Source organism: Helianthus annuus, chromosome 14 (assembly GCF_002127325.2).
Source record: "Helianthus annuus cultivar XRQ/B chromosome 14, HanXRQr2.0-SUNRISE, whole genome shotgun sequence".
In the NCBI taxonomy this organism is placed as follows: Eukaryota; Viridiplantae; Streptophyta; class Magnoliopsida; order Asterales; family Asteraceae; genus Helianthus; species Helianthus annuus.
The window spans coordinates 149,300,097-149,372,185 of NC_035446.2; the positions used below are offsets into that span (position 1 = coordinate 149,300,097).

At 36.6% G+C, this 72,089-nt stretch overlaps 4 protein-coding genes and 2 long non-coding RNA genes across 11 annotated transcripts; 4 read left to right on the top strand and 2 right to left on the bottom strand.

Annotated features, from left to right (window-relative positions):
• Positions 1-7,119: 7,119 nt before the first annotated feature.
• Positions 7,120-9,779, top strand: LOC110868357. Of its 5 annotated transcripts, none has more exons than XR_002552409.2 (6): positions 7,124-7,403; positions 8,009-8,091; positions 8,211-8,807; positions 9,157-9,259; positions 9,346-9,494; positions 9,627-9,779. It is a non-coding gene; the product is annotated as an uncharacterized LOC110868357 (long non-coding RNA). The 5 variants fall into 5 exon arrangements; XR_002552408.2 differs by having other exon boundaries at positions 7,125-7,403; positions 9,157-9,251; XR_004879611.1 differs by having other exon boundaries at positions 7,120-7,403; positions 9,157-9,494.
• Positions 9,780-12,339: 2,560 nt separating this feature from the next.
• On the top strand, positions 12,340-20,009 carry LOC110868356 (aldehyde dehydrogenase family 3 member F1). Its single transcript, XM_022117488.2, has 10 exons — positions 12,340-12,699; positions 13,395-13,463; positions 13,559-13,655; positions 15,941-16,147; positions 17,209-17,333; positions 17,848-17,952; positions 18,034-18,206; positions 18,294-18,384; positions 18,546-18,695; positions 19,619-20,009. The coding sequence occupies exons 1-10, from the start codon at positions 12,502-12,504 to the stop codon at positions 19,862-19,864; spliced, it is 1,461 nt and encodes a 486-aa protein (XP_021973180.1). The 5' UTR covers positions 12,340-12,501; the 3' UTR covers positions 19,865-20,009.
• Positions 20,010-34,860: 14,851 nt separating this feature from the next.
• On the top strand, positions 34,861-37,699 carry LOC110868355 (1-acyl-sn-glycerol-3-phosphate acyltransferase 3). Its single transcript, XM_022117487.2, has 11 exons — positions 34,861-34,938; positions 35,188-35,310; positions 35,607-35,646; positions 35,756-35,829; positions 36,022-36,081; positions 36,193-36,270; positions 36,350-36,508; positions 36,590-36,715; positions 36,893-36,985; positions 37,300-37,386; positions 37,475-37,699. Exons 1-11 carry the CDS (start codon positions 34,861-34,863, stop codon positions 37,697-37,699), a joined length of 1,143 nt encoding a protein of 380 aa, XP_021973179.1.
• A 2,718-nt stretch (positions 37,700-40,417) lies between these two features.
• LOC110868354 (extensin-2-like) lies at positions 40,418-43,415 on the bottom strand. Its single transcript, XM_022117486.2, has one exon. It carries the CDS (start codon positions 43,361-43,363, stop codon positions 40,655-40,657), a length of 2,709 nt encoding a protein of 902 aa, XP_021973178.1. The 5' UTR covers positions 43,364-43,415; the 3' UTR covers positions 40,418-40,654.
• A 5,488-nt stretch (positions 43,416-48,903) lies between these two features.
• Positions 48,904-52,603, top strand: LOC110868353. Of its 2 annotated transcripts, XR_002552405.2 has the most exons (6): positions 48,904-49,531; positions 49,748-49,889; positions 49,955-50,000; positions 50,658-50,713; positions 52,140-52,265; positions 52,357-52,603. It is a non-coding gene; the product is annotated as an uncharacterized LOC110868353 (long non-coding RNA). The 2 variants fall into 2 exon arrangements; XR_002552404.2 differs by having other exon boundaries at positions 48,906-49,531; positions 52,140-52,603.
• A 1,998-nt stretch (positions 52,604-54,601) lies between these two features.
• LOC110868352 (ADP,ATP carrier protein 1, mitochondrial) lies at positions 54,602-57,488 on the bottom strand. The gene is made up of 4 exons (XM_022117484.2): positions 57,334-57,488; positions 55,659-56,148; positions 55,202-55,573; positions 54,602-55,098 (listed from the first exon to the last, which is right to left on the bottom strand). Exons 2-4 carry the CDS (start codon positions 56,127-56,129, stop codon positions 54,802-54,804), a joined length of 1,140 nt encoding a protein of 379 aa, XP_021973176.1. The 5' UTR covers positions 56,130-56,148; positions 57,334-57,488; the 3' UTR covers positions 54,602-54,801.
• Between the last annotated feature and the right edge of the window lie 14,601 nt (positions 57,489-72,089).

Genomic DNA, 72,089 nt, shown 5'->3' on the forward strand with positions numbered 1-72,089 from the left:
TGCAGCGCTAGTAGCAAGAGCACCATATAGGTTGGCACCAACAGAGATGAAGGAGTTGAGGACGCAATTGGATGATCTGTTAGCTAAGGGTTTTATTAGACCTAGCTCGTCTCCTTGGGGAGCACCAATCTTGTTCGTTAAAAAGAAGGATGGATCGATACGTCTGTGCATCGATTACCGTGAGCTTAACAAAGTCACTATTAAGAATAGGTATCCTTTACCCAGGATCGACGATCTGTTCGATCAGTTGCAAGGAGCAAGCTATTTCTCAAAGATCGACCTGAGGTCAGGCTATCACCAGTTGAAGGTCAAGGATGAAGATGTGCACAAGACAGCGTTTAGGACTCGTTATGGACATTACGAGTTCCTAGTGATGCCTTTTGGGCTCACTAACGCACCAGCCGCATTCATGGATCTCATGAATCGCGTCTGCAAGCCTTATTTGGATAAATTCGTCATCGTCTTTATTGACGACATCCTTATCTACTCGAAGAACCAAGCTGACCATGAGAAACACCTTCGTTGTATTCTCAAACTTCTGCATCAGGAGAAACTTTATGCCAAATTTTCGAAGTGTGAATTTTGGCTTCGAGAAGTCCAATTCCTTGGACATGTGGTAAGTGAGCGTGGTATCCAAGTAGATCCCGCAAAGGTAGAAGCAGTCATGAATTGGCAAGAGCCAAAGACTCCTACCGAAATTCGCAGTTTCCTTGGATTAGCAGGATACTATAGGCGATTCATTGAGAACTTTTCAAGAATTGCTGCGCCCCTAACTTCGTTGACTCGTAAGAAGATTAAGTTCGATTGGGGCCCTAAGCAGCAGGAATCCTTTGACGTTCTGAAGAAAAAGTTAAGCAATGTGCCAGTGTTGACATTGCCCGATGGTATAGAAGAATTTGTGGTGTATTGCGATGCATCACACACTGGTATGGGTTGTGTACTCATGCAGAGAGGCAAGGTCATTGCCTACGCTTTGCGTCAATTAAAAGTGCACGAGAAGAACTACACCACCCACGATTTGGAATTGGGTGCTGTTGTATTTGCACTGAAACTGTGGAGACACTACTTGTATGGAACCAAGTGCGTGATCTATTCGGATCACAAGAGCCTACAGCACTTGTTCAATCAGAAGGAATTGAACATGCGACAAAGGAGATGGATGGAAACTTTAAATGATTACGACTGTGAGATAAGATACCATCCAGGCAAGGCAAATGTAGTTGCCGACGCCTTAAGCAGGAAAGAAAGAGTGAAACCGATAAGAATCAATGCCAAGCGCATCGAAATAAGAAATAATTTGAACGAAAGGGTGTTAGCTGCACAGAAGGAAGCTGTGTTGGAAGCTAACTATCCTGAAGAGAAGTTAGGAGTAACTGAGGAGCAGTTATCCTACGACAAAGAGGGAATGCTTAGACTGAACGGACGAATATGGGTTCCAGTTTATGGAGGACTTCGGGATGTTATCCTCCAGGAAGCCCACAGCTCTAAATATTCCGTTCATCCTGGAGCTGACAAGATGTACCAGGATCTTAAAGCAAACTACTGGTGGATTGGTTTGAAAAAGTCCGTAGCAGAGCATGTAGCTAAATGTTTGACTTGTGCTCAAGTCAAGGCTGAGCATCAGAAGCCGTCAGGTTTGCTTCAACAACCTGAAATTCCCAAGTGGAAATGGGAAATGGTGACAATGGATTTCATCACCAAGTTACCAAAGACGAAAAAAGGAAATGATACCATATGGGTCATAGTAGATAGACTGACGAAGTCAGCTCATTTTCTACCCATCAAGGAAACGTATAGCTCCAATATGTTAGCTCAATCATACGTTGATAAGATTGTAGCATTGCATGGTATACCTGTATCTATTATCTCTGATAGAGATACTAGGTATACGTCACATTTTTGGAAGAGTTTCCAACAATCATTGGGCACTCGTTTGAATTTTAGTACGGCCTATCATCCTCAGACCGATGGTCAGAGTGAGCGTACTATCCAAACTTTGGAAGACATGCTGCGTGCATGTGCGATCGATTTAGGTGGTAGTTGGGATAAGAACCTACCACTAATTGAATTCTCCTACAACAATAGCTACCATTCCAGCATAAAAGCTGCGCCTTTCGAGGCCTTATACGGTAGAAAGTGTAGATCGCCCATCTGTTGGGCAGAAGTTGGAGATGTCCAACTATCAGGACCAGAAATTGTTTTTGAGACGACGGACAAGATCGTTCAGATTCGCGATCGTTTGAAAGCTGCCAGGGATAGGCAGAAGAGTTATGCGGATCCTAAGCGCAAAGATTTTCACTTCGAGGTAGGTGATAAGGTGTTGCTTAAAGTATCGCCCTGGAAAGGGGTGATGCGATTTGGTAAGAAAGGCAAGCTAAGCCCGAGATATATAGGACCCTTCGAGATTGTCGAACGTGTCGGGTCAGTCGCTTATAAGTTAAACTTGCCTGAAGAACTTAGCGCATTTCATAATGTGTTCCACATCTGTAATTTGAAGAAGTGTTTCGCGGACGAATCACTGGTTATACCGCATACAGATATACACATAGATGAGAGTTTGAAGTTCGTGGAAAAACCATTGTCGATCGAGGATCGACAGGTGAAGAAGCTTCGAAGGAAGTATATACCTATTGTAAAGGTCAAATGGGATGCCCGTAGAGGTCCCGAATACACGTGGGAAGTGGAATCCACGATGAAAGAGAAATATCCTCATTTGTTTCAGTAAATCTCGAGGTCGAGATTTCTTTTAAGGGGGTGAGGATGTAACACCTCGAAAATTTACGTCCAATAATGTATTGACACGTGTCATAGACTTCCAGTATGCGAAAACATACTCTAGAGGGACTAAAGTTGACAAACAATGAAAACTATGGAACGTAAGGGTCCAAAGTGTTAACAATGGATAAATTGACTCTATGATAACCCTACATAATGTTTATAACCTTAAACGGATGGATCATGGATCATACGAAGCGGAAAATGCACGAAAGTGAGGAATTACAAACTATAGGGACTAAAAGTGTCAACATGTTGAATTTATACCTCTGAGTGATCTTTTGGCAGCCCCGAAGCTTTGTAATGCTAGAATATACTCACTAGAATATGTGGTAAAAATTTCATGAAGTTTCGTTATCGTATGAGAAAGTTATGGCCAAAACCGTACTTGAGGGGTTAAAAGCGTCAACGTCGAATTTCATGACTTTTCGGGTGAGCGCAAAGTTAACCGAGTACTCTACCATGTTGGTAAATGTCCCTAGGTTCCTAAAAACCAAGTTTGGGGGTTTACGAGTCAAAATAAATAGCCAAAACCTCGCGTGCGAAGACAGGGACCAAAACTGCCACTTTTAAACAAAGTTTGGCAGCTGCAGACACCAGGCGGCCCGCCTGGGCTGCCTAATGCGGGCCGCGACCCACTGCCCAGATGCAGACTTCGCGAAAATGGCCATTTTGATCCGAATTTTGAGTGCTTGACAGCTTGTATCACCTCTAAAACTCACCAATTAGCCCTCATGCATGTTGGGACACCTGGTGCACTCTTACAACTCCTGAAAACACCATTTAATCAGATCATTTGTTCACTTTTGAGGCACGTGTGTTAGTAACAAGAACACTCACAACTTCAAGAACTCACAAGGCAATTCCAGGAGCAATCTGATCGACAAGGCAACTTCCAAGTGCTATCTAGGCTTCATTAGGACCTTGTAAGCATTCATATCACTCTCTAATTCGTTCTAGCTTTGATTATTAGCAAAAAGTCAATCCGTTGTTCATATAGTTTGACTTTTCGATTAAACGAGTTTGGCTCTGTCATTTCTCAAATTGAAACCACTTATAAGTTGGTATTTATGTGGGAAACAAACCCTCAAAAGGGTATTCTCTGATTCCCACTCTAAGCATGCTATTTGTCGAGTCAAAGTTGTTCTTAAAAAGTCAACAGAAATTGTTTTTGTGAAATATGGCATAAATGGTAATGTAGATGACATGCAATCAGTTTGATCATCAAAAATAACTTTATAATGAATATAAGAATATGTTTTATCATGATCAACTCGACAATCTTTAGTATAAACTCGGATCGGAACCGAAAGTCTTATAAAACGACTTTTTCGTTGACTCTCGATTCGGATCCATGCATGCATGTTTGAGATCTGTATTGGAGTCTATTTTTGACCATTTTTATTTATGTTTAACTCTCTGGAATTTTTACTACTCGAGTCTATGCTTAGCCGATTCATATGCATGTTTCCGATTATGCTTAAAAGTTGACTATTTTGCCCTTTTTGATAAAAAACGTGATTTTTGGAAAAGTGAAAGAGTAGAAATCTTTATTACTGATTTATAAACTTGCACCGAAAATTTGAGGTCAGTTGGTGGTCCAGATTTTGAGTTATGGCCGATATCGTAAAACTATATCTTTATGTTTCATAAACGGCGCATTTAGCGTATAATCTATTTAAGGCCACTTTTTGATATAAAACTTTTTACCCACTGATGTTATATAATATTTTGGGATTTTTGAAGTTTTTTATTTAATTTTTGGCTGATCGTATCATAGGTCGCTAAGTTGATTCGGTTAATGCCGGTTTTGACCGTTTAAGCCATAAAATGAGTTTTATAAATCCTTTTGACCCCAAACCTTTTTCTACTGATTTTATTTGTTAAATAAAATATTTTGAGCATTCTGGAAACATAAAAATCTCAGCTTTCTTTTAAAATCCCGGAAACGGCTTTAAATCGCACTTTTAAGCGTTTTTAGCGCATAGTATGCGTTATACCCATATTGAACATATAAGATTCATACCTACTGATGTATATAGCATATTTTCATATAATAAAGTAAGTATAAGTTTATGAACTCAGATTTCCAGTTTTGGCAGTTTTAGCCCTTGTGAAATTACTAAAATACCCCTACGGTGCATAGTTTGATTTTAAATGATAAGTTTTGTTTATGGGTCATACCCTACTGTTATAATATGTCAATTTAAGTATATTTACTGTATAAATCAGACCCGTAACTCAGATTTCCAATTTAACTCTTTTATAATCTTTTAAATGACCAAAATGCCCTTCTACGGCATAAATTGAGTTTAAAATTATCCGGGGCATAATAGAACATAACTTGCTGATATTATATCATATTTAAAGCATATTACCACAGGGAACGTGCATATGACTCTTTTGGTTACCCGTAACGCCCTTTTAGCGTTCGGTTCGGTTTATGTAACTAGTTTGCATAAATTGACCGAAACGGGTCAAACGTTATCATTTTTATCTCAAAATCCAGAATGTATTTAGTATACCCGTATTAAACAAGTATTCAAACTTGTCGGGTCTAAATCACATTCTATCCGGTCTTCGCTTAATCGTGCGCTTGTACCGTATCGTCCTTAAAACTAACCGGTCTAAGCTTAGGCTTAAATAAAGACCCGTTAGGAATCTAATAGGTTATTATAAACCTTTGTTCCAGAATAGGAGGCCCAGTAAAAGCTACCTACACTTACCAATTGTGATTCATACTTACTCAGGTAAATACATTTTGACTTATTTTCCCTATACGGGTTTGGGGTACGGTATATAGAATACCGCTTGATCGAGCATACAAATCTTGCACCCTTGGGTATGCAATTGGAATAATTTGTTCAGCTCGTTTAAACAGTTTTGTTTTACTTTAAGCCTTTGGGGGGTTAATGACCGTGTCCCGGATATCCTTGGCATTATCTTACGAGATGGCCACGACCAGAGCACGGGGTGTAGGCGTACACCCGTCGTGTATAACTCTTTAATGTGGTGTGTCAATTAATCTTTAACCCGGACAAGATCCCGGGCTACCGAACGCACGAGTAGCATGTAATTCGTTCACAAGTTTATATTGCATAATTATCCCAAGTTATAAAAATATTTATGCCATGTGCATTTAAATAAATTTTCAATCATTTTCAAAATGAGTCAGTTAATTTGTATTTACCAGTGTAAACTGACGTATTTTCCCAAAAGGTTAAGTGCAGGTACTAAACGAAATAGGCTGGCTGTCTCTTAGAGCGTCCACAATAGTCTCGCAAGCTCGGACGACAATAAAACTGTTGAACACCTATCTTATTTTATTTGATCCGCCTGTGGATCCGTTTCAACCACTTGTGATAATTAATATTACATTTTATTTAAAGTTGAAATGAATCTATTTCTGCTTTCGCTGTGCATTATTATGTTATGTTGTTTGTCTATGACGATGCCAACTACGTCACCATACCCCACACCGGGCCCACCGGTGACACGTGGAGATCGGGGTGTGACATAATGAAATCGTAAGAGATAGTGGTGGATTTTCTTGATCAGCGGTGACAGAGGGTTTGTGGATTTTCTTGATCGATGAGGTTGAGAGAAGATTACAATGAAATCAAAAAGTGAAATCAACATATAAACAAATAAATACCTGATTATTGAACCCTAAATCCTTCAAGCGTGAAGGAGACGAATGAAGCAGCGAAGCGGAGGAAACTTTGTATCTAGGGTTTGTGAAAAAGTGAGAAAAGAAAAAAGGGATGGTACTGTTGGGCGGGAAAATGAAACTGAGGATGCCCTAAGTAAGTGACACGTGACCTAAATCCTTTTCATTTATTATATATAATAGATAATAGATTGAATATACTTAATGAAATCGCATGTTGTGGGTGCTTTATTAAATCGCATGGGAGGTGCTTTAACTCACAAATCGCATGGCGAAACATAAAATCGCATGTTGGAAAACAATCGCGTACGCAATGTACGTTAAGTCATTTTATACGTTAATTGGCTTCTATATATATAAACAAACGAATTATACTACTTTTTATCATCACACATTAATGACAACATAAAAATATAAACTTAAGCGTACAACTGTAAACATGGTATCACATACGCATTTAATCAAGACATTTTGTTCTTTCTTTCTGGTTCATGAGAGGATTTCACTAGTACAAAAGAGAGCAAAGGATGCGAATGACAATTGCTGAAAGGTGCGGGTCACCCTTCAAACCGCATCTTTTAGGTGGTTCTTTGGCCTTTTTAGTGGTTTTATGGCTTCACACGCGTCATTTGATGCGGAGGTGGTTGACCCGCACTTTTTGTCCCCAATTTTCCTCACAAAAATTCATTTTCCTTTGTCCCCAAAAAATTAAACCCCAATTTCCCCCCACAAAAATTCACTTCCCTCCATCTCCAAAACAAATAAATCCCAAAAACTTCCTCTCATCTTCCAAACACCTCTCCTCTCCACCGTCTGTCTGTCGTCTGCTGAACCTCGAAGCCATCCACCTGAAGACCGGACGCAATCGACGACCACCTCAACCTCACATGGTTCCAGCCCTAATCGACAAACCCTAAACTAAAATTCAAAATCACGGTTCCTAAACACATTTGAAAAGGTGATGAAAACCCCTAACCTTCTTTATGTGTATCTTGTCGGATTGTGTATGTATCTGTACTATATATATGTGTGTGTGTGTAGTCAATATTTGCAGAGACCCCGTAGAAGGTGCGAGGGCACATCCATGGGTGTCATCGCTCTCGATCTTTATCCCAGTGTCGGAATCAGCCCCTTTTCTCTCGGTCTTTTTTGACCTAGATTCGTTGTTGATTTTTTTTTTTTTGTGGATATTATATGTGTAGTTTTGGTTCATTTGTTTTGTATGAATTTTTATGTTTTTGTTGATTGTTGAAATTGGAGTATATGTCATTTAGATTGTGAACTATGTTAGAATTAGTTGAAGGTTTTGGCTAGATTGAACTGTAATTATGCTAAGGATATTTTTAAATGTTTGATTTAGTTTGTATTAAATGGTATGTTGTGTGATTTTACTGGATTTAGGGTTTGAGGTTAGATTATGAAGTAATGGAGGTTGGATTTTGAAGATCTTTTTTTTTATTGAAGTTTTATTTGCTTGGATGATTTTTCCAGTTCTAAAGATGATGATTGTGTAAAAGGATTTTGGTTTAGATGGTGATGAATTTTTTTTTTGTTTTGTTTCAGGAATGCCTATATCCAAGGTGTTTGCACAAATAGAGTAATATCCAAGCATCTATGATGTTGTTCCTGTCAAGTACTTTGATGAGGTTTGTGATGACTAATTTAATTTGGGATGATTATGGTGTTTTCTTTTAGTCGTGCTTTGTTGTTAACACATGGTACTTTTTAAGTTTTTTTATAGCGTTGCAATTTTTGTTTGGTATAGGATCCATTGAAGATAGATGTCATTATAATCTTCCCGGATCATGGTTTTCATCTTCGTTTTAATCCACGGTTTCAGTTACTCTGTTGGCCCCTATGTTGAAGCATGTAATGTTTATGTTTTTCTCAGTAATATTATCTTACAATAGCATCTTGTCTGATTCTCCAGATCTGTTATTTTGGCCATACATAATCAGATATTGAGAATCACAATGAGGTTTTGCCAGACCCTATAAACTTGTTATTGTGACTTCCAGCACATTAATAGTTATAAACGGTGTTTTCGGTACCGGTTGGTACTGAGCTCCTCCCTATAAATTACTTCCCCGGTACCAGTACCCACTTTTGGGAATTTTCGGTACGGTATTTTCGGTACCGGTTGGTACTGAGCTCATCCCTATTAAATGAACATCCCTAAGGGGAGGCAATATGGGTCGGGTTGACAAGGGCGTAGTGGCTGCACGTGCTAGTGCTTCTAGCATGATTCTTTGCAATGCTGAAGCTAATAAAGATGAAATGATAGCTGATCTTCATGTGATGCCAGCGACACACATCACTATGCTGACGGGCTTCTTCTCTACGTCTACCTCAACTCTACCATGTAAGTACCATCGTTCCAAAATGGGCAGGCCTGACCCAGCCATATTATATCCTGAGCTACTACTACCTTGAATACACTAATTAATATACAACCAATTGTTAAACTAAAATCACACACATGAGAAGGCATTACATTCCAAGTGTTGACAAATTTACAGTTCACTTAATCCAGACTTGTAGCATAGCATCACTGTTAGGATGTTTTTGTTAATATTCACGATTCACTAATACTAAGATTTGTTATGTATATTTCACCTTTTTTTCCAGTGTAATATTCATAATATTTAATGTTTTAAAGTCTCTTTGGTTTGATGATGAAGTAATTTCTCAACAAACTAATCTTGTTTCAGGTAACTAAGATGCATGTGGAGTTTTTTTTTCCTCCCAGGGGAAGTAATTATGGAACAAGGCAATGCAGTTGAACAACTTTATTTCATATGTCATGGTGAGCTGGTATAATTTTCTTTTCTATAGTAGTATTTGAAGTGTTTTGTTTAATTGATTGTTTATTGGTTGCTGGAAACTGTTAAAATTCCTAGAGATGTGAAGTCGAGCGATATATTGTTGGATTCTGCCTTTAAAACACGGATTGCAAATTTTGGACATGCAAAGATTTTGACCAAGCTGAAGCTTGGTCAGGCCAATGCTATGTCTCCTATAGTTGGAATATCTAGTTACATTTTTTCTTGTAAGAACTCTTTGACTTTAAAGGTCAAGTTTTGTAAAAAAGAGTGAATTGGATATCTTGAAATTAATACATATATACACTTGCATATATTTTTAAGCTTCATTTTATTAAGCTAATGTTATGTTCTGTTAGGCAATTGCTATGGTTTCTGGTTGCAAGTATGAATTGAAGACGTCAGTTTAGGTTTCAAGTATGAAGACATCCGTTTAGGAAGTTATTGTATATCACTTTTATCTTTAGGGACATGTATTTGTGTTACTTTAAAACTTTTGTAAATTTATGTGACTTTGAAACCTTTGTAATATATATATATATATATATATATATATATATATTTGGGTTATTTTTATATTGGTTTAATTTAATTTGTTTTTTTGTATATTTTAATTTTTTTCTTAGATAATTTGTATATATCAGGAATTTATTGGGAATTATTAATAAAATTTTCTGAAAATTGAACGAAAAATAAAATGTATTTTTTTAGCTTAAACACCAAAAGATGCGGTTTCAGAACCGCATCTTTTGAATATTTTGAAAAAAAGTCGTTTTTGGTTAAATTATCAAAAGATGCGGGTCTAGAACCACATCTCTTGGAACCGCATCTTTTGATCTATAGCCATAAGATGCTACGCTATAAGATGCGGGTCTAGAACTGCATTTTATAGCCAATTTACCCGCATCATTTACTCATTTTTGTAGTAGTGTTTTTTTCTATTCAGATGGACCCGATACCTTTGTAGCTTTCAGATATTGTGGCATGGGTAACCATTTTGTGGCATGGGTTACTCGAGTACTATATAGGGCATGCAAACAATAAAGTTCTCCATAAAAGTCATGGGGACCTCTTATTTATCATGAAACAGATACATGTAACGTGAAAAAAGAAAAAAAAGTTAATAACGTTGTTTGTTGTGTTTATGGAGTAAGGTGTAACAGCTTTTATATTACTAAACTTAAATGCCTTTACTTTTTTTTTTTAAATTAAACTTCATTAAAACACACCTTCGAACCAAACAGACAAAAGGACAAACATACAGACACCACGACCCAAACGAGCAAAGTGTAAAGAAATTACAACATGTACAAAAAGTATTTACACCATTCCGATCAGCTAATACACTTACATGATGATCTATTTTTAACCCAAACAAAACCCCTAGATTTTAACTCCCTTATTATCTCTTGCGAGCTACATCTTTTCTGGTTAAATGCCTTTAATTAGATTTAGATTAGTTATTCCATTTATATAATTTCTAGTATCACTGCTTACAGAGTCATTATTATTTTCTTTACTTATTACTACTTTTTTTTATTATTGTTAAAATTTTATACCTCTATTTCTATTGATATTCATATAATATAATAATAGTTACATCTGAAGTGGATCATTATCATTTTATTTTCATGTCTGCTTACTCTATGAAAGTTAAATGAATGCATTACTTTGTTTTTGTTTGTTAGTCAGAAAAAGACAACATAATAGAATATAAGATTCATTAAGATTGTGGGGTACGGGACGGGGTTGGGGCGTGGGTGGGCTGAAAACGCCCAGCCACCATCCTGGGTGGGCTTGGGTTTCGGCGTGGCCCAAGGGGCGGGAGTTTAAAGCCGGGCGTGGGGCGGGCTAGCGATCCTATGTGGCCGGCTTCTATTCGCTTGTTGGCCATGTCATAGCGAGGCATTTAAAATTTAAAATCTAACCGTTTGGCCAAACCAAGCGGTTCACCCCAACCCAACAGTCAACATCACTATAAATATAACCCCAACCCTATCGGCTACCCCAACCCAAACAAACTTGTTGGTTGTCCACCGCTAGCCCAACCAAAACCCACTTGATCGAACCCGCTACCCCAACCCAAACACACTTGATCGATGGCCTCTTGGACACACGAAGAAGAGCTGGCTCTTGTCACGAGCGTGGTTGACGCAATGAAGGGTCGACAACCCGGTGAAATGCGTTACTGGCCGGCAGCTTTTGCTAGCTACCGGCATAACGTGGGAAACGACCGACACAACTTAAACGCGTGTCAACATAAATGGCGTGAGCTACGGCCGAAGCTTGATCGTTTCAAGCAGTGATATAAGCCACGAAGACCGGGTGGCGGTGGCGAACATTGAGTTTCGGGGCAAGGAGCGAAAGCCGTTCGACAAGCTCGCTCTTTTTGAAATTTACCTAACGCTCTAGGTTTTTTTTTTGTAATCGTTTTTAGTTTTTTTTTTTGTAATTTTTATGAATTTTGTAATTTTTAGGAATTTAATATAATTTTAGGTTTTTTTAAATGTTGTGTGTATTTTTTATAATTTTTGTTTTTTTTATTTTATTTTAATAAACTGCCAAGCCACGCGGGCTAGCCACGCCCCGTCATACCCTACGGACACGTCACTCACCGACGGGAGGCTCGAACTCCACGTGTCAACTCATGCCCCTAACCCCCGCCCCATCATACCCCACAGTCTAAAATGACGAAAATATACATGTCTTAAAACAAAGAAACTTTACCAATTTTCCAAAAAAAAAAATCCAATTAAAAGTTATACTATGAAAAATAAAATGTATTCTACTAATAAAGTTTAAAAATCATTCAAAAGTTTTCAACTAAAACAAGGGTTAAAAATAAGATCATAATTCATAATTAAAAAAAATATCCTATTTAGTTGACTTTGAAGCATTTAACAAATTATTTTAACCAACTTTTCTAAAAAAAATGTAACAACCTTAGATATAGGTATCATGAAATATGCTAGTAAAAAGGTATCAGTGTATGATGTTACATTTTAATTTTGGCGGTAACTACCTATTCTTTTTATTACCATTTGTTTCATAAGAGGTGCATCAAAACACTTGAATTTGGTGGGTGGTGTATTTATGAAACCTAATAATGACCCGTGTATTAAAACTATACCATTATAGGCCAGACCAACAACGCAACTATGGACGCTTATATATGTAGACATCTTTTTCCTTGTGAAAATCAAATCAAACAACACACACATACATACACACACCATGGCAGCAATGGATGGTTTTGAAGGAGAGTTGAAGGAATTGAGGGAGGTTTTCAAAAGTGGAAAGACAAGAGAAGCATCATGGAGGAGAGCACAACTACATGGGATACTCTCTCTCTTCAAGGAGAGAGAAAGTGACATCTTGAAGGCCCTCAATCAAGATTTGGGAAAACATCATGTAGAAGCTTATAGAGATGAGGTAATCATGTGATGGTACAAAAATTACTGTTTCATTGCCTTTTGGTTAATATGATTTCCTTAAAAATATCATACAATTGTGAAAGTGGTATCCCTATAGATTACAACTAGTAACTTAGTCTACTTAGATTTGCAAACCACTATATTTTTTTAAAATCTTTGATTCACTACAATACTTTTTCAATATATAGCTGTTTTCTAGTAGCGATCATTGTAATCAGCGGCATACCCTATTTTTAGGGGTGCAAACGATGGGTTTAACCAAGTTTTCAAGGAATGCGATTGGAATTTGCCCTATAAAATACACTAAATTTTTATTTTCAAGGAGTGCATCCGTTCACCCTACCCTCTACCTAGGTCCGCTTCTAATTGTAATGATTTTTACATTGAAGTTTTGAGTGAGAGAGAAAAATTGGTATATAAAAAGAGACTCCAAGTTATCATCATGTTTGTTTTGTGTATGTAACTAAAAAAGATGACCTAATGCATGAATTCTTATGAAGCTTTGTTCCCAACACGTGTTGCTTCTTGCTGCTTTACATGGCATCTTTCATTTATCTCAAAATGTTATTTTTTGTAGAATAATATAATATAATATAATATGTGATGTAAATCTGTTTATAGTTTTAAATTATTATTTATTTATAGAATAATATAATTTGTTAACAATATTCTTTTGGATTTGAAATTTTGAAGATTGGAACGGTGATCAAATCTGCAAACTATGCACTCGGAAACTTAAAGAAATGGATGGCTAGCAAAAGTGTAAATATCCATCGTTTTTATTTTTATTTTTTCCTTTTTGAAATGTTTTTAGTAAATGTGTGTTGAGGGTAAAATAGTAAAACTATTATTAACAGGCTAAATTACCGCTAGCTTCATTCCCCGCCTCGGCGAAGTTGGTTCAGGAGCCTCTTGGTGTTGTACTCATCATATCAGCTTGGAACTTTCCATTTGGTACCTCAACTTTTTTTACTTTACATAATCAAACCCTTTAATCAAAGTACAGGCAAAAACATTTTTCTGTTGGTATTTATTATGTACCTACTTCAAAATATTTGATCTTTTGTCCTGAAACATAATTTATTTATTTAATTTATCAAATATCATAAATATATTTTATACAACATAAACTTAAATCAACACCCCTGATTTCTTAAATCTTAACACACAAAAAAAGTAAACAAGTTGTTTAACAATAATAGTTTGGACACTTTACGGATCTTAATCTCTTATTACCATATGAAGCCATAGTAGAGGGTTCAAATAAGAAGAAATTCCATATAAGAAGAAAAAAGAAAAAAAATATATATCTAATAAGAATGTTTCATTTTGTTTAATTTAAAAATTGTATTTAATATTAGTGTAAGGGTAGATTGTTAAACTTACATACATCATTAATTTGTAGCTTTTATCTTTAATTGTTAGCTAGATTATATTTGTAACTTATTTTGAAAATATATACTTTTTTCAAAGAAAAATAAATTAACTTGGAGTGTAGGATAAATTATGAGGGGTGTAAGATAAATTACAAGTTGTTTAGGATAAATTTGAAAATGTGCAGGATGAATTTTGATGTGTGTAACAAAAAAACTTTAGTGTGGACGATGATAGTTTTGTGACTAATTAATTAGTTAAAGATAATAATAAATGAAATGAGTTTACAGTTATACCTTTTGTTTTTTTTTTTTTTCATATCAATTAAATTTTGTTATCAAATAAACCTCCCCTTAAACCATATTCACGAATCTGTTGTTCTATTACATTTAATGTCTTTATATTAAAAACTTAGCTTAATACTATGTTATACGATAAAGGTAGGGAAAAGATTGATATATTGGAAACTTGTAGCTTAATACTATGTTATACAATAAAGGTAGGTAGGGAAAAGATTCTTGTAGCGTAATACAATAAAGGTACGTAGGGAAAAGATTGATAGCGATTCAATAGATCTCAACTAACTTTCTCCGATTTTTATTGTTTTTTTATTAATTATCTAAGCTTATTAGTTATTTCACATATCTATACTATATAATAAAAGAAATCAATAAAGGGACACGTGTCATTCATTGAAACCATCTAATTTTTTCTCTCCTACTTAATTATAGATAATTAATATTAATTAAAAGATAATTATAAAATTAAATTAAATATAAATTTAAACAATTCATATAGGAGATAATATAATATTTTGAAATATTTATTAGATTTCAAAATTATTTATCCTGAAATTAAAACAAGAGGTACACTAAATATAAATTAATATAATGTAAATGATTTATTTATTTTATTAAACTAAAGTAGTTAAGAATAGAACTTATTTCAAAAATGTTTATAAAGGGTAAACAAAAACATTAATCAATGTTTATTGGTTCTATACTTTTATTTTCGTGTTCAACTCTCAACTCAAATACGGTATTCACTATGTTTACGTGGCATTTATAAGAACCATCACCGGAATCACATCATCCATCATATATCGAGTATATTCGTTCGTTTTTTTAAAGATATAATTTTTTATTAGATTCATTCAACCCGTGTAATAAAAGAGGTTTTTTAAAGATATAATATTTTTATTATTTACTATACAAAATTGCATTTATGCAACTCGTGTAATACACCGGGTTTTAAAAATATAATTTTTTTATTATGTGGTATATAAAATTAGATTTATTCAATCTGTATAATACCTGGGGTTTATAAAGACATAACAAGGTATAACTTTTTATTGATTGATATATAAAATTACATGTGCTCAACCCATAAAATACATGAGGTTCTTAAAAATGTAACTTTTTCATTATTTAATATATAAAATAAAATTACTCAACCATTACAATACTAGGTGTTCTTAAAGATATAACTTTTTTATTATTTAATATATAAAATTACATTTATTCAACCCATGTAATAAACGAGGTTTTAAAAGACATATTGTTTTATTATTTGGTATATGAAATTATATTTATTCAACCCGTATAATAAACGTGGTTTTTAAAGATATACTTTTTTTGTTATTTGGTATATAAGATTACATTTATTCAACTCGTGTATTACACGAGGTTCTAACCTAGTATTTGGATATTTGATAGTAACAGGTAACTACTAATCATGCAAACCATACAGACATACATGAAATAAGTGTGAAGTTTGTGATTTAAAGTTTATGTTTATTATTTTGTTGTATAGTTTTCAGTAAGGACTCCTAAAACATGTTTCCTGTTTAAAATTGAATATAACAGGGTTATCGTTTGAACCAATTATCGGGGCGATAGCAGCAGGAAATGCAGTAATCCTAAAACCTTCCGAGCTATCTCCCACATGTTCTTCGGTTCTCGCCAACACTATCCGTGATTACCTTGATAACTCGGGTATTAAGGTCGTTGAAGGCGGTTCCGACGTTGGTGAAAATCTTCTTCGGCATAAATTTGACAAAATTTTCTTTACAGGTCCAAACTTTTCTTTGCTTTTTATATATAATATGATTGACCTATGATTACGATATAGTTTTTGAGTTTTGATAAATACATGGCCGGCCCTGAGGGTAGGCGGGTAGGACCATCGGACAGAGCCCGATATTTTCGAAGGACACGTTATTTTAAAATAAATTGGTATGTATATGTAAAAAAATAAATTAATAGGGTATACCCATACAAACACCAACATGCCCACTTACAAAACTATTTTTAAAGTTTAGGTTAGTTATTAGCCCATTGTCATTAGGCTATGCGGTATGGTAGAGGGTCATCCTTGGAGGATGATCCGCCACGTAGACGTCACGACATAGTCCTTGGAGACTGCCTCTCCAAGGTAGAAACACTGGAAATGGAGGATGAGCCTACCCCACCAACTTTATTTATTTATTTTTTTAACTTCAACTACTTTTTTAGCATTTATTAAATAAGATATAAAAATAAATTCATTAATATTAAAAAAACCAAACGTTACATAAGTTAAAAAAAACATAACCTAAAAAAATAAAAATCCTAAGAACTTTCATACTTTTTCATGGTATTTGGGTTGTATTTATAAAAAAGTTTGATGTTTTTTTGGGTTTTTTTGAAAAATGGCCGTTAGTTTTTGAAAAGCTAAATTAAATTATTTTTTTCCAACGGTCCCAAGCATGCAACGGTCATTTCTTTTGTCTTATTCGAGTGTCTCAATCGTCGAGACCCCGACGTCCACGACAACGCATGGGGGAGGGGGGTGGGGTGGAAACGGTGTTGGGGGTGGCGATGGAGCAGGCCGAGCCCAGGCCGATCCCCATACCGCCTAGCCTTAGGTTTAGACCTCTCAATACCCAATTTTATTAAGACCTAAGGGCACATTTTTCCGAGCTCGATAGGGTACACGAATTCTCAGAATCGGCCCTGAATAAATATCTCAATTTATATCACATAAACCTACATTATACGATATAGTATGTGGTATTTATTATGTTGTATATACGTGTCTATAACGCATATGATTGAAATTCATGACTCATAATTTGAGATATGGTTTTTGAAAGGTGGTCCAAGAGTGGGTGAAATTGTTATGACAGCTGCTGCTAAATTTCTGACTCCTGTGACTCTGGAGTTGGGTGGAAAATGCCCTGCCGTGGTTGATTTCATCTCTAGTTCTTGGGACAAAAAGGTAATATAAAATATTTGTAATATTAAAATAATATAAATTTAGCTTGGAAATATCAATTATTTATAAAAAGAAGTGAGCTGGTTATAAAAAAAAATTGCATGTAGGGTTCGACTCAACTCAAATTATGTAACGAGTCAATTTAGGTTCACTCAAATGATACAGCCAATCAAAAATAGTCACTTTTATAAAACTTATTAACCTAAAACGCATCCAAATGGACCAACCACGACCTTTGTTTGTAGCCACTCATTGTCGGCACCACCATCACTCGCCACGACAATTGTTTGTTGCCACTCATCATCATTATACAAAAATAGTTTTAGCCAATGCCTCATTTTGATACTTTCTTCTAAAACGATCCATTTAAACTGGAGCCTATTTTGATAAGAAATGGTTTCAACTCGTTACAAAACCTGACCCGTATTTTTTTTGCCAAACATAATAACATCAACATGTCTATAATATATATAAATCATACGTAGACATTAATTATTATATTTATTTATCCTAACAGATCGCGGTGAAAAGAATTATTTGGGGCAAATATGGAGCGTGTGGCGGACAAGCTTGTATCGCAATTGATTACATTCTCACACACAAAAAATTCGCACCAACGTTGGTAAGAAAACAAATCTGAAATCTCATATCAATATCACTTATAGCATTAATCGCCAGATATAACAACATAAATATTTTTAAGGTGGAACTATTGCAAAAATACATCAAGAAATCATTTGGAGACAATCCAATGGAATCTCATAGCCTTGCTAAGATAGTCAACAAGAGACACTTTTCACGACTAAAACAACTTTTAGAGGAACCTGGTGTTAAGTCTTCGATCGTTTATGGTGGTAAATCAGACGAACAAAATTTGTAAGTAGTTTTTTTTGTTAATCTATTGACAATTTAAATTTTAATCTAGAGGACCGATAATTAATGATTAATCTTGAGCTGATGTAGATTCATCGAGCCGACGATATTGCTTGATCCTCCACTTGATTCCTTGATCATGACGGAAGAAATCTTTGGCCCATTGCTTCCAATAATCACCGTAAGAAAACCATCATACTCTATAAATGTAGTACGTATATATACTAAATGTAATAGTGATTTTTAGTGTAATTATTACATTTAGATAATAATTTTTATACCTTTATCATTACATTCATGGTAATAGAGGGTCAACCCTTGACCGTTGACTTTTGCATGCAGTTGGAAAAAATTGAAGATAGTGTTGAGTTTATAAGGGCAAGGCCAAATCCACTTGCTGTTTATGGTTTCACAACCAATCAAAACCTCCAAAAAAAGATGATTGCTGAAACTTCATCAGGAGCCATTACCTTCAATGATGCCATCATTCAAGTACTTAATCTACATATTAATCAATCTTTTAATTTCAAGCAGCAGGGTGTCATAAACCATTGAAATTAAGCAGACTGTTCAAACCGAAACAAGTTAGCCGGTTTGCAGTTCTTGAGAATTCGGTGTCCCTTTGCGACTAGAAAAAATGGACCCCTTATACATAAACTTATATATATAAAAACACAATTATACGACGATAATTGAGACGACAAATAAGTTAATTAGCCCTTTCACCTTTGCAACCACTTTCAAAAGTGATATTGTTATTATTTTTGGGTTTAGAAGTTTAAGTTTTAAATTGGGCTTTATAGGGTTAGTTGGGTTAAATAAAAAACGAGTTTAAATGGGCCAAAATTAAATAGGCTAATCAGTTAAATCATATTGTGGGCTATAAATATTATTGGGTTTTAAATTTTATAGGCTATTATTTAGAAAACAAGTTATACATATAACATATTTTAAGATATTAAAAAAGTTTGATAAGAAAACAAGTTATATAAAAAAATATATTTAAAGAGATTAAAAGAGTTTGCCCCCGGTGAAAGTGGGCCTTGGATTGTCGCCCACCTTGCTCTTACTAAGGGCATGCCTTGCCGGTTTGGGATTCATGGTTTCGAACTTGTGATCGATAATTAAACCTTTTATCATTTATATATCTTTATAGTTCAAAAATATGTAATTATGGATATGGATTATACTAATAAATCATCTTTATCGTTTTAATTCAAATTAAAGACTAATTTAATGATTTTGAAACGTGTGGGTCCAGCCGAGCCACCAATCCTAGCCGGTTTGGTTTGTCATGTTTAACAATAGTTAGCGGTTCAACCTAGATATTTTTTTTATCGAAACCAGCTAAACCAGATCATGAGCACCCGTGTGTTTAACAATTAATTTTTTTATTTTGTGAAAAAATATTGCAGTATGTAGCTGATACATTACCGTTTGGAGGAGTTGGGGGAAGTGGGTTTGGAAGATACCATGGAAAATACTCGTTTGAAACTTTCAGTCATGAGAAGGCGGTAATGAGGAGGGGATATCTTATTGATTTTGGATTCAGATATCCTCCCTGGAATAACAAGAAATTGCAGCTGCTTAAATCTGGTTTACGATATGATTACATTACACTTGTTTTGATTAAGTTAGGTTTAAAAAGTAAAGCTTGTTAGTTTTAATTACCTACCCACACTATATGTTATTATTTGTTTGAATGCTCTTGTTTTTTTTCATGTGCAACTGTTGGAGCCAAGGACGTATAAGTTAATTTGTTATGTGTGGATTATATGGAGTTATAATGTGAAAATTTTATATTTACCTGTATTCTTTTTGGTCTTTTTTTTATTTTTTTATATACACCACAAAGGCATACCTGCATGTGACAGGGAAACGTTCTATGAATTTATTGCTGACAGGACAAAAAAAGAAGGTTGTCGGATGATGAAAACGAGAGGGTATTTGTTGAGTTGAGTATGAAGCCACTTGATTAAGTGGACATCAGAGATGCTTTTCTGATCAAAGGATCATGTTTGTGGCTTTCTTTCTATTTCTTCAATCTCTATATATGAGATTCATTTGTATTGAAATCTTTGTACCGCACCAAGAAATATAAACTCCTAGTTACCCGTGGATGTAGGTCAGTTTAGACCGAACCACGTAAATCCTTGTGTTCTTAATTGTGGCAGATTGTGAGAGCAGAGAGTGTGTGGTCCGAGTTTGTCACACCCCCAAAATACCACATGCGAAATTACCGCGGGGTGTGTGACGTATCAGGATCCAAGCCACCAATCATATTGAACTCATAATTATAATTAAATAAAACTTCCATTTATTAACATAAAGCGTTACAAACGTTACATATCATTCATTGTGTACAGCGGAACCATAAATCATTTGTTAAGTGTTTAGTAAACCAAGGGTACATAAACCATTGAGCTTGTTTTGAGATTCCATTTATCTCGACCCATGACCACTCCAGCTTCCCAGATAGCAAGTTCTAACAATATGCACCTAAAGGCCTGCAAGGCATGTAACAACAAATCAACAACAAAGTTGAGCGAGTTCACAGTTGAGTGTTCGTTTTAAGTTGTTCCAAAAACATAGTTTTTCTTTAGCTGGCTTATTTGCCGTGGGGGTTACCCCATAGTTGAAAATATGATTAACCAATTCCTTCTTTCCCAAACCATAACCAGTGGGGGCTTCCCCATGTGAACTACTAGACCGTTACCATATCGACTACTGACGAAAGTAAGTTATGCCCTAAGTCAATGTCTATCATCATTGACTGTGTGCCATGATCCATTAGTACACGACCGTCCTACCGGCACGGTGTGAGGTTTGTCAAACCTAATAGCGCTATCAACTAATGACCCGCTCGCCATCGGCCTCGGCGATTAAGTCGATATAAAAATGAGGGACTTAATGATAGAGTTTTGTCTAGTAAGTTTGAGGTTGTTGTCCTACCCAAGGAGGACGAACGTACGTATTCTACCAAGGAGAATACGCAGGATTAATATTGGCATCCTACCCAAGGAGGATGGCGGTACATATCCTACCCAAGGAGGATATGTAGGTTCCGTTTTAGTTCCTTAACCCATTCCCAACCACCAGGAATCCCATGCCTTGTAGAAAGTGTGAACTCACCTTGGTTTGCTCGGTATGTTATGTTATGTTACCCGTTCCAAGTTGATCAACCAAACCCTAATGTGTTTATCAATAACAGTTAGTTTCGCGTACACGTGACACATGTGTTCTTTGCATTTATTACACACGTGACTATAAGTAGAACATATATCATTATGCAAATCTTAGCAACTATCAGATCTTACCTACAACCACAATACAAGTTCATCTCATGCATTATTACAAGTAATTCAGTTCACATGTAAGTACACACGTATTGGTTCATTCGAATCCTTTAACTATTGCCATATCATGTTCATGTTTCAATACGTCACCCGACCGATTAGTTTGTTCATTCACATATCATATCGTAATATGTATTAGACATTTGGGCCTCGTGCAACCCCCTTGAATACCCGACCCACTGATGTGAGTTAATTAAAGATTGCGGCCCAGTACCACCGCCCTCATGAATGATGGATCCCATATTTCATCTCTTAACATATGCAGCCCAATTATTAACATCAGGCCCCCATAAGTTGCATGTTACCAGTTTACTACATTAGGTATAATGTGACATGTTTTCTAATAACTGTTTATGTATGTGTGGGTGGTCCATCGAAGCTTAGCCCACAATTATACAATTCCCACTTCGGCCCGATGATATGCACGATACATATTGCTTGATTAGTTTCACTCTTGGACCATGTATAACATTAAATGCCATAAACACCCTAAATATTATTCATTCAAATCCAACACATATTCATCATTGACTAATCTTGTATTCACAAATTAATTCTCGTTATGAGTAATTATGTATTTCTACACAAGCAAAGTGTAACACCCCGAAAACGGGTTTGGTAATTAAACCATGTTAATAATAAAAGACGGGTAATTTACCTTTAGTGGTAAAAGAAACCCGGTGAATATTAGGATTCTTAAATAAACAAGGATTTACTAACTAGGAATTTTAACCTAGTTAGCTAATATTCTAGAAATAACTTATAATAGGGTTAAAATTAGCCAAAGTTATTAGAGAAACAAAAGTGGAGGGACCTAAGTTGTAGAACTTGAAACTAGAATATATTAAAACAAAGTAAATAAAAACCAAACACACAAATTAGTGTGCTTGGTCGATAAAAAAAACGCAGGGGAGCGACCAGGAGTTCTCATCCAACCCTAACTCCACAAATTTGATCAATTGAAGGCTAATTCTTGTCCCAAATCGAAATCTGAACATAGATTCGTGATCCTCATCACAAGGGGGTTACAAGGTATGTGAAATTTGGTGCTAATTCTCTGTTTGAAATTCTCATGAAATTGGGAAAATCTGAAATTCATGGTTGCATGTTTGTTTTATGATGAATTAGGAACCATATAGTGTCTAGGGACAAACCCTAGACAAACACAAGTTGAAATAATGTGAAATTTTAGTGAAACCTATGAACACCATTGTAGGTGATTAGTGGGTTATGTGTAATTTGATGAACACTAGGAAATAGAGTGTTGATCTAGTATAATTTGACAATTTTGAAGTGATTTCAGAAATTATAGAAGTTAACAACTTTGTAAGATGGTTGATTTATGTGAAAATAGGGCTAAGAGATAAGCTAGAGACTTGATAAATAAACATGTAAAATTCTGCCCTTAAAGTGTTTGTTGAAATGCCTCAAAGAAGATTCGAAACTAGAATTTTTGTAGTTAAAACACCTAATTGTGATGTTTTGGCTGTTATGCAAAATGTGATTAAAAGAGTTCTAAACGTGATGATTGATTGAACTTATTGTGCGTATAATATGATTGAAGTTAATTGACTATCGAAAGTCAAATAAACCAATGTTGAAGTCGAATAGTAGTTCCGACATAGAGTTCGTAAGATGGAATAGTCGTATGTGATAATGACTAAACTAACCGTCTTACGAATTATGATGATAGTTTGACGCTTGACAAGCTAGGTGAAGGCTTGGAAAGGAAGCGGGTCAAACGAAGCAAATAAGAAGGAAAAGCGTACTTCGGATGCGAGGTAAGTAAAACTTACACCCACTTGTAGTATATGTGTTTATTTTATAAACGATGAATACAATAAAGGATTAGGTTCGAATCATGGGTTCCAACCCAAAACGAAATGAGTCGGAACCAATAAAAATGTTTTAAACCATGATTAATGGTGAAAAAGGCAAAATGGTAAATTAGTCACGAATTGGTTAAGAATTAGTGAGTTTTTCTTAAAGTTACCTTATAGCGTAACTAGTAATGGAAAATGGGTAAAAATGGAAATTTAGTCAAGTATCGACTAAAGTAAAATAAGTTTCAAAGGACACCCATAGCGTGAGCCGAATGGGTTAAAAATATAAGAAATTGACTTTAAAAAAAGAAAGGGATCTAGTGAGAAAGTCCAAAATGGGTCGGATATGTGATTGGTAATTAAAAACCCATGTTTTGTTACATATGAAAATGTTGGGTTATGTAGGTCGAACGGGTCAAATGGCGGGAATAACGCCATTTGACAAAATCAACTAATGTGGTTGTCAAGTCATGTGTTTTCAGGGGCGAATAGTAATTTGGGTAATTGCGTCGCCATAAGAATATCGATGATAAAAGCAAGGAGTCGAAACGGGTCACTAGGTTGACTTGAGCCAGGTACGTATAAATAAGATTGTGGTTAAACATACATTTTTGGGTCAAATTAGTAGCAAATGCCCTTCGTCGTAAATGAGGGGCTAAAGTTGACTAAAATGCCCTTGATGGGTAAATCGGGCAAACGACCTTTAAAGGTTGTTGGAAATAAGTGCTTTGATAGATTAAATTTTTAAGATAAGTATAAAAGTGATGATATGGGGTCTTAGTACATAAATACCCTTAACGGGTCAAAATAGAAGCAATAGCGAAACGAGTTAAAAATGTGTAATAACCCGTAAATTGAATCTTGTACAATAGGAAATAATCATAATAAAATGTTTACAAAATAAATAAAGGCCACAAACGAGTTGGTTAGAGGAAACCGTGAACGGGTCAAAAAGTGTCGTAATTGGACTTCAAGCCGAGAGCTTGAAGTCTAAAATTTTGTGAAGTGGGATGTTAGATTTTAAATCCATTAGATGGAGAATTAAATTACGGACGCGTAGGAAAAAGAATCGGGTAAAATGGATCAATAACGAAGAAGTTATGGTCGTTTCCGTAAAATCCGGTCGTGCTGAGAATATGCAGCAACCAGCTGCAACAATTCTGTTCATATGAGGTCGTCGCGTAGCGCGACGGCAGAAGCATATACCCGTCGCGCTACGCGACGAGGTGTGTTTCGCCGAAAGGTGTTTAAATGCTCCGTTTTGCCTTGGAAACCCGTTTAAATGCGTTCTAAGTTACGTATGACTAATTTAACTCATGTTTTATGAGTTTCAGGTAAAATTTTAGCACCGGAGGACGATCAAGCTCGGCGAGGGACCGAACACATAAAGAACAAAGCTTCCGCATGACGTTTCGTTGTTACTTTTAAATGACGAACTTAATTACATTATGTTCTAAACTGTTAAATTGTAAAAGATTTTAATAAGCTCGTATTTTCGATGCATATGTAATCTTAATTACATGACTGTTTTCATAAATTATACGTTAAACCATGATTTATAAGAACGGGTGTTACAAGTTGGTAATCAGAGCTCAAGGTTAGAAGAATAAAGTGTTCGGTTCGAGGCTTGATCGCAAATCCGGTAAGTACATGTATGTTAATAGTTAGCATGCTAAAGTGTTGTAAACAGCACATAGGGCTATCGTGTGATTCACGTTACCCCAATTAAAATGGTTGATATGGTTGACGAAAATACGCGCATTGACGCGTATAGTAGAAAAAGCCTTGTATTATAATACGGGCATCCTTTAATGTTGAAATTACTAACTGTTGTATATGTTTTTGATCGAAGGACACTTGCATATGAAGATAGCGAGAGTTTAACAAATCATGGATTTGACAGAGGAACGGTCCAAAGTATGACAAATAGAGCACGATCACCAAGGACCTAAATCGCGCAACGATCGCGAATAAGTTAATGGCAAGGGGAGCCTGTTAGAGCAAGCATTATCAGGTGCACGTTTTAAATTATTGCATAAATAGTAATATGCAACAAATATGTAGAGATTGAAAGTTGCATATGTAGATTGAAAACTTGGAAAGACCTGAATAGAAAACCTATCCGGGATATTGTTTCCAAGAAAAACAGATAGAGGTATTACTTACATAGGGCGTGATGTGAAAACTATAAAAAAGGTCATGCGTGTCATGTGTTAATCGCTTACTCTGGCCAAGTAAGTAGTGGCATATGATACCATGAACTTCTTATGGCAGACACGTTTACATCCGATGTAGTAAGGGTGGGGTGAATGAGACTAACTTAAAAGTACCCAAATGAATCAAATGAGCAAAAATATTTGATAAAAATGTAAACGCACAGCCGGGTGACGGAAGCGTATTACATTGGGATGATAAGCCCGAGTGAAGGGACAAAGATTAATGTAAAAGGATTAAGGTATGCAATTGGGAGGGGTGTGTTTACACTCGAACCCAGAGAATGCAAATATGACTCTTAACGGGCCGATTTTGTAAAACACCAAATTTGAGAACAAATTAAGTAGGAATATAAAAGCGAAACGAAGTCATAATGCATACCGTAAGGGTTGCAATAATAACGACTTCGGTAAAGATACCCGATGTATGGGTAGGATTTGGAAAGAATGCGTAACCCGAGAGACGGAAACACGAAATAGAAGGTCAAGAGACTCGGAATATGAGTCATGACTAAAAGACAAAGAGAATTTGCAAACAGAAATGTTAGTAACTACGCTCAACTATTTTAAAGTTGAACGGGTCGAATAAAGAATGGAGTTTAATGTTCACAAGTGATGAAATTTCACACGAACAAGTCAAACGAGATAAATAAGGTATAAAAACTTCGTAGTGCAAGTAAGCGCAAACTGAATAATGGAAGCGCGAAACATTAAAGAACCTGGGTAATGGGTCGTGAAGAAGTATAGGTAAGAACCGGGTAGTGGTAAGTGTAGGACAAACCGACGTGTAAATGACGTTAGAAGTCATAAAGTCAGAAAGATAATTCGAAAGAGAACTAATGTAGCCTTAGACTACGGTCAAGGTTAAATGAAATCCAAAAAGCAAAAGTAAATAGTTCTAGACATAAAAGGGGTGCCTTGACACCATATATATATATATATATATATATATATATATATATATACAGTTGAAAAAAAGACTTGAATAAAAGATGATCTACGGGATTATCATAACCTACGGGATTAGACATAGTGTTAAGGTCTACAGGACCAAGAAGACCCTTGGGTCATAAATAGAAAGAAACAAACTGTTGGGTCTCACCTTAAAAAGATGGAAATATAAAGAAATAAGCATATGAGGCTAAGTGAAAGAACTTACGGATCATATGGGTTAAGCGAGGTAATTAGTTATAAATGCCCGCATTAAATAATAACGAAAAGAAATAGATCCTCGGAAGTAACATTCCTAGAAATGAGAGAAAGATGTGAGACAAAAAGGAAACGTAAACTAAAAAATTCAGTTTTTAGTCAAAAACAACGTCTTAATAAAACATAAGTGGTATGAAGTGATTTAGAAAATCTTATACACACATAAGGCCGGAGATGGCAAGATAGTATACCCGGATGACGGGGTATAAAGTGACGGCGACTGATTAGTCTAGCCGGTAAAACTATTTGAAGTCAAGATATTGTCATCACAAATACCAAGCACTTGTTAAATATAAGATAAGCGCGAAATAAACATGTTGACAGACTAACACGGTTAATTAGATAAAGCGAGGGAATCAGTTGAGAATCCCCGCATAAAACTAAGACCATAAAGGAATAAATTATGGACTGTCAATATCCTGGTATGGATAATTGACAAAAGTTAAGAGAAGATCCTAAACTAAAACTTCGATTTTAGTAAGAAATAATGTTTTTACAAATATAAATTCTGATAGGAATTTGAATAGTAAGCATGAAAGGCTTAAGTCTTGGCACTGATAGGCGCAAGATGATACATTCGAAAAGTGATATTTTCGAAAATGAAAGGTTGGTACAAACTAAACACGATGTGACACGATCACGGTTAGGAAAAATAATGTGAAGTAAAATCACATTATAACCAGGCGTGCGGTAAAAAGTAAAGGGACTAATAAGTCTGGTTGATGAGACCAGTTAAGGCCAGTAATTCAAATCAATAAAATTTGGCTTGCTTGTAAGCGGTGGATTCGGTATAACTGAACCGAATAAATAAATCTGAAAACAAAAGAAATTATTGCTAAAAGTGAAATTATTCAAAAGACCCTCGAACGGGTCAAAGTAACGGACTCATAAAGAATTCGATATTATATGAAAGCAATGGATATCGCAGAGTTAACCAAACTAGTGGAAATAACAAGATTACGTTATTTCGAAGTTACACTGTGTCGTATGAGATATGTAGACGATTAGTAACCAAAAAGGATGTTACCGTACTTTTCGAGTAATACTAACGATTGGTTAAAAAGTATAAGTAATGTTTAAAATATTTCTCGGATCAAATACATTGAGCTTAAACGCGATGAATTATGTAAGAAAAAGGTTTCGAGGACGAAACCTCTTTAAGGGGGGTAGACTTGTAACACCCCGAAAACGGGTTTGGTAATTAAACCACGTTAATAATAAAAGACGGGTAATTTACCTTTAGTGGTAAAAGAAACCCGGTGAATATTAGGATTCTTAAATAAACAAGGATTTACTAACTAGGAATTTTAACCTAGTTAGCTAATATTCTAGAAATAACATATAATAGGGTTAAAATTAGTCAAAGTTATTAGAGAAACAAAAGTGGAGGGACCTAAGTTGTAGAACTTGAAACTAGAATATATTAAAACAAATTAAATAAAAACCAAACACACAAATTAGTGTGCTTGGTCGATAAAAAAAACGCAGGGGAGCGACCAGGAGTTCTCATCCAACCCTAACTCCACAAATTTGATCAATTGAAGGCTAATTCCTGTCCCAAATCGAAATCTGAACATAGATATGTGATCCTCATCACAAGGGGGTTACAAGGTATGTGAAATTTGGTGCTAATTCTCTGTTTGAAATTCTCATGAAATTGGGAAAATCTGAAATTCATGGTTGCATGTTTGTTTTATGATGAATTAGGAACCATATAGTGTCTAGGGACAAACCCTAGACAAACACAAGTTGAAATAATGTGAAATTTTAGTGAAACCTATGAACACCATTGTAGGTGATTAGTGGGTTATGTGTAATTTGATGAACACTAGGAAATAGAGTGTTGATCTAGTATAATTTGACAATTTTGAAGTGATTTCAGAAATTATAGAAGTTAACAACTTTGTAAGATGGTTGATTTATGTGAAAATAGGGCTAAGAGATAAGCTAGAGACTTGATAAATAAACATGTAAAATTCTGCCCTTAAAGTGTTTGTTGAAATGCCTCAAAGAAAGTTCAAAACTAGAATTTTTGTAGTTAAAACACCTAATTGTGATGTTTTGGCTAATTGGCTGTTATGCAAAATGTGATTAAAAGAGTTCTAAACGTGATGATTGATTGAACTTATTGTGCGTATAATATGATTGAAGTTAATTGACTATCGAAAGTCAAATAAACCAATGTTGAAGTCGAATAGTAGTTCCGACATAGAGTTCGTAAGATGGAATAGTCGTATGTGATAATGACTAAACTAACCGTCTTACGAATTATGATGATAGTTTGACGCTTGACAAGCTTGGTGAAGGCTTGGAAAGGAAGCGGGTCAAACGAAGCAAATAAGAAGGAAAAGCGTACTTCGGATGCGAGGTAAGTAAAACTTACACCCACTTGTAGTATATGTGTTTATTTTATAAACGATGAATACAATAAAGGATTAGGTTCGAATCATGGGTTCCAACCCAAAACGAAATGAGTCGGAACCAATAAAAATGTTTTAAACCATGATTAATGGTGAAAAGGGCAAAATGGTAAATTAGTCACGAATTGGTTAAGAATTAGTGAGTTTTTCTTAAAGTTACCTTATAGCGTAACTAGTAATGGAAAATGGGTAAAAATCGAAATTTAGTCAAGTATCGACTAAAGTAAAATAAGTTTCAAAGGACACCCATAGCGTGAGCCGAATGGGTTAAAAATATAAGAAATTGACTTTAAAAAAAGAAAGGGATCTAGTGAGAAAGTCCAAAATGGGTCGGATATGTGATTGGTAATTAAAAACCCATGTTTTGTTACATATGAAAATGTTGGGTTATGTAGGTCGAACGGGTCAAATGGCGGGAATAACGCCATTTGACAAAATCAACTAATGTGGTTGTCAAGTCATGTGTTTTCAGGGGCGAATAGTAATTTGGGTAATTGCGTCGCCATAAGAATATCGATAATAAAAGCAAGGAGTCGAAACGGGTCACTAGGTTGACTCGAAGAAGTTATGGCCGTTTCCGTAAAATCCGGTAAAACGGATCAATAACGAAGAAGTTATGGCCGTTTCCGTAAAATCCGGTCGTGCTGAGAATATGCAGAAACCAGCTGCAACAACTCTGTTCATATGAGGTCGTCGCGTAGCGCGACGGCAGAAGCATATACCCGTCGCGCTACGCGACGAGGTGTGTTTCGCCGAAAGGTGTTTAAATGCTCCGTTTTTCCTTGGAAACTCGTTTAAATGCGTTCTAAGTTACGTATGACTAATTTAACTCATGTTTTATGAGTTTCAGGTAAAATTTTAGCACCGGAGGACGATCAAGCTCGGCGAGGGACCGAACACATAAAGAACAAAGCTTCCGCATGACGTTTCGTTGTTACTTTTAAATGACGAACTTAATTACATTATGTTCTAAACTGTTAAATTGTAAAAGATTTTAACAAGCTCGTATTTTCAATGCATATGTAATCTTAATTACATGACTGTTTTCATAAATTATACGTTAAACCATGATTTATAAGAACGGGTGTTACACAAAGCCTTAATAACGACATTAATCACATAACATCAATCAGTAACAATCATGTAGCATTCATTGTAGTATTTGATCATCACACAACATCCAATTTCACGTAGCATTCCAATTATCAACATCACATACCCGATCACATCTACCAGATTACGTTATTAGATCATCATTCTAACGATCTACCTTTTTCCAGCAATATAGTTATCACAGATTACACATAAACACTACGTGTTAATCTTGCACACAAATACGAATACATATAAACAAGATCAACGAGTAAGGATTCAGCACTAACACAAACCACTAACTTATTGTTATTACGATCGAGCCACACATCAGATTATGTTTTCTAATTTATCTAGGTCATAACAAGTCTATGATTATACGTACAATACATTAACAAGTTGCACACATAAAAGGCTAATCGATCACATGCCCACTGACAAATTTCTCATGCAAACATGAACACAATGGCCCACAATATGAAGTGATCATTATCCCAATTTGGCTGCACTTTCAAAACACATCACATGCACTAATATTATAGATTATTGGGCCAATAGAAACAAAGAAATAATGATATTACTAACCACAAAAATCGAATAGATGTGATGATGCTTCGAGATGGGAAGATCTTGTCTTCTGCCGTCGCTCAACAGGTAGGGGGTAGGGTTTGAATATGTATTGTGTTAATTAAATTATGTAATCCATTCATGTATATAAATTCTACACTAACCGGCCCTCAAAACAAACAATGGATCCACTTGGGCTTTACTCGGCCCAAGCATGACTTCGGTGTACCCATATGCCCAAGATGGGTTTCGGATGTGTGTGTGCACAAGATTTCGCAATAATCAGCCCAATAATAAAGTGCGTGTGTGGGTTAATCAGGTTCGCGGCCCAAATGTATCACCAACCCAATTTCTATATCTATATTTGGGCTTAGGTGAATTATGTATGGCCATCATACTAATAAGTGTGCAAGTTCGGGTTGGGCCTCAAGCCCAATTGTATGTGGGAGTGTTAAATGAGTTTGCGGCCCAATCAAGTTGGTTCTCTAAATTAATTGAACAACACACAACAACATTTAACGGTTTCTTCTATGCATACACACATCATCATTAATAGCGCATGATACAAGTAAATAAACACGGAGACACACGCTAAAGGTTCGTGGAATTTTGAGTAGTGCTAACCTTAATTATTCGGGTTGTCACAGAGTTTGTGTGTGAGAGCATTCGATGATGTTTTGATCTGTAGTGTGGAGAGCAGTGTGGATTCCTGGGTTATGGATTCGGGTGCTTCATTTCACGCTACCCAGAGCCGTGAAGCACTGCGAAATCTGAAAGAAGGTGATTTTGGTAAGGTCTTAACGATGAGGTTCTTGATGTGACGAGCATGGGTGACTTAGATCTGAAGACTCCATTCGGTTCATGGACTTTGAAGGATGTCCAGGTAATTCTAAGTCTGAAGAAACAGTTGATTTCTGTTGGGCAGTTGGATGAACATGGGCACGAGGTTAAGTTCAGGAACTGGCAGTGGAATGTTCTAAAGGGAAATCTAGTTGTAGCTCGAGGAAAGAAACGGGGTTCGCTGCATATGGTCAGTTTACCGTCTGAGGGAGTAAGCGTCCCAGTTCAGAAGAAGACCAAGATCCGGTTCACAGAATCTCGTGGGCAGAAGAAGGTTTGCTTTGCAGATGGTAAACCCAGAGTCACAGGTCAGATTCAGGATGAACGTGCTAGAAAGGGTTCAGTAAAACCAGTCAGGGGCATTCATGGCAGTAGGAGCACGGGAAGTGCTTCGGTCAGAGTTACCAGACGACAGTGGGTTAAGAGAACCAGTATTCTAGCTGTCAAAGTCTCTCAAGTTGATAATCTGCTTTATTCGGAGAGTGTTTATTCTCAGGATGTTCCAGGATCGGGCAGTTCGTGTCAGTGGGAGCCGATAGGAACACAGAATGGGTCAATGGTAGACTTAGCCATGACTGATGTGTTGGAACTAATGCAAGCTTCAACAGGCCTTCAGGATAATTGAAGAGAAGGCCGGGTAACTAGGAAGGAGCTATGATCAAAAGTTTTTACAGAAATACAGATGCACAGTTGAAGCACAGGTGAAGATTATCCTGTGGCTTCAAGTGGGAGATTGTTGAGTATGAAGCCACTTGATCAAGTGGACATCAGAGATGCTTTTCTGATCAAAGGATAAGAGGATAAGAAGATAGGGTTATCCAATCTTCTCTGTTCCCCATTATTCCCGAATCATGTTTGTGACTTTCTTTCTCTTTCTTCAATCTCTATATATGAGATTCACTTGTATTGAAATCTTTGTACCTCACCAAGAAATATAAACTCCTAGTTACCCGTGGACGTGGGTCAGTTTAGACCGAACCACGTAAATCCTTGTTTTCTTGATTGTGGCAGATTGTGAGAGCAGAGAGTGTGTGTGGTCCGAGTTCGTGTGTGAGAGCATTCGATCCTAACAGTATCCATCTTTATTTTAGGATTTTATACCATGTGGATGCGATGGCCGACTGTTTAAAAAATGGATTGCATTTTTTAAGGGTTTAATACCATGTGGGTGCGATGGCAAAATTCTGTTTAAACAATGGATTGCATTTTTAAGGGTTAAATTGCATCAAATCCCTCAAAATTACTTTAAATCCTCCTTCGACAGGGGCTCGAATTCCTGATCTCAAAGGGAGCAAAATATTAACTTCAATGACTTTGTCAATTAGACTTAACCCCACCCTAATTATATGGATTACTTGAATCTTCATTTTACAGTTTGGTTTTATTTATTTATGAATTACATATTTAGTTTTCAAGTTTCTTTGCGAGTAAATTCTTAACATTAACATCCTAAAAAAGCTATTAAATCTTTGTGAAATTACTATTTTATTTTTACCTAAGAAAGATAAAATTACAAAACCCATAACACGCTCTTCTATTCGACATCCAACATTAACACCACCATACCACAATCTGAGCTTCACGCCCACCAGTGGTGTTGCTAACGATAAAATAACTTTCAGGCACATGTTGTTGGGAGACTCCAAATTTCTAATTTCCCAGATTGAATCATTGTTCCTCTACAATTAGTGACTTGTGTTAGCTGGTCGTCCTCATTGGATTCACGGTTTGAAGAAGTGAAAATCCGACTTCGATTGAGATTTAGATATCAACTTCAACATGGAATAATCTGAGCACTTCCGTAAAACAATCGTCAATTAGTCTGCAAAATAGAACGTCGTTAGTTTTACCACACTCACTGTGACCCTTGGACGTGAGCATAAGTATTTATTTATCACCGGGAAAACTAGTACGTAAAAAAGAGAGATAGAGAGTTATGAGAAAGTGAATGACCATCTTTGTATGAGGTCACTAGTATACATATGAGTAAATTACAAAAATCGTCCTTTATGTTGACACTAGATTGCAAAGTGTGTCATTTGTCTTCAAAAAGTACAAAAAACATACTCGATATTTGCAAACTCTTGCACATTATGTCCTTTGATCATTTTACCCTAAATATTAAAATAAATAAAAATAAATTGGACACACTTTGCAAGGGTTTACATGTCGTTGTCAATGATCGGTGGAACTGTTTAGGTATAACAATTTTGATGTTGACATCTCGACTCTGATTAGTGGTCATGCATCTCGTATCAACCTGACCCCTTCCGAGTTGTATACTCTCTTTTAAAAGAGAGTTTTAATCGACAAAACCTGTACAGGATTAAGGTCGCCATGAATTCCTATGCTTTAGGATTTTTTGGGCCTTATTCCGGCTTAGCTGGATCGCATTGGACTATCTGGGCCGGGCTTATGATCGGATTGAAGTAGTTTGTGACTTTGTGTACATGTAATTCATAACTTATTTGTAATAAATAAATAAATAAAAATAATAGAAAAATTATCTACGTGACAAACAAACTAGTGTTATTAAATCCGCGCGTTGCGCGATGGGTGGGTATCAGTTTGTATAACTACGGTACTGACACTTGTTATAGCAACCAATAGAGAAAAAAATTATGATATGACCAAAAATATACCAACACATAGACAAAGTGATCGGTATTGGTTTGTTTTGTTACGCCACCTACACTCGTTACAGCAACCCATAGAGAAAAAAAAAACCTTGATATGATCAAAAAATACTGACACGTGAATTACATCGATAAAAAACAAACGCAAGTTACATAAAACATATAAAAGAACCACATAACACATATAAAAAAACACTAAATAACACATATAAAAAAAACATTTAAAATAAATACAGTTACTATTCATTCACTTTGTCTATTAATAGTATACAATAGTATACAATGTCTATTAATAGTATACAATAATGGTAAAACATTACATCATCAAGAAAGTATGTATGACAACATTGGATTATATGCGAATTAATGCAGTTGCAGTGGGTGTGAAAATATAACGAGAAAGTCGGTTGTTCATCCACTCGTCATTCCTTTTCTTCCCTAATCTCTCTTTTTCTTTCTTGTTGGTTTCAAACTATTTTCCTCTCATTCTTTTCTTCCCCAATGGCCCTTGCAGCGGTCGTCGTTTTACCAATCGGCCTTTTATTCCTTCTTTCTGGACTCGTCATCAATTTTCTTCAGGTATTCTGAGTTTCTCGTTTCCTTAACGCATTTTTTTGTTTACACATAATAATGATCACGTTTGTGTGCCAATTTTAATTTATTGATAGTAACAGAAGAAGTCTCTCCATAATTAAGGATCTGCTTTAGTTTATAGACATGCACCATTTATTTTTTTTTACTATACATTAGAGTGTTCTGTAATATTATTTATAAGAAAAGTTGTCATGAAGATTTACTACTTCTAGTTAACTCATGTTTGTTTTTCAGGCGTTGTTCTTTGTCATTGTCCGTCCTTGTTCAAAGAATGTGTACAGGAAGATGAATGCTCATCTTGCACAACTGTTGTGGTTGGAGGTTGTATGGCTTTTCGACTGGTGGGCACACATTAAGGTGCTTTTAGTTTAATGTTATTATCGTTTATGTTTTGGATTTCTCATAGTTATCTCACTTTATATATGTAAGATGAATTCGGCTTCCTTTACTTTCTCATATTCCAAGCGAATGCACACATACGTAACAAAGCTTGTGTTATTGATTTGGCTCTTGAATTATATTATATAATCTGATCATGATATGGTTTTATTTTAAAAATAACTTAATTCTATTGTGTGTTTCATTTGCGCCCGCATCACAAACCTATATATGATCATAAACATCACTCTATAATAAGTTTCACCTCTTTGCAGGTTGATTTGTATATAGATTCTGAAACACTTGAATTAATGGGTAAGACACTTAGTCACTTGTCATCGTATACTTCATGTAGTTAAAATATCACATTTGTATGCAACCCTGAATATATTTTTGTATGTCAGCTTATTTTGATTATCTTCAGGTAAAGAACACGCACTCCTTATTTGCAACCACAAAAGCGACATTGATTGGCTCATTGGATGGGTCTTGGCTCAGGTAACTGTTTGTATATTTACAACATCAAACTACCATTATTAACGTAATCCAATTTTGTATGAATTTTGACTTCATAAACTGCTTTAACTCAAGCTTGGTATAGAGGATTATATGTTTTATACTGTAAAACATTTACTCTCTGTACAACATTATGTCATTGTTCTTTTATTTATTTTTATTTCTTGTTGGCAGCGTGCCGGTTGTCTTGGTAGCACCCTTTCTTTAATTAAAAAATCATTAAAACTCCTCCCGGTAAGTTAATTACATTTACAGATACTCATAACTCATCATAGATTAGGATCTTGTTAGCACTTATATACAAAATAAGTAGAGGGTATTCTTTATGTTTAATCGCTTATGCAGGTTATTGGCTGGTCAATGTGGTTCACTGAGTATATTTTTTTGGAACGAAGCTGGGCCAAAGATGAACATACATTAAAGGTGTGCTTTCTAATAAATTCATAATATGATATAACCAATGTTCATAACATTCTCTTTTGTTACTCCTTTTTTTTTGCAGGCAGGTTTTGAAAACTTAACAGATTTCCCAATGCCTTTCTGGTTAGCCGTGTTTGTAGAAGGGACTCGCTTTACACAGGCTAAGCTTATTGCTGCTCAGGAGTACGCTATTGCAATGAAGTTACCTATTCCTAGGAATCTTTTGATTCCTAGAACCAAGGTTTAATATCTATACGCTAACTATAATAGGATGTTGACGTTATGGTTCTCAAGAGTAACGCGTATGCTTTGTATCTTTTAGGGCTTCGTTGCTGCAGTCAATCACTTGCGTTCATTTGTCCCCGCTATTTATAACTGTACGGTGGCTATTCCTAAAGATGAACCGTTACCAACAATATTAAGAATGTTCAGAGGAAGATCTTCCACAGTAAATCCATGGTTTTTTAAACATTTATTCAACTCACTACAGTTCATAAAAACATCATACTTGTCCTTGTTTTAACAAAATACCAATACATTGATATATGTACTTCACCTTATTTTGTTAAACTAGCTTTTATTCATGTTAGGCTATAAAAAGACCTATGAACGTTGTTTCCTGTAGGTACATATACACATTAAGAGACACTTGATATGTGAACTGCCAGAAACCGATAGTGGCATCAAACAATGGTGTAGAGACAGATTTGTCGAAAAGGTATTATTAACACACGTTATCGACACTCATGATTTGACTAATAACATTATGGGAAATGGTCAGGTCAGACAAATTGGGTAAGAGGTTTATGGAAAAATGAGTAATTTTACTTTGGTTGACCTGTGTTATAAATATATAGTGTATTGAAAAAATATAATTTAAGTAAGAAGATAATCTTATAAATAAAACGATATTTGAAGTTTTATGCATTAAAAATACAAATCGGGAGACATTCGACCCGTTTGACTCGTTCATAAGTCAGACGAAATTACCACCTCTAATCATTGCTATGAATATGTTTCGGGTTTTTTCAGGATGCTTCATTGGAGTTGCACAAATCTAAAAACTCATTTGACAGCAGTGAATGCCATAGCATCGGTAGACCGAAGAAATCCTTATTTGTAAGACATGTACCCCAAATTAGAGTCATAAATTCTCTCATTCTTTTGTCATACCCTCTTACCATTTTGGTTTTCTTATATGTAACAGGTGGTTATTTTTTGGTCATGGCTTCTATTATATGGGGCAATTAAGTTCTTCGAATGGTGTTCGTTTTCTTGGGGAACAATTGCATTTTGTGCACTACTTTTGTTGTTTGTTGTGATCTTGATGCAGATCCTGATTCTGTTTTCTCAGTCAGAAAAATCAGACTCTCTACGATCACAAACAATTAATTATAAAGAAGACACGTTGAACCAGAAACTTATTCCTTGATCGAAATGATCTGAATACGAAGTTTTCATCCATATTTGGGTACAATGAGTTTTACCCTCTTGTAGAGCATACAAGTTTTGATTCTATAAAACCTTAAACAGGTTATGTAAGCCAATTGCTGCTTGTAGATGTTCATTTATTAGCTATTAAATGACAACCTATTGTTGGTACCTGTACAGCTTTGTACCAATATGATTATCAAACTTACAATGAATGTTCAAACTGTAGTCATTGTGATGTTGTACTAGTAAAATGCCTATATTGTTTAAATTAACTAGTGGTATATTTTAGGAAATGTGGATTTTTAATACATGAGACATTATTTAAAATTAAAAAATAAAACACCATCCCCTATCTAGTAAAACACCCTCATACTGAAATCTCGATGCCTCCCCCCATTGGCTTTCACTTCTTCATCTGGCCACCATGGTCGCACCAATTTTGGCCTTCTGACCTCCACCGTTGTAACCGCTCATCGGACTTCTTTGCTTTGTTCCCTCTCTCGATAACCAACCAATGGTGGTGACTGGAGACGAGCAAACTCATCCTGCCTTCTGAATGATTCCGTGCAGAGCAAGTTTGCCTTCTTGGTAAACTCGATGAGTTTGCTTGCCACACCAGCAACATTCCAATGTCAGCTTTTGCATGCCTATTTGTACACACTTTCATTAAATGCCTACAAACACTTGTCAATTCTCCAAACCAGCTAAAAATCCACAAAATTTAGTTTTTTGTTCATGTGGTTCTTCTCATCCTTCATATCTTCAATCTCTACTTTCGTCTAGCTTTAAACCATGGGAAAATTACCAAAATGGCCAAACACCAAAATGACCCCCTTGGAATGGGGCATCATGTGTGGGATGAGTCTTTCAAGGGGGATGAGTCTTTCAAGCATGGGATGAGTCTTTCGAGTCTTTCAAGCATGGGATGAGTCTTTCGAGTCTTTCAAGCATGGGATGAGTCTTTCAAGCGAGGCATCATGCACGGGATGCGTCCGGAGAATTTCTGAAGCGTCTAACGAGTTGCAGGTTTCCGGCAATGAAATCTGAGGACACTGTTAAACAAGAAAATGAAGAACTACAACAATGGAAGAGAATTATCATTATTATAAGATAATCGTCTTCAACCTTCAACTCGCCGGACGCATCCCGTGGCCATGTGTACATTTTTTGGGTTTCGCTTGAAAGACTCGTCTCATGCTTGAAAGACTCATCCCACATATGATGCCCTATTCCAAGGGGGCATGAGCTGGCTATTTTCACAAGTCATTTTGGTCTTTGGCCATTTTGGTAATTTTCCCTTAAACCATTGTCCTCCGGCTAGTGCCAAGGCCATCATGTGGCGACACGAACAACCGAAAATGCCATATCTCATGTTTTAAGTTTGGTACTTGGTATTTGTTTTAGACAGTTGATCATATGCATTCTATCTAGATCTTTTAAGATTAATAAGACATTGTTTGATCTAGATCTTTTAAGATTAATAAGACATTGTTTAATAATAACACGTACTTTTTTAAAGAAAATAACAAACCAGATTGGATTTTCACCCATACTGGTTGCAACAATACTGATCATCAATATATGAATTTGAGCTCATTGGTTGCAGGCAGGTGCACTGGTTCAAGTGTTCACAGATGGAACTGTGTTAGTCACACATTGTTCAGGGTTTACATACAGAAGTGGCCCACATTGCTGCTTCCGCCTTTATAATCCTGCTTAGTTAAGTATTTATTTTCGAAACTAGTAACGACATGGTATAGCAGATTTATAGTAAAAAATTATATATGTGTAAAATGTGACATTGTTTATACTTTTGGATTTGGATCTGGATCTGGATCTATCATTAGGTTCCAATTGCATCTCCAATGGGGCTGCAGTTTTTGATGCCTTGTATACAAATAAAAGCAAGAATGGAGCCAATTGCATCTATGAAAAAAATGTTCTTTTGTGGAGGCACAGGCATTCCAATCATTTAGCAATTTTTAACAATTGAAGCAGTGTTTATTTTTCATTAATGTGCATCTTTTTTGTATTTAGTTGAGATGCATGCTATCTTGAGCATGTAGATCTTTCTGCACACGGGTTTTATATCATTCCTGACGTTGGTTTCCACTGGAAAAGGTATCACTTATCAGATGGGTGGCTCTTGAGGAATTGAAATCGGGTGATGAATCTCACAAATGGATTGCACCAGGTTTTTTGTTCACCATGGCCGCGGAAATTACAAATTTACATTAGTTAATGATGTCCCTTTCATTAGAACCACAATTGAAGCACACTTCAGGTTCAAATTTATATGGTTATTGTTTCTCTCTCTCCTAAAATTTTCAAAAAAAAAAAAAATACAAACAAAGTAGTTTTATACTTTTTTTATATATAACATACACATGTATAGGTAATTGTTAAAAAATAAAGAGATATAAACAAAGTAGTTTGATGATTCTTATTTGTGCATGACATACAGATGTTATATAAAAACACAAAGTTTGTGAAATATCAACCCTTGATATAGAAAAATGATTATGATTTTTCTGATTTCGTTCTGAATGATCATCGTCCTATATATATATATATATATATATATATATATATATGATTATGTTTTCTTGTTGTTTAAATCATTTATCAACGACTCCACGTACATGATCAACTTATGTAAAGTGAGGTGAAAATACAATACAAGTATCAAACATTCATCACGGAGAAATATAAATAATGATAAAAAAAAACAATTCAAGATGAAGTATTTGTATTAATCGATTACAAGAAACAATAGCATCCATGATGTCTAAAAAATAGATATACCAGTGTTATAGCACATTGAGACATTATTAACTCATGGATACATTTGTGTAAGAATAAAAACATATTGTGAAATTTATTGAGGAGTAACTTCATGGTAAAGAAATACTTTATACTTTTAGCATATTGAAATGTTGAAGATGCTCGTGTTTTAGTAATGGACCGGAGGTGGAGGAGAACTGTAGTAGTAAGTTGGCGGTGGGTGAGACTTGGGGGGTGGAGGTGGTGACTTATAAATGTATGGTGGTGGGGGTGAAGGGGATGGTGGTGGAGGAGACTTGTAGACATATGGAGGTGGTGGTGATGGAGATGGAGGGGGTGGGGACTTATAAATATAGGGAGGTGGTGGGGATGGTGATGGTGGAGGTGGAGACTTATAAATGTATGGTGGAGGAGGAGAAGGGGATGGTGGAGGCGGAGACTTATAAATATATGGTGGTGGTGGTGATGGTGATGGTGGAGGCGGGGACTTGTACACGTATGGAGGTGGTGGGGATGGCGATGGTGGAGGTGGAGACTTGTAAATGTATGGTGGAGGAGGAGAAGGCGATGGTGGAGGTGGAGACTTATAAATATATGGTGGTGGTGGTGATGGTGATGGTGGAGGCGGGGACTTGTACACGTATGGAGGTGGTGGGGATGGCGATGGTGGAGGTGGAGACTTGTAAATGTATGGTGGAGGAGGAGAAGGCGATGGTGGAGGTGGAGACTTATAAATGTATGGTGGTGGTGGTGATGGTGATGGTGGAGGCGGGGACTTGTACACGTATGGAGGCGGTGGGGATGGCGATGGGGGAGGTGGAGACTTGTAAACATATGGAGGTGGAGGAGAAGGCGACGGTGGAGGTGGAGACTTATAGATATAAGGTGGTGGTGGGGATGGTGATGGTGGAGGCGGGGACTTGTACACGTATGGAGGTGGTGGGGATGGCGATGGGGGAGGTGGAGACTTGTAAACATATGGAGGTGGTGGAGAAGGTGATGGTGGAGGTGGAGACTTATAAATATAAGGTGGTGGTGGGGATGGTGATGGTGGAGGCGGAGATTTGTACACATATGGAGGTGGCGGGGATGGCGATGGTGGGGGTGGAGACTTGTAAATGTACGGAGGTGGTGGAGAGGGTGATGGTGGGGGAGGAGACTTGTAAACATATGGGGGTGGTGGTGATGGAGATGGTGGTGGTGGAGACTTGTATACGTACGGGGGTGGTGGAGATGGCGATGGTGGGGGCGGAGACTTGTAAACGTATGGAGGTGGTGGAGATGGTGAAGGCGGAGGTGGAGACTTATAGACATATGGAGGTGGTGGAGAGGGTGATGGTGGAGGTGGAGACTTATAGACGTATGGAGGTGGTGGAGATGGTGAAGGTGGAGGTGGAGACTTATAGACATATGGAGGTGGTGGAGATGGTGATGGTGGAGGAGGAGACTTATAAATGTATGGAGGTGGTGGTGACGGTGATGGTGGGGGTGGAGACTTGTATACATACGGGGGTGGTGGTGACGGTGATGGTGGGGGTGGAGACTTGTATACATACGGGGGTGGTGGTGACGGTGATGGTGGGGGTGGAGACTTGTATACATACGGGGGTGGTGGAGATGGTGATGGTGGGGGTGGAGACTTGTAAACGTACGGAGGTGGTGGAGATGGTGATGGGGGAGGTGGAGACTTATATATGTATGGAGGTGGTGGGGATGGCGACGGTGGAGGAGGAGACTTGTAAACGTAGGGAGGTGGTGGGGATGGTGACGGTGGAGGAGGAGACTTGTAAACGTAGGGAGGTGGTGGGGATGGTGATGGTGGAGGCGGAGACTTGTACACGTATGGAGGTGGTGGGGATGGTGATGGCGGGGGAGGAGATTTGTAAATGTACGGAGGTGGTGGAGATGGTGATGGTGGAGGCGGAGACTTATAGACATAAGGTGGTGGTGGAGAAGGTGATGGTGGAGGTGGGGACTTGTACACGTATGGAGGTGGGGGAGATGGTGATGGGGGAGGTGGTGACTTGTAAACATATGGAGGTGGCGGGGATGGTGATGGTGGAGGGGGTGATTTGTAAACATAGGGAGGTGGTGGGGATGGGGATGGTGGAGGCGGAGACTTGTACACGTATGGAGGTGGTGGGGATGGTGATGGTGGAGGCGGAGACTTGTAAATGTATGGAGGTGGTGGGGATGGTGATGGTGGAGGAGGAGACTTGTAAACGTATGGAGGAGGAGGGGATGGTGATGGGGGAGGTGGTGACTTGTAAACGTATGGAGGTGGTGGAGATGGTGATGGTGGAGGAGGTGACTTGTAAACGTATGGAGGAGGAGGGGATGGTGATGGTGGAGGGGGAGACTTGTAAACGTAAGGAGGTGGTGGAGATGGTGATGGTGGAGGCGGAGATTTATAGACATAAGGTGGTGGTGGGGATGGTGATGGTGGAGGAGGAGACTTGTATACATATGGAGGGGGCGGGGATGGTGATGGTGGAGGAGGTGACTTGTAAACGTATGGAGGAGGAGGGGACGGTGATGGCGGCGGTGGAGATTTATACACATAAGGAGGTGGTGGTGAAGGTGATGGTGGAGGAGGAGACTTATATAAATACGGTGGAGGAGGGGATGGGGATGGTGGAGGTGGAGACTTGTAATGATATGGATGTGGTGGATGTGGTGATGGAGGTGGTGGCGACTTGTAAAAGTAAGGTGGAGATGACCATCTATTTTTTACCGGTGGAGGCAATTTCCAATCACCATATGGCAATGGTGAATCATATTTATAAGATTCGTCAGCAACAACACCAATGGCAATCAATAAGAAAGCAAAAGTGTACACAAGTTGAGGCCAATGCCTCAACTCCCCCAGCCGTATCATATGAAGGTAGCCTTTTGTTTTCTTACTTCTCTCTAAAAGTCTTGAGTAGAGAATGATATTATTTGTTGAAAACTACTGAGAATTGAACTCAATTTATACAAGCCTTGTCTATTTGTTTAATGCATAAAACTAGCCGTCATAATATTTTTTATTATCTTATATAATTTTCAATAACTAGTAGGAAGAAAGACCCACCAATTACCGCATCTTCTTCAAGTATTTTAGATTTGAATGTTTCCACCCATCATGAAGACAACATAAAAGAAATGTCGGTTAATTAGCATCGTGCAATAATTTATCTTTAGAGTTAATTACACCATTAGTCCCTGTGGTTTATGAAAAGTAACAAGGTCAGGTACTAATAGTTTAAAATAACGTTCTAAGGTTCTAACTTTTCAATTTGTAACAATCTGAGGTATTAACACTAACTTTTGTTAACTTTTCTGTTAAGTTTGAATAAAATTACTAAAATACCCTTTTAACAACAATAAGGGCCATTTATATAATTATAAATTCTCTTTATCTGTAATACAGGGATCATTTGTATAATTAAATTTATCCCAAACTTTGATTTTTTCTTTTCTTTTATTTTGTTCTGACAAATAGGTGTCGAAACAATTTCGATTTTGGTTTCAATTTTTCCTTGCAACAAAATCCCAGCGATAACCATCCCCTTTCATTTTCGATCTTACTTTCATAAATGTTGTGGCAAAGTTCTCTGAAACCCATTTCCTTTTTTGAGATCAAAGTCAACCAAAGCCACAACTTCTTTATCATCAGAAATAAAATTACTTAAAGTACAACTTTAGGTGAGGAGCAATTGTATCCATCATATACATATTCAACCTGTTTTCATCTTCATCTTTCAATAATTTCTTAAATCCTTTCAAATCAACTCTTGTAAACAAACTAAAGAACACATAAACAACAATAAACTATTATATCCCAATTTAAAGTCGGTAGTTCATTTATATGGAGCAACAATCCTTATCTCTTAGTTTATAATTATCTCTTAGTTTATAATCAAAATCAAAGCCTTAAATCCCATGGTGCCCCAACACCCTTCAAATTAGATGAATATTTCACTCACGATCACAATCAACTCCGACCGTTCAAACCCTTTTCAGTATTAGTCTCCGGTAAACTTACAAATCAAACCTTTTACTCGACACCTACAATATCAAACCTTCTTCTTCAACGATTCAATTGACAGATCAAGTGCATAGCTCGTTGCCGACCAATTCACATAAACATGGGTGGGTGAGAATAGAATCTGGTGAAGAACAAAATAAAAGAAAAGGAAAAGTCAAACTTTGAGATAAATTTAATTATAATGATCCCTGTATTAAGATAAAGATAATTACATAAAAGGCACTTATAGTTGTTAAAAGGGTATTTTAGTAATTTCATTCAAACTTAACAGAAATGTTAACAAAAGTTAGTGTTAATACCCCAGGTTGTTACAAATTGAAAAGTTAAAACCTTAGAACGTTATTTTAAACTATTAGTACCTGACCTTGTTATTTTCCATAAACCACAGGGACTAATGGTGTAATTAACTCTTATCTTTATTTTATTTCTTTTCTCGAGTAAATAACTTCTTTTTTGTTTGTGAAAAGCGTTTGAAAGAATTACTAAATGAGGCATACATGTGTGAGATTTAGAGTGATACTCAGTTTTCACAGCAATTTATTTGGTTGAATAATTTTTGTGGGTTAGACGTATAGTTGTAATTATTTTTGCACTTTACATGTGTAATTGTTGAGTTGGTTGTTTTATTGGCTTTTTTAACTGAGTGAATAATTGTTGAATAGTGTTTTATTTTGCACTTCAGCATTTTTAGCTGATTTTATTTATTTGGTGTTTTTAATTGGTTGATTATGTATTATCTTATTTTATAAATGTTAAAAATCAATACCTATTTCGTTAATTGTTCGGTCCATATGTCTCACAAAGGTAGCTTGGTTTGCTTTTGGTATTTTGATTAGGGTGAAGGGAGTGGTTACCTATTTGGAATAGGTAAACTTCACATTCACTCAATCAGACAGTTCCACATCAATTCATCTAAATTGTTTACTTAATGCTCAAAAACGTTGACGGTTGTTTACCTAATGGGGTTTAGGTAAACTATTTAAAAAAAATGTTTGATTGGTTGAGAAAAATTGGACCCCACCACACACCCTCTCTCTCCCCCTTTCCCTCCCTCTCACCGAGTCGGTAAAGGTTCACCGATCATCCATGTTCGATTGTTCGCAGAGCGGTAAACACAGACGACGGCGGTGTTACCGCTCGGTAAACCGCTTTGCCGTTGTGTTTACCTATCCACTCCGTTCACCCTTATATCATGTAAAAAGTCAGCTTGTATAATTTTATTATTATTTTTTAATATCTATATTTCTTATTTAAAACTCAATTCATTGTGATCTCAATTATTTTCAACATAGAAATCAAAATTATGAGACGGCTACATATAATAAGTTAATAACATTTGGTTTTTTTTTTCGCTTCTCGTTTAACTATTTTCTTAAGCTTTAGTTGGAAGTTGGAGTTTCTTTTTCATAAAATATTTAAATAGCGTGGATCGTGAAATGTATGATATCCGTCAAAGAAAAACAAGAAAAGGTCATGGCCTATTGGTAGACGGTGATTGATATCTAAACATGAGTAACAAGTTTATCACTTGTTATTTTTTCTTTTGTCAATTTGTTAGGTTTCTTGTCTCGCATACATATGTTACTGTTAGGCTTCTCATCTCGCGTACATATATTATTATTATTAATGTTGTTATTGTTATTGTTATACTTAGAGCATCTTCAATGCTATCAAATTCCAACCACCAAAAACCTCTACATAAGCTTTCAAACAAACCTCACGAACTTTGATTTTTCTTGCAACACCAAACAATTCAAAAACTCCGCTTTACACTCCACTTCTTATAGCAAAAACATAAAAAAAAATGTTTTTGTGTGTAATCCGCACCATCAATGTCCGGAAGAGTCCGCAGATCCAAACTCCTCCAATGCATGTTGATCATGTTTGTGGTTTGTATTTGGAATTTGGAATTCCAAACGCTGCCACATAGGCATTGTTGGAGATGCACTTATTGTTGTTATTATTATTATTGTTACATACACCCAAAGTTCCAATTACTTTTATCAACGGTTAGAATTACTACAAAAGGTTTAGATCTAAAAGCATGCATACTTTATATGGACTTGGTTCATTTGAATTTCTATATTTAATATTCTCATATATAATATGTAGTTGTAGAATATATTATTAGTAGGCTTATGTTAGTAAAATGTCCCAATCCAACTCCCTCGAGAAGCATTGACTTTGTAAAATAGAAGGGAAAGTCTTCAATATTATGCCCCAGTTGACAAAAAAAAAAAAAAAAAACCAAATAAATTTGTAGTAGTTACCAACTACCACATTTTATATTAAGTTCTGACGAAGGGACTTATTCAACATGGCTGTGTGCTTCATAGAAGCACCTCTGCTCAATAATTGTTTAGGTAACATTGGTGTTGTGGAAGGGTTATTATGAACGAGAAATTACACGAAATAAATGAATCAATATTGACAATTAATTGAAAGACTAATCAAATGGAGTTTCAACACACAAGTGCATGCCGATAAAATTAGGGATGTGTAAAAGGATTTGAATCCGAACATCCAATTGAAAAACCAAAATTCCGAACCTGAATTTTCCGAAAATTCTTGAATTTTCGGATTTGAATTCGGACAGGAATTTTAGAAAGCGGCAGATGGTTGATAGCGGATAGCGGAAGGACACGAGGGTACATGCACCATTCAGTCTCTGTCCCGATTGTTTGAGTGTTATGTGTCTTAGGTATAAGGCTTGATACAAAACTACAATCGAGCCGGGGGACTCACTGGAAGCAGTCTCTCTATTCTACGGGATAGAGGTAAGGCTGTCTACATCTACCCTCCTCAAACCCTACCTTAGCTTTGCTATTGGTGGGATTTACTGAGTATGATGATGGTGATGATTACAGGAATTTTAGAAAGAATCGAATTGGATACCCTAAAATCCAGAATTTTAATATATTCTATTTAATTGGTTATGTATTATCAATTATGACACATATGTTACTTAGATTATTTTTCATTATGTAATCACTTCGTCGTTATACTCACTTAATCACTTCTCACTTTGAAACACTTCGTCGCTCTGCTCACTTAATTACTTCTCGCTTTGAAACAAGCTAAATCATCTATGTGAATTCATGTATTAGATTCACTCTTATTCAAAATTACAAGGGTACTGACAAAAACAAATGTGACGGACCACACATGTCACACCAGGGTCAAGCAACTTGTAGTTTCTTTTTCTTCTGATACTAAGTCTGTATTACCAAAACTTAGTGAACCTGTATGTTATAAGAAAGTTGCCCCGTTAAAATATTTTGTGTGATAAGAGATAAAAGAAGTCATGTGGTTTAGTGGTAACCATTTTACTTTCTCTTTAAAGTGACCCTTAGTTTATGGATGGCAATGCGATATATCAATACCACATCTGATTGTAAAATTGTGTCTCATGCTCGCTGGTTACTCGGTTACTCATTACCAGAGCATGGGTGTACCCATTAATTGGTTAAAAATTACTTGTTGGGATTATCAAATACATTTGTATTACTTTTCAGTTTTATATAATTTTATTTCCCTAAAATTATAAAAACTAAAAAGCCTGGCGGATTTGTAGAACAATGTATTCCCAAGGACACCGAAAAGAAAATATAAAATCTATATTTACAGTATGATTCGGGTAAACAGGCCTGTTTATTACAAGTTTAATCCAAATTGAATGGATTATGATGAGGAAGAGCCACCAACTTACAAACGTCAAGCCCAACATAGTTTCAACTTCAACTAGAAAGGTTTCGAAAGTTTACGCGATAGTGAAGATAATCAAGCACTTCAAAAGATTTAGCATATTCGTTCCATGTCATCAACGCCTGAAAATGGGGTGAAATGGAGTAATGGAGAGACATGTGAAATTAGTGGTTTTGGAATTGAAAAAAAGAAAAAAAAATGATTGGTTAACCAAAAAAACCCAACCAATCTCTCTCTCTCTCTCTCTCTCTCTCTCTAGCTCGTGGTCACAACAACGAGAGAAGGCCAAATTTGCATTCCACGAGTTCAAGGGGCAGTGGTTGCTTCGTAGTGGCCCAACCACGAGCGTTTACGCTTGGTCTTAAAGATGATTCGAAACATGAAGTGACAACGCAATGGACATGTTTGTAAAAGCTTTTGAGGATTTAGGTTGGAGGTGGTAAGGAAAATATATATTGAAGACCCACTTGAGTTAAGAACACACGTGAAAACCATATCAAACAAACAATTTTTTTGTGTATATATGTTATTATATTTATTAAACATGCGTGAAAACCATATCAAACAAGCATTTTTTTGTGTGATATCTATTACTTATATTAAAACAAAACAATTTTGGCCACTTGGCATTTGCTTAAACCACTAGATGCCACATGGCACTTCAATACCACTCCCTCAATCCTTTTGAGCGCCATTCCATTCTCTTCACACGCGTGTATACTTTTCCTCTATTTTGTAAACCCTAATTACTATACAACCGTTTCAAAATCATCTATTCATCTTCTCTCCAATTTCTTCCTAGAATACCAATCAGTTTCCATTTAACAAAGATTATTGTCAAGCAAGATACATATACAGATGATTACACGTTCTTCAAGATCTCCGTCTACTTCATCATTTTCTTAAATCGATTACTGAATATCTTCCATCGATCTCCAAATCTTTAAGATGAGTTTGTTTAATTCTGTCTTTAATCATCCTTTATGCTTTCTTCCGTTTACTTACTGTTTTAAAATTACGTTTCTTTTATATAAACCCTAAATCCGTTTATAATCGAAAATCTGTTGATTTTGTCTATTAACATTATGGTTTTGTTATATAAATTGATGGTTATGGTTATGCAAAGGCCTAAATCCTATTTGTGATGAATATTTGCGTGATTTGAGGAAGAGGAGGATTTTGAAATCTGTGCATAGGTTTGTTAGATGGCCACAAGTTTCATGATTCAGAGGAAGAGGAGGATTTTGAAACAGAGGTTGAAGGTTCCACCGACTTTGAATCAGTTTACTAAGACGCTTGATAAGAATCTAGGTATGTGCTGAAATTGCTTTTCAATTTTATAGTTGAATCAAGTTATAAAACGGGTTTTTTGTGGATTGATTTGTTTGTGATTGTTGAAGTTTTAATAGTTGGTTGTTTGTTAGTGTTGTAACATATATGTATCCTGTATGTGGTGAGTATATGGATTTCTACTTAAAATGTTGGAGAAATAAAACATTTGTTTCTAATTATGTTGATTTGTTATAGGTATTGTATGTATCTTTACATAGACATGAAGGTGGAACATTTTATCCTGGTACTGGCGCAGTCAGAACTAATGTCAGATCATGAACATGATGATTCCGATACTGAGTTCATTGATATCGATATAGCTGGTTCTTATGGTTGGGTTAGTATGTTTAATTTAATCATTTTTATGCAAATTTGACTAATAATTATATTGATTTGTTACAGGTATTGTATCTATCTTTACATAGACATGAAGGTGGAAAATTTACAGGTATTGTATTGTATCTATCTTTACAGGCAAATTTGACTAATCATATTAAAAGCTGCCACTTTTGGTTTTCTATACAAGTATTTGATTTGCCTTTAGGATTTTAATATATTTATTTGCTGTAAAAAATACAATCATATTGTAGCCTGCTAATTTTAGTAGTTGTTAATCTGGTTTTAGGTTTTCAATTTTGATGAAGATTAAAGTGACATTATAAAATACTGTTTGTTTTATATGTGTAATGCACATTAATTATTTATTCATTTGGTATTTGATGAATTCAAGTATATGTACTTAGAAATGGTGGTTTGGAATTGCATATAGAGGATAGTAATCTTATTTAAGTAAAATGGTTGAAGAACAAAATAAAACATACCAACGACAAGCAGTTAGTTAGCTGCTTATTTAGTTGAATTGTTATACACGTTTAATGATAAGATTACAAATAAAATATTAAATGTTGTATTATTTAAAGATTTATAAATTGTTTATAGCTAGATTTGTGAATTATGATAGTAATCTAACTTTTACCTTATTTAATGGAATATTTAATTTCATTTATAAAAAATATATATACTTATGGATTTGATGTCAGCAACGGTATATGTGTTTCGTCATGCTCGACTTTGACTCGGTTTCATCTTGCAAATGGTTATGCAGCCTAAAAATGGAAGCTTAAGTCCCATATGCAAGACCGTGAAGTTGTGAAGTGAAAGGTATTCCATTTAGTATTCTTTTTCTCTTATGTTTTAACTATTTTTTTTAGTTATTTGACTATATAATCTTTTAACTGTTAACTTTCATTAACTAAAATATCACAGTTAGCAATTTAGTTAGATAATAAAAGCCGCTGGACGTAGGGGTGTTCTTCGGGTTTTTTATCAGGTTTCGGGTTTTGTATCGGGTTTCGGGTCTTTTGCTAGGAAAAAGTGACTCGATAACTGAACCATTTAACTATCGGTTTGGTCAAGTTCGGGTACTTCAGGTTGGTTCATTTGGGTTGGGTGTAATTGGTTTTTGGGTTAAGTTGTAAATTAAAAAAAAAATCATAACTGATTTCATCCAAAAAAATTTCTCCCAGACCAGAAAAGAATTCATATGTATTGAGGCAGGGATCTATAAAAAAAATAGTTGTAGAATATAAGGGTGTTCACGGTCTGATTTGGACGTTTTTACCTCAGATCGTGAACCAAGCCGAACCGTTATTAACGGTTTAAGATTATTCAAAACTGAAACCAAACCGTTCAAATTTAAAACCGAACCGTTACTAACGGTTTTGTTCCGGTTTGATTTTGCAGTTTGGGCTTTTGTTGGGCCTTCTTTATAAAATGTATAAACTATAAAATAAAAAGGTTTTAAAACTACATAAAAAAGTTAATTACATACAAGTTGCCATAGTTTGAATGAAGTAGCACTAGCAGCACAATATGATTGCTGGATGTCCAATAGAAAAAAAAAAGCCTAGATTATGTAAAGAAATAATATTTTCATTAGCCCGGTACTAACACAAGATGTAAGTCCAAATTGTTTAAGAAAAAAGATAGTCCATTATGCAATTTGAATGAAGCCGAATAAACGGATTTTGTCACCATGTCAGTATACAGATGTGTGTATATGATATTAAAAAATGAAATATGTTTCGAACTTACGGTCTAGTTCGGATTTATATAGTGGATTTAACCAAAACATTCGCTACGATTCAAAAATATTGAAACCGACTGACCAAAATTAAAAGAAAAAATAGTCAAGGGTTTGGGTCGACACAATGGCAAGTATCAAGAATAGTTAAGCTTATGGGTTGATGTAATTCTTGAGGCTTCCCTTTCTTTCAAGAATCTGGTTCAGGTTTTCAAAAAATCAGAACCCAAAAGGTCGAAACTTAAGACGGGTGGTTTGAATTCTCCTGGGTCAACCGTCTTTGTTTCACCTCGACCCGTTAGGAAACTCAATGCTGCTGTGACAATAGTTCCAAAGATATACCAAATTTATCGAACACGAAGAAATTTAGCGGAGTGTATTGTTGTTATGGAGGTTATATGGTTAGTTTACAGCAATTTAAATAATAGTTTGATTCGTTTGACTAAAAAGTAAAAAGTCAAAGTTGATGTTTTTTTCTTCTAAAATTTGGCTGATGTGTTTTAGGTGGATGGCTTTGGACTTTACATCTTGGATCGGACTTCGGTTATGTCACAAGTGAAGGAAAGGACTAGAGATGAGCATTTGATATAGTTGGTTCCGGTATCAAATTTCCCGTATCCAATTTTTTTGGTACTCACTTCTTGGCATTTTTGGTACCGGTATATTCGAGTCAGTACGGTAGCAGTATTTTACTGAATTTTACATACAAATATTGGTACAGGTACCGTACCGAACATTTTCCGCACAGGTACCCATATTTGGCAATTTTTGATACCCATATCATATTTGGCGATTTCGGTGTATCTAAAGATTGGTATAGTTCATACATGGGCTTCAACGCCAGTAGATATTATATGTTTGTGTTAAGCCACCCGCGAAACTCGCGGGATCTTAAACTAGTATATTATTATAGTTATTAAAAAAGGTATTTAGTACACATGTGTAATAAAATGTCGTTGTTAAAATGATACAAAGATTCCAAGGCAACAGTATCATGTTGCAATGCATATGTAACAATTACCTGTAATTTTTTTAATATTTTGTAATAACTACAATAACATATATAACCTATGTTAAAAAATAAAAAAAAAACTGAGTTTTCATAGGTTTTCTCTAACTCAAATGAGTTTTTAAATAAACTATTCCTGGAGATGATGTTACTACAAAAAACGGATGTCGGTACACACACCAAGACAATCACATCAACAGTTATCAAACTTTTGTTGACGGAAAAGATACCAACGAAATCCGTAGGGGCATTTTGCTAACTTTTAGAAAATAATTATTCAAAATTAAAAATATTTTGGTAACCCGACTCGATAAAATATTTGTCTCGATAAACATAGACCAAGACCCCGACTAAAAAAAATACTAGTTCCGCCACTCACAACAAACACATCACATAAAAAACGTATCCTAATGAATAACTATATTTGGTCTTCAAAAAGGAAAACTAATTCAAAAGATATGATTTGATACTCATTTTAATATACATTTTCAAATTTCCAAGGATTGCCGATCCAAAGAACGATTGTTTACAGTTTACCTGCCGGCGAGCATATCTTACAAGTTGGGATAGAATAAACACCGGCACATTACCCCTACACGTTCTCAACTATTGTTTATATTAAGATTTGAATGTGTAGGAAAAATTATCAAAATCTTCAAAAATGGGTTCATGTTAAAACTTTATATTATATACCACGCATGGTGAAACAATCACAAGTTGTAATTTTGTTGATAAAACTATAAATATAAAGTTTGTGTCACATCTTGATGACATGAAAATAACGATTCAAAGTATAATGATCGAATGAAATTGTCAAGATACGTTGGTCGATGAAAATGTAAATGATGATGACACAGGTCGACTTGGTCGTATGAGACGCGATAAAAAGGACATGTGTTGTATTTATTTCTATCACACGCTTGAGTGACCGTTTATTTGTTTATATCGTTATATTTGTGACCCGACTTTGCAAAAAGGTTTCTTAGCTTGATAGACGTTCAAAGATCAAAACATGATAGACGCTAGTAAAATAAGTTTTTCAATTTAATAAAAAACAATGGAGATTAAAACTTCCAGCTTATCTCTAGTTTATAGTTGAAGGTTTCACCAAAGCAGAAGGAATTGACTTGCATCAATTGAATGCTGTTGCCTAGTTGTGCACCATTCTAACAAAATAGACCAGGTCATACTCTTTGGAAGTCTTCTCAAAGTTATATTTTCTAAATCAACATAAAACACATCATTTGTACAAAGGGACTTTTAATGGCTTGTATTTAAACCACCATTTCATTGCTGTATCTTTTACTTTTCCAATAAACATAGAATCATCAATCATGATTTGAAAGAAGAATCAAGTCATGAATGCCACTTTTGTGTCCAAAAGTTTAGATGCTTCAAAGAACCTCCAACCAACATGGATGGTTCTTATTTGTCCCACTACCTGAAAGCACCCACCAGCTTGTTTGATCCTCTCTTTTGGACCATAACACAGGGCCGGCCCGAAGGGTGTGCGGGATAGGCGACGGCTCAGGGCCCAAACCCATCAGGGGCCCAATTTTTTTTTATTAGTTTTACACTATAAAGTTAAAATATGTGTAATGAATCTGTAAAATACCAAATCACTTGGTTTGAAAGTCACTAATCACTTGGTTTGAAAGTCACTTTAATAATGAGAAGACATGTGTTCTAACCCAGTGTCCTAGAGATTTTCGAACATTTTCAGAGCACACCACTAGATGGATGGTTATTGTCATTTGATGATAAGCTTTTTTTCTTGTTCGTTTCCTAATGGACATATACATGCTTTTTCCATGTCAAAAAGAATTGTATCAAAGAGTTGTCTTCTAAATTTTATATAAATTTATTTAAAGAATCTCTAGAAATCTAGAATAATTGCTGAATCAACTAATAACATTTAAGTTATGTATTGTAATTTTAAGATTTAATAAAGTTAAAATAGCCTCTAACCCAAAGGAAATGTTTCATTAACGAGCCTTTTTCCGGCATATGCAATAATAAACCTCGAATTGCAGCAAAACAAAATTTTAAGAAAGTACCGCAGGATGCTTTAATCCTTACCAACACAGAACTTAATCTCAAAGAAACAAAAATTTATCACCATCATCCATAATATGGCAACTTTATGATCTCAAAGTCTTAACCGCTTCCACCAGACCACTTCTTCCCGAAAACAATAAGCTGGAGCTGATCATAACCGGCAAGCACACCTGCACCAGCCACAGCTCTGAGGATGTTTGCACCTCCACCCTTGAACAATGATTTCACACCCTCCTTTTTCACGATTTGGTTGAACGCGTCAAATGTGTTCTTGTACTTGACGGCTTCCCCAGATGTCATCATCATTCTTCTTCGCACTGTGTCAATCGGGTACGAGGCTAGACCGGCTCCGTTTGTGATCAACCAACCGAGCGCAAAGCTAGCAAAGAAATTATCCTGCAGTAAAATTGACAACAAAACCGCTCCCAAATCAGCTTATGTATGTATACACACACACACACACACACACATATATATATATATATATAACAAAACTAACCTGCAATGATCCGGTTAGGAGAATTGGTTTGAGAGAGTCATACATTCCGAAATACAGACCACGGTAAACAAAAATACCGGCAGCTGAAAGAGGGAACCCACGGTATAACCCAGCAATGCCGTCTGATGCGTATGTCTTCTTGTAAACGTCGATTAAACCATTGAACTGCCTCTCGCCACCCTTCTTTGCTGCCTTAGCGTCATTGGCTAAACGAGTTCTAGCATAATCTAGAGAGAATACAAAGACAAGAGAGGAAGCACCAGCAAAACCACCAGACGCGATGTTACCACCGAACACTTTCCAGTAAGGATCGCGGTCTTTTTTAAAGTTGAACAAACTCTTGAAGTAATCCTTAAACGCAAAGTTAAGTGCCTGTAGGGTTCAACAATACCACAAATTCAGAAAACTTGAATACACACTGAATACAAAACGCCATTAAAAAGATATAGAAACGAACCTGTGTAGGAAAGTAACGGATGACATTCGCAACATTTCCTCTCCACAAAGACATGACACCTTCATCCCTAATTGTTCTTTTGAAACATTCTCCAATGCCCTTGTATGGTTCAGAAAGACGGCCGGTCTTAAGCATCTCATCTTGGTTTTGGATCAAAAGTTTGACCCGCTCGATTGGAGCAGCAGCAGTTTTAGATACGGCAGCTGAAACCCCACCCATAAGAAAGTCAATAGCGAAACCAGTAAGCCCTTTCTCTGCTGGCGCTTGAACAAAAACGGGAGAAGCATTTGCAGCCACCAATGATTGTGTCACTGGATAGCTGAACCCTGCGTTTGTGTAGTTCCTGTAAATGAATTGCTTCTGAGTTGAAGCAGGTTTGTTGAGACCGCCATTCGGAGCTAGAGCGTGTTGCGAAAGGTGTAGCTGGCTAGCTACCCTCCTGACAGTTGGATGATGGTTTTGATCTGCCATTGAGTTTCAAATGATATTCCTGAAGGCATCAACAAATTATTAAAATGGATTTTTTTTTCATGTCAAATTCAATTTATGCAAAAAATGGAGCAATCAGAGTACTAACAGGTATCATGCATCATTAAGGATACAAAAATAGACCATAGAAAAATAATCCCTACTCTATATTTTAAGAAGTTAAAACATATATGATCAATGAAAACAGAAGATATATAAAAAAGTAACAATAAACAGAGCACCGTCTAATGTAAATTAACTAGCCACATAGTAAAAACAGAAGATAAAAATAAACAAGAGCATGACTCAACAAGAAACAAAAAAATCTGCACTATTGTTAAAAAAAGGCTTGTTGTAAAAATCAGGATTAATTGCTGATTAATCGGTAATCGGTCAAAGCCGGTCAAAATTGGTCAAAATATTTGAAGTATTTGAATAATTATGCTTAAGTTTAAAAAAAATTATAAAATATAATAATAAACTTTGTGTGTGTGTATATACGCAAAAATTAGAAAAAAAATCCAATCCATTTAATCGCTATTAATCCATCTAATAGCTAGTCAGTACCCCAACGCACAACTAGCATCTAACTATTTTTACAATAATGAAAAAAAAAATACTAAATCGCAATCACTGTGATCTTTGCAACTTTGTGAAGCAGATCAACACACATCTAAGCGTTTATTCACGAAAAAATAAAGTAAATGCTACACTAGAGTAAACTAAAACCAAACAATTCAAACAAAACCACCGCCAGAAACAAACATAAACATCAGCATCAACTCCTTTTAATATCATCATCAATTCTAACAAGCTAAAAAGCAAAATTCATAGAACGTATCACGTAGCCAACAACGCACATCAAATTCGCAGAGTAGTATAACCGATCGACAGTAAAATGGCACAATTCCACATCATAAAAGTCATCGATCAAACAAAAAAAACAGTAATATTGTGATATACAAACTACATACAACACATTCACGGTAAAAAAAAAACTAAAATCTGCATCAAAAACATTAGCGATCAAATAGAGAAACAATGAAATGAAATGTTAAACTAAACCGAACAGATCTAAAGTAAAATAACTCAATTTTGCATTATACAAATCGAACATACTATGAATTGTTAATTAAAATGTAAAATTAGAGTATACGCGATCAAGAAGAACCCTAGAGAAAAGAAGAAGACGACAGTTAACACGTACCTCTGCGTTATTTGCGGAGGCTGGGTGTGAGCTAGGGTTTTCAATTCATGTGCTATTTATAACGGGTCTGACCGAGGAGTGTTGCTGTACATCGACGGTCTAGGATTTGGGATTCGCTAATCCGACGGTCGAAAATTGTGTTCCATGATTCTTTCATGGGTTTCAAAAAGAAGAATATACGGTGGACCATCTAAATAATTAGAAAGGCACACATTTCTGTGTCAAGATACATTTTCAACTAGAACGTGACAATTTCAAATTACTATTTTTTTTTTTTTACTTTGAGTAGCCTATCATAATTGTAACTAAGGTTTAAGGGTAAATTAGACTTTTCGTTCAATATGTTTGTATTGAATTGTAGTGGATGACTTTTAACTTTAATAATTACAGTCACAATCCTTTATTTGGAAAACTCATTACACCCTACGTCCTTTATTACTAACAAGGTTAAATTTTCAGGTTAAGTATGTCATGTGCATTGTACATTGTACATGAGCGCTTGTATGTTAATCCCGATCTATTAAAATTATATAATAATCCATAAAACTCCCCTTCTCTCTCATATCTTCTCTCACCGTCTTTATCTCTACACCCATCATCAACATTAACCATTAACTATCATTATCATCACCAGCAGCATTCAACACCATCAACCATCATAACCACAACCATCAACCATCATTATCATGTACCACTATTGTCATTAGATAGAAACACCACCACCATATCGCAATCCTGCCGCCCTCAACCATCATCACCATCGACCTCCACAATCACGCCACCATCAGAACCCAACCCCTCACGTTGGACCCCTAATTAAGTTTGCAGATTCGACATCAATTGAAGGGCGATGCTGTTGTCTTCTTGGACACATCAACGGTTTCGTCGCCGGAAAATCAACGAGCGATTCAACAGACGAAACTGGAGAAACCGTCTTCAACGAATTCACCAAAAACAGTACGACTTTGATCTTGGCATCCGGTGAAACTCGATCGTACTCTTCGATAACAGCAACAGCGAGATCTTCATCGGAAGAAACGGAGACCAGAACGCCCAGATCTTCCGATGGTAATTTACACTTCAAATTACGGAGAATCCGCACGATTCCCAAAGCTTGACGATCAGTTCAGCGTACGTGGCGGAATGATTAACGGCGAGGACTCTGGTGTGGGGTTCAGAAGAGAAAGAAAGACATGGTGTGGGGTGGGTGGAGCTGGTGGTCAGTTGGAGGTGGTGGAGTGGTGTCGGTAGAGGGGTAAGAACCCTAATTTCGTTTAAGTTGCAGAACCTCAAAATATTGAATCAGCAAACAAATATCTACATATATACCAAATCTAAAAACAAAAATATTATGTAGAATAATGGGTTTATATTTTAATTGTGATTTGTTTTATTGTTTAAATTTGTTTTAGACAAATAAAGGAGTAAAATTACAAACCTACCCTCATGGGCAATGCACATGCCATAATTAACCTGAAAATTTAACCTTGTTAGTGCTAAAGGACGTATGGTGTAATGAGTTTTCCAAATAATGGACTGTGGCTATAATTATTAAAGTTAAAGGTCATCTACTGCAATTCGATACAAACATAAAGGACGAAAAGTGTAATTTACCCAAGGTTTAAATATAAGTATGAGTTAAATGCTTGGTTGGTCCCTGTAGTTTGCAAATATTGCAGACTTGGTCCTAGTGGTTTAATAATTACACACTTGGTCCCAGTGTTTGTAATTTTTGCACTCGTGTGGTCCTTATCATTAACTTAGGTTAGATTTCTCAGTTAAGTTTGTATTAAATTACCAAAGTACTCTTACTTATTAAGAAAAACGATAAATAGAAAATAGTTTGATAACAAAATGGGTCCACCTTCTTCCCTTTGCAAAACCTGCAACATACTTTACTCTACTTTACTAAAAGAAGTCATCTTCTTCCACCACCATCACCTACCCACCAACACCTACAACCACACAGCGACACAACACCATGAACCGCCATCAATCTCCACCGCAACCAACCATCATACACCCTAAACCTCTCCCTCTGACCTGCAACCAACCACCATACACCCCTAAACCACTACCAACCACCTCCCTCCGACCTACAACAAACCACCGTACATATAACAACCCTCCTAAAATATTTCCGACACCCTTAAAATACTTATAAGATCCCTACACGTCTTAAAATTCACCCTGTATACGAAAAACGGCCCAAAATACCTTTATTTTTACAAAAATTAAATAAAAATCAATTTATATAGTCTCTCGCGGGACGCGAAGACTTGCTCTTCATCTTACGCGGGCCGCGAGCGAGAGGACAAGAGGCGGCACCCGGAGCTGCCACGTGTCAACACGTGTCGAGGCTAGAGCGGTGACCGAGTGTCGCGACCCCCGTCCCCTAATAACCCAGGAACGGGCGGTCGCAGCCAGTTTCAGTGGTATCGGTGTTTATCATTTTGGCAGCGGAAATTACATCAGGACCGTAGTTAGGAAATATTTTATCAGAGTAAAATATCACGCTTTTATAATATTAAACACATGGGAAAATCCCAAGTTTCAAGTACACACGTTTTATAGGGATAAACCCTATTTTATTCAAATAAAACATCTCTTTATTTGTGGTAACTTTATAGCCACTTTTCCAAGCCTTCAGTGTTGTCCAACTGGCTTCTATTTTGCTTTCACATTTTGTTACCTGAAACGCGTTTAAAAACATTTTGTCAGTGGGAAATACTGGTGAGCGAATCCCAGTTTAATCAAGAAGAGTTTTATCTTTTAACAGTATTGAGAGCGATTACAATGTTTATATCTACACAATTACTCATTCAGTATTGTCAATCCTGACTGGTGGGTCATATTACACATTAGCTAACTCTTTGTCTAATGGTAACGTGTTCCACATTTTGTATACAAAACCCCAACATACCGGTAGTAATTGAAGAATTACAAAGACTCAATCACTGCTAATTACATTGTAAAATATTTAAGGTTTTGTAAAAACGGTTTGCAAAAAGGTTTACAAAAAGGAGATTACTCACATTGCTGTATTAGGGTTTTCCTTAGGGATTTCCTGGTGATTATCTGTTAATTACACAAATACACACGCGCTAGTATAATAACCCAATATTTACATTAGTAATACCCTCCCCGAGACGGCATTCCAACGACTACGTCGGGCAGAACCACGACAGCCGTTACGGAACTCTAGATCAATCGGGCAGCGTATCTAATACATAACCGGGGTTATGATACTAACAACGAGGCATAACTTCATTATTTAGGGGGTATTATGCCCGAAATTACTTTAGCTATGTAGAAATTCGAGAGAGAAAGTGTGTGTGAGCGTCGGAAAGTGAAAGCTGAGACTCCCAATTTATAGGGCCTGATTTGGACTCCCTCGCGGCCCGCGAAGGACACACAAGGGGCCGTCGCGCCCCGCGAACTAGGTTAAGTAGGCCCTAGGGTTGGCCAGTCACCGGTGTAGGCTTGACACGTGTTTGACACGTGGCAGCACCGGGTTGCGCCTCATGTCCACTCCCAATTTATAGGGCCTGATTTGGACTCCCTCGCGGCCCGCGAAGGACACACAAGGGGCCGTCGCGCCCCGCGAACTAGGTTAAGTAGGCCCTAGGGTTGGCCAGTCACCGGTGTAGGCTTGACACGTGTTTGACACGTGGCAGCACCGGGTTGCGCCTCATGTCCACTCGCTCGTGGCCCGCATAAGACCAGGGTTAGGTCTTTGTTGCCCGCCACAGCCCTAAAAACTTGATTTTTAATTAAATTTTATAAAAATAAAGGTATTCGGGGCCTGTATTCGTATACGGGGTGTATTTTAGGACGTATTGGGACATTTGAAATATATTAGGGGTGTCGGAAATTTTTAGGAGGGTTGTTATATCCTCCCCACCTTGTTTTAGAACTCGTCCTCGGGGTCTACTGGAATAGGTGTGGATATTTCCTTTGCATTTCTGATTCAAGCTCCCAAGTGTATTCTGGTCCTCTCTTGAAGTCTCATTTTACTTTGACCAGAACTAATCTCTTGTGTTTGAGATTCTTGACCTTTCTGTCTTCGATCTGTAGCGGTCTTTCCACAAACTTGAGTTTTTCATTTACCTTTATATCCTTAAGAGGTACTACTAGTGATTTATTAGCTAAACATTTCTTGAGATTAGATACATGAAATACATCATGTATTCCTGCCATTTCCTCTGGCAGTTGTAGTTTACTATTTTTCTAATAATCTCAAAAGGTCCAACATACCTGGGGCTTAGCTTTCCCCTTTTGATGAATCTTACTACTCCTTTCCAAGGAGAAACTTTCAATAATACCTTGTCTCCTACCTGAAATTCCAGTGGCTTTCGTCTGTTATCAGCATAACTCTTATGTCGATCACATGTTGCTTTTAGTCTTTCCTTGACCTGAAAAATTTTGTCAGTTGTTTCTTGCACTATCTCAGTCCGGATAGTTGTTTCTCTTCAATTTCTGCCCAACAGACTGGAGTTCGGCATTTTCGTCTGTAAAGTGCTTCGAATGGTGCAGCATTGATACTGGTATGATAACTGTTATTGTAAGAAAATTCTATTAGTGGTAAGTGATCGTCCCAATTACCTCCGAAATCAATTACACAAGCTCTAAGCATATCTTCCATGGTCTGAATTGTCCTTTCGCTTTGTCCGTCCGTCTGAGGATGACAAGCGGTGCTTAGATTCAACTTGGTTCCCATTGCCTTTTGGAAACTTGCCCAAAAATGAGAGGTAAAGCGGCTATCTCTATCAGAAACAATTGATAAAGGAATTCCATGTAATGAAACTATTTCATTTACATACAATTTGGCTAGTTGCTCCATACTGAAAGTTTCTTTCATTGGTAGGAAATGAGCTGACTTAGTTAGCCTGTCTACAATCACCCAGATTGTATCATTACCTTTTCTTGTTTTGGGTAATTTGGTAACAAAATCCATTGTTATCAATTCCCATTTCCACACTGGCATTTCTAACTGCTGCAATAAACCTGAGGGTTTCTGATGTTCGGCTTTGACTTGGGAACAGGTTAAACACTTAGAAACATAGGCTGCTATATCTTTCTTCATCCCTATCCACCAGAAATTCTTTCTTAAATCCTGATACATCTTATCATTTCCAGGATGCATCGTATATTTAGACTTATGAGCTTCTTCTAATATACGGTGGCGTAGGTTTCCTAATTTAGGTATCCACATTCTTTTCTTATGGAACTCCTCCATTTGTTCCTTGTTTTAGTTCCTTAATTATTCCTTTCAATTTTTCAGTATCATCCTTGATTACTGATTCTTGTGCTTTTCTAATCTGTTCATTTAAATCTACATGTAGATTTAATTTAAGAGAACGTACTCTTTTTGGTTTTTCATGATACTTTCGACTTAAAGCATCAGCCACTACATTAGCCTTTCCTGCATGATACTGGATATTACAATCATAATCGCTAAGTATCTCCATCCAGCTTCTTTGTCTCATATTCAACTCCTTCTGTCCGAAGACATACCTTAAACTCTTATGGTCGGTGAAAATGGTAAACTTACTACCATAAAGGTAATGTCTCCAAATCCTAAGGGAAAAAATTATCGCTCCTAATTCTAAATCATGGGTTGAATAATTTGCTTCATGATTTTTAAGTTGTCTAGATGCATAGGCTATAACCTTTTGACGTTGCATCAACACACATCCATAACCTAACATAGAAGCGTCACAATAGACTACAAGGTCCTCAGTTCCTTCTGGTAACGCTAGTATGGGTGCGTTGGTTAAATTTTGCTTAAGAATTCTAAAGGCTTCTTCTTGTTTTGGTCCCCATTCAAACTTAACAGATTTACAGGTTAGCTTAGTTAATGGAATGGCTATTCTAGAAAAATCTCGAATAAACCTTCTATAATAACCGGCCAATCCTAAGAAACTTCTAACCTCTGTTGGTGACTCAGGGGTTTTCCATTTAGTAATCGCCTCGATATTGGTGGAATCCACATGAATTCCTTCATGATTGACTAAATGTCCAAGAAACTGCACTTCCTCTAACCAAAACTCGCACTTCGAAAATTTTGCATAAAGCTTTTCTTTTCTCAATAAACTTAGAAGTGCGTGCAAATGCTTTGCATGTTCCTCTTTACTCTTAGAGTAAATGAGAATATTATCTATAAAGACAATTATGAATTTATCCAAATATGGCTTACATATTCGGTTCATCATGTCCATAAAATGCAGATGGGGCATTGGTTAAACCAAATGGCATGACAGTAAATTCATAATGGTCGTACCTTGTTCTAAATGCGGTCTTAGGAATGTCCTCTTCCTGTACCTTTAATTGATGATATCCTGAGCGTAAATCGATCTTAGAGAAAATCGAGCTCCTTGCAATTGATCAAACAGATCATCGATTCTTGGTAATGGATACCGAGTTTTAATCGTGACCTTGTTCAATTCACGGTAATCAATGCACATACGCATCGACCCATCTTTCTTCTTAATGAACAATATCGGTGCTCCCCATGGCGATGAGCTTGGCTGTATAAATCCTTTCTCCAACAGTTCATCTAACTGTTTCTTTAACTCTTGCATTTCTGCTGGTGCCAAGCGGTAGGGTGCTTTGGCAATTGGTGTTGTTCCTGGTAGCAGATGAATTCTAAATTCGACTTCCCTGTCTGGCGGTAGTCCTGGTAATTCTTCTGGAAACACATCTGGAAACTGGGATATTACTAGAATATCTTTCAGTTCTTTTTCTTCAGTGTTATTGATTATGAAAATCAAATATACTAATGACCCTTTTCTTACATAACTGGCTGCTTTCATTACAGAGATGAATTTCGTGGATCTAGATGGTTTGTCTCCTTTAATTGTGATCTTTTCACCCTTTGGTGAATTCACTTGGATTAACTTTTGATCACATAAAATACTGGCTTTATTGGCTATTAACCAATCCATTCCTAATACAACATCAAATCCTGCGAGCTTCATTGGATAAAGGTTTGCAATAAACTTTTGATTTAAAAATTCTATTCTTGCTCCCTGCAAGATCTCGGAAATCTTAATGGTTTCTCCATTTGCTGTTTATACTAAACATTCTTGTTGGAGTTTAGTTAATGGTTGGTTGAGAAGTTTGCAAAACGAAGTATTAATAAAACTTTGGTTTCCACCAGAGTCAAACAATACTTTAACAAAAATATCATTAACTAAAAACGTACCGGCTATCACGTCCGGAATCATCTTAGCTTCTTCCGTAGTCAGAACAAATGCCCTAGCATTTTTAGTAGTCTTGTTGTTCATGGCTGGAGCTAGTTTCGGACAGTTTGGCTTGATGTGGCCTTGTTCTCTACAGTTGTAGCATATCCTGTTGTTAGGTTTCTTCCTGCAGTCTTCTTCCTTGTGTCCAGATATTTTGCAGAATTTGCAATATATGGAGCATCTTCTAGAATGCTTCCTTTTGCAATACTTGCAATAAGGTGCAGAAGTAGAACCTACATTTTTCCCACGGTTGGAATTTCCAGAGCGAAATTCTTGGGTAAGCTTTTGAGCTAGGTTCCTCCTTTGGTCCTCTTCTCGTGTACACACTAACTCATCTGTCAAGATGTTTGCTAGTTCTACAGCTTCTTCTATAGTTTGAGGTCTAGCCGCCTTGACTGCATGCCTAATCTCATTGATTAATCCCCAGATGTAATAGGAGATTAATACTGGTTCAGGTGATGCAAGGGTTGGCACTATTCTAGCATATACAAAGAATAACGTAGTATAACCCTTACTATCCACTCCACTCATCCTAAGATTTAAGAACTTATTTGCTATCTGTTCTTTTTCATTAGGTGGGCAGAATTTCCTTTCTACCATGTTTTTAAGTTCCCCCCATTCCATATTATAAACCTTGTCACTTCCCCTAGACTGGAGGATAGTGTTCCACCATTCTAGTGCCGAGTTCTTAAACAGATTGGAGGCAAACATTATCTTATCCTCTTCCGCGCACTTGCTTATTTTTAAGACTGCCTCAGTCTTTTCTATCCAGTGTAGAGCTGCAACGGCCCATTCATTGCCCGAGAATTCCATTGGTTTACAAGACCAAAATTCTTTATAAGAACAACCATAAGACATGGTCCTTCTTCTTTTGGGAATGGGCACTTGAAGTATGGGTCCATTGTTTACGCTGTGTTCTGGTTCAGTGGGTCGTTTACTACCATGATTACTTTTATTATCTGCTTCCTTAACTGTTTTGATAATATATGGCATTGCATCTATTATCCATTGTGCCACTATGAGTTGAATGGCACTGTTATCCACTTGGTTTCCATTATCATTATTGTTCGGGTTATTGTCATTCTGGTTTTCCTGGTTCACTTCGTTGTCCATCTGAATTCTAAACATTTACCAATTATTAATATCACAAGATAATATTTAATGCAAACAATCACACAACACACATATTGATCAAAATCGTCGAACGTTGCGACTTACTCTTTCTTATATATGATGCATCTAATACAAACTAAAACTGAAACTGGAATTTAAAATTACAATACTATTATGCATCCATAAATATTATCTAGATTTTTTTTTCAAACATACACACATATTATATATTATTATTTTATTATTATTATCACCATCACTGATATGGGTTTATCAAGAACTCCATATTACGGTCGTCATACTTCCATACGAGTCGTTCTCCGATCTGTCTCATCCTCTCACTACCTTCTAAAATCTCCTCACCTAAGGTTCGGAGTTCTTGTACATTTCTGCACTCATTGGGGGTGCAGGGGCTGGTACTGGGTTTGGGAACTGGGGCATGGGTTCTTGGTAAGGATAAGGGTTCTCCAGAATTTCCCTGATGAATTGATCATTATCATAATAGGGGTCTAGAGGGTTTAAGTCTGGGTAGGCTGCTAGGTTTGGCATGGGTTCTTCTGGTATTGGGTAGCTTTGCTGGTAATCCCTATGGTCGTCAAACCACGGGTCGTAGTTTGGGTCTAAGGGATTGGGTGCTGGCACTCTAGGTATCTCTGCTGGGTCAAAATCATGCATTTGGATTTGGTTTTCTGGGTTAGCTTCAATCTCCATTGGTTGTGTGGGAAACAAGGGTAATGGTTAGGGTGCTATGAGTTGCTCCAGGTTAGGGTCTGCAGCTGTTTGCGAAGATATGAAAGTTTGCTAGACTCCTATTGAGCTTATCTTGGGTGTGAGCATCTATTTCTCTTTTAACGGCTGCTAAAGCACGCTATTGTTGTAACTTTTTCATCCATTTCCTACGTTCATGCGCTCCTCTACTGAACCATGCTCTCTTCTTAGGAGGGAATGGCTCTTCGGACTGAGCCTTAAACACGAACATCCCATCTTCATTGTCAGCTGAATACCCTGAGATGGTAGGCTGTGAAGAGGTACCTTCGCTCCTAGGTGAGCTGGACAACTAACGGTAGGCGTCGGAAGGTCCTTGGTCGCTCATACTGTATAATAACAAATAGTCAAATAACACACAACAATAAAATACAAATATGCATGTAGTTCCGTAGAAAATTTCCTAACATATTGAATAATATCTTGGTGTCAGCAGAACACTTCTGTGGCTGAATCAGTGGCTTAGCTCTGATACCACCTTCTGTCGCAACCCCCGTCCCCTAATAACCCGGGAATGGGCGGCCGTGGCCAGTTTCAGTGGTATCGATGTTTATCATTTTCGCAGCGGAAATTACATCAGGACCGTAGTTAGAAAATATTTTATCAGAGTAAAATACCACGCTTTTATAATATTAAACACATGGGAAAATCCCAAGTTTCAAGTACACACATTTTTATAGGGATAAACCCTATTTTATTTAAATAAAACATCTCTTTATTTTAGGTAACTTTATAGCCACTTTTCCAAGCCTTCAGTGCTGTCCAGCTGGCTTCTATTTGGCTTTCACATTTTGTTAACCGAAACACGTTTAAAAACATTTTGTCAGTGGGAAATACTGGTGAGCGAATCCCAGTTTAATCAAGAAGATTTTTATCTTTTAACAGTATTGAGAGCGATTACAATGTTTATATCTACACAATTACTCATTCAGTATTGCCAATCCTGACTGGCGGGTCATATTACACATTGGCTAACTCTTTGTCCAATGGTAACGTGTTCCATATTTTGTATACAAAACCCCAACATACCGGCAGTAATTGAAGAATTACAAAGACTCAATCACTGCTAATCACATCGTAAAATATTTAAGGTTTTGTAAAAATAGTTTGCAAAAAGGTTTACAAAAAGGAGATTACTCACATTGTTGTCTTAGGGTTTCCTTAAGGATTTCCTGGTGATTATCTATTAATTACACAAATCCACACGCGCTAGTATAATAACCCAATATTTACATTAGTAATACCCTCCCCGAGACGACATTCCAACGACTACGTCGGGCAGAACCACGACAGCCGTTACGAAACCCAAGATCAATCGGGCAGCGTATCTAATACATAACCGGGGTTATGATACTTACAACGAGGCAGAACTTCGTTATTTAGGGGGCTATTATGCCTGAAATTTACTTTAGCTATGTAGAAATTAGAGAGAGAAAGTGTGTGTGAGCGTCGGAAAGTGAAAGCTGATACTCCCAATTTATAGGGCTTGATTTGGACTCCCTCGCGGCCCGCGAAGGACACACAAGGGGTTGTCGCGCCCCGCAAACTAGGTTAAGTAGGCCCTAGGGTTGGCCAGTCACCGGTGTAAGCTCGACGCATGTTTAACACGTGGCAGCACCGGGTTGCGCCTCATTTCCACTCGCTCGCGGCCCGCGTAAAACCAGGGTTAGGTCTTCGCGGATCGCCACAGCCTTAAAAACTTGATTTTTAATTAATTTTTATAAAAATAAAGGTATCCGGGCCTGTATTCGTATACGGGGTGTATTTTAGGACGTATTGGGACATTTTAAATATATTAGGGGTGTCGGAAATATTTAAGAGGGTTGTTATACCGGGCCAAGCTAGGGCCTACTCGGCCTACGTCGCGGGCCACGAAGGATTTACCTTCGGCTTACGCGGGGCGCGAGGATCCCCTGTTCCAGCCCTATAAATGAGATTGATCAGCCTTCAGTTGTCGTCGCTCATTTCCCACAAATCTCTTTCAATTTCTATAGTGTAGAAGTAATACTCGGGCATTATACCCCCCTAAATAACGAAGTTCTACCTCATTGTAAGTATCATAACCCCCGGTTACGTATTAGATACGCTGCCCGATTCATCTAGTGCTCTGTAACGGCTGTCGAGGCTCTGCCCGACGTAGTCGTTGGAGTTCTGTCTCGGGGAGGGTATAACTAATGTAAATATTGGGTTATTATACTAACGCGTGTGCATTGTTTAATTAATAGATTATAACCAGGAAAATCACAGGAAAAACCCTAAAGTTGCAATATGAGTAATCTCCTTTTTGTAAACCGTTTTTTACAAAACCTTAATTATTTTAAATTAGCAATGATTGAGTCTTTGTAATTCTTCAATTACTGCCGGTATGTTGGGGTTTTGTATACCAAATGTGGAACACGTTACCATTGGACAACGAGATAGCCAATGTGTAATATGACCCACCAGTCAGGATTGACAGTACTGAATGAGTAATTGTGTAGATATAAACACTGTAATCGCTCTCAATACTGTGAAATGAAAAAACTCTTCTTGATTAAATTGGGATTCACTCACCAGGATTTCCCACTGACAAAATGTTTTTAAACGCGTTTCAGGTATTAAAATGTGAAAGCCAAATAGAAGCCAGCTGGACAGCACTGAAGGCTTGGAAATGTGGCTATAAAAGTTACCTAAATAAAGAAGATGTTTTATTTCAATAAAATAGGGTTTATCCCTATAAATCAGTTTGTAATGAAAATTTGGGTTTATCCTAATATATTTATTAATATAAAATGTGGTGTTTTACTCTGATAAAATATTTCCTAACTACGGTCCTGATGAAAATTTCCGCTGCCAAATAATGATAAACACTGATACCATTGATACTGGCTCGCGGTCGCCCGTTCCCAGGTAAATAGGGGACGGGGGTTGTGACAGTACACCCCTAACCCCCATAATCAATAAAAAAATTACACATTAATCAAATAACAATCAGACCTGCTTAAGGAGTTACTCTGGATGAAACAGATGTTTATCAATTAAACTTTTGACTAGTGCCATTGGCTTTGAATGTTTTGACTTAATTAATCTATCTAAAGCCAATGTTGTAAATGGCAATGTAGCATTAAAAGATCTCTACAGCTTCACCCTAACCTGTTTAACACAAAACAAATTAACATCAAGAGAAGCATAGTTACAATACTAATTAAGAACAATTAGAAGCACAAATAAACCTAAATATTTAGCGAGCCACTAATTTGAATCATCGTCATCATCTAGAGAATGAAAGTCAAAATTCTTTGTTCGGAAACTCTCAGTATTTGAGTCCCACCGCCCCAAATATTTCAAATGAAACCTGTAAATGTTGGGGAGAGAGAGAGAGAGAGAGAGAGAGAGAGAGAAAGTGTGGTGCTTGTAGTGGTGGTAGTGGGTGTTCGGTGGTGGAGGTGTGGTGGTGCTGTTTGTTTGAGAAGAGAGAGAGAGAGAGATCTGGCTAGAGAGAGAGAGAAATATAAGGGGTGGTAGTGATGATGGTGATTTGGGGAAGAAGTGGAGGTAGGACCCGCAGAAATATTTGTTTTAATTAAACTATTTTCTATTTATTGTTTTTTCTTAATAAGTAAGGGTACTTTGTTAATTTAATACAAACTTAACTGAGAAATATAACCTAAGTTAATGATAAGGACAACACGAGTGCAGAAATTAGAAACACTAGGACCAAGTGTGTAATTATTAAACGACTAGGACCAAGTCTGCAATATTTGCAAACCACAGGGACCAACCAAGCATTTAACTCTATAATTATCAGATTCATCCAAAAAGTTTCTTTTTTTCGACTGGACCACTGAAGTTTTAAAATTGTTGTCAGATTTATCCATTTTTCTAACCATGTTAAAAATAAATCTTAAATAAGGGGCATTTCTGTCATTCTGTTAACTCTTATTTGTTTAATCCTAAATTGACCCTCTAACACGCCAAACATCAAAACTCTCTCTTCGTCTTCTTCCTTTTCCCCAAAATCCTAAATTTAAGAGCAAAGTTAGAGGTATTCCCAATGGTGGTGGACTCTGGTGACAAGAAGACCAAGGTTAGAGGACCGTGTTCGCCAGAAGAAGACATAATTATGAGCGAACTCGTCAGAAAAATTGGCGCAAAGACTCGTCGGAAAAATTGGCACAAGAACTCTTCAAAAAAGTTGATTGTATTCTCGGTTTTCCAAACAATAATATGTCCATATCAACTAAATCCGTTTAGTGTTTAAAAACACAATTTGATTTATTTTGATCAGTAGCGCATGTTGGTAATCTTTCATAATCACTTTATTACAGATTTAATTTATAGGGTAAATTACACTTTTCGTCCTTTATGTTTGTATCATATTGCAATGGATAGCCTCTAACTTCAATAATTACAGTCACAATCCTTTATTTGAAAGACTTAGCACATCTTTCGTCCTTTAGCAATAACAAGGTTAAAATTTTCAGTTAAGTCTATTCACTTGAGAGCAGTTTAGTCTTTTTACTTAATTATTTATAGTATAAATAAAGAAAATAAGATCAGATATAAATACCCATTTTTCTTTTCACTCTCTCATACACACTTTGAACTCTCTCTCTCTCTCTCTCTCTAAACAAACAACAGCCACCACCATCAAACCCACCCCCACCAGCCTCCGTCGCCTCCTGCCACCACCACAACATAAAAATGTATTAATTTTTAGCAAGTAGTCTTTGACTCTTAGTCTGATCGAAGCCCAACAACATTTTCCATTACAAAAAGGGTTTATTAGTTTTGAAGTTGGTCGTTAAACTAAAACTCTAAAAGCCCAATAATAAAATGAAGTTAGGGCATTAAGTTGTAAAACATCTTTATCACTTTTCGTCTTCATTGTCCACCAAACACCAGCACCCAAGCACCTACATCTGAACAACTGCCATCACGTCTGAGAAATACATTGTGGAGTTACCTTCTAGCTTCTATATTTCTTTCAACTAGGAGGACAACCGAAGGGTCAAAGTATTAACAGTCGTCACCGTTGAATCTTTGTTTAGTCTGAAATTTAATCGTCGGAGGGTCAACGGACCATCCTAACCAACCTATGGTTCCGCCGCCGCCATCACCTCCTACCACCATCGCCAGCCGCCGTCGGCACTGTCACTTCCTGTCCTGCCACCACCACCAGCCACCGTCGGTAACCCACACCTCCTCTCCCTACATCCGAATATACAGTCTGATTCGTACAAGTAAAATAAGTGCTTTAGTGCGTTACAGGCAGTGATGGGTTGTATTTTCGGATCTGTTTGGGGTTGAGGTGGCCGGCAGTAGGTGGAGGTGCTAGATTGCAGGTAAAGAGAGGGAGGAGAGAGAGAGAGAGGTGGTGGTAGGTTACGGTTCAATTGTGATGGTGGTGGTGCCGTGGTGGTGGTAAGTGGTTCTTGAGAGTGGTGGTGGCAAATGGTGATTGTGGGTTGTGATAAAAGTCAGATGTATAGAGAGAGAGAGAGAGTGTGTGACTGGTGAAGTGGGAAAGAGAGAAATCAGAAATGGGTGTGATTAATATTATATATATATATATATATATATATATATATATATATATATAGGGGATGGTTCAAATGAAAACCAATTTTATTGCGAAAACTTGTAAACTAA

Bases quoted from the DNA above. Each gene is read 5' to 3' on its own strand.
- LOC110868356 (XM_022117488.2), top strand. From the start codon at position 12,502: ATGGCAGCAATGGATGGTTTTGAAGGAGAGTTGAAGGAATTGAGGGAG. The intron at 16,148-17,208 runs GTCCAAACTTTT...GGTTTTTGAAAG, and splicing joins TGACAAAATTTTCTTTACAG to GTGGTCCAAGAGTGGGTGAA. The intron at 18,207-18,293 runs GTAAGTAGTTTT...GAGCTGATGTAG, and splicing joins AAATCAGACGAACAAAATTT to ATTCATCGAGCCGACGATAT.
- LOC110868355 (XM_022117487.2), top strand. From the start codon at position 34,861: ATGGCCCTTGCAGCGGTCGTCGTTTTACCAATCGGCCTTTTATTCCTT. The intron at 34,939-35,187 runs GTATTCTGAGTT...TTTGTTTTTCAG, and splicing joins TCGTCATCAATTTTCTTCAG to GCGTTGTTCTTTGTCATTGT. The intron at 36,271-36,349 runs GTGTGCTTTCTA...TTTTTTTTGCAG, and splicing joins AAGATGAACATACATTAAAG to GCAGGTTTTGAAAACTTAAC.
- LOC110868354 (XM_022117486.2), bottom strand. From the start codon at position 43,363: ATGATACGGCTGGGGGAGTTGAGGCATTGGCCTCAACTTGTGTACACT.
- LOC110868352 (XM_022117484.2), bottom strand. From the start codon at position 56,129: ATGGCAGATCAAAACCATCATCCAACTGTCAGGAGGGTAGCTAGCCAG. The intron at 55,574-55,658 runs GTTCGTTTCTAT...TGAACCCTACAG, and splicing joins TCCGTTACTTTCCTACACAG to GCACTTAACTTTGCGTTTAA. The intron at 55,099-55,201 runs GTTAGTTTTGTT...ATTTTACTGCAG, and splicing joins TCCTAACCGGATCATTGCAG to GATAATTTCTTTGCTAGCTT.